The 72,089-nt window shown below is 34.7% G+C and overlaps 4 protein-coding genes across 4 annotated transcripts; 1 reads left to right on the plus strand and 3 right to left on the minus strand.

Moving 5' to 3' along the window:
* The first annotated feature begins 15,690 nt into the window (after positions 1-15,690).
* LOC115977051 (uncharacterized protein At2g34160-like) lies at positions 15,691-17,997 on the plus strand. Its single transcript, XM_031098686.1, has 5 exons — positions 15,691-15,953; positions 16,117-16,165; positions 17,054-17,116; positions 17,205-17,269; positions 17,644-17,997. Exons 1-5 carry the CDS (start codon positions 15,834-15,836, stop codon positions 17,737-17,739), a joined length of 393 nt encoding a protein of 130 aa, XP_030954546.1. The 5' UTR covers positions 15,691-15,833; the 3' UTR covers positions 17,740-17,997.
* A 2,948-nt stretch (positions 17,998-20,945) lies between these two features.
* Positions 20,946-24,770, minus strand: LOC115977052 (adenine nucleotide transporter BT1, chloroplastic/mitochondrial-like). The gene is made up of 3 exons (XM_031098687.1): positions 23,725-24,770; positions 21,764-21,925; positions 20,946-21,648 (listed from the first exon to the last, which is right to left on the minus strand). Exons 1-3 carry the CDS (start codon positions 24,301-24,303, stop codon positions 21,175-21,177), a joined length of 1,215 nt encoding a protein of 404 aa, XP_030954547.1. The 5' UTR covers positions 24,304-24,770; the 3' UTR covers positions 20,946-21,174.
* Positions 24,771-28,962: 4,192 nt separating this feature from the next.
* LOC115977053 (ribosome biogenesis regulatory protein homolog) lies at positions 28,963-32,957 on the minus strand. The gene is made up of 8 exons (XM_031098688.1): positions 32,630-32,957; positions 31,877-32,027; positions 31,447-31,498; positions 31,145-31,273; positions 30,776-30,893; positions 29,586-29,769; positions 29,380-29,493; positions 28,963-29,273 (listed from the first exon to the last, which is right to left on the minus strand). Exons 1-8 carry the CDS (start codon positions 32,716-32,718, stop codon positions 29,127-29,129), a joined length of 984 nt encoding a protein of 327 aa, XP_030954548.1. The 5' UTR covers positions 32,719-32,957; the 3' UTR covers positions 28,963-29,126.
* A 16,317-nt stretch (positions 32,958-49,274) lies between these two features.
* LOC115973545 lies at positions 49,275-51,539 on the minus strand. Its single transcript, XM_031093815.1, has 3 exons — positions 51,194-51,539; positions 49,979-51,095; positions 49,275-49,875 (listed from the first exon to the last, which is right to left on the minus strand). Exons 1-3 carry the CDS (start codon positions 51,537-51,539, stop codon positions 49,275-49,277), a joined length of 2,064 nt encoding a protein of 687 aa, XP_030949675.1.
* Between the last annotated feature and the right edge of the window lie 20,550 nt (positions 51,540-72,089).

A 72,089-nucleotide genomic window follows, 5' to 3' on the forward strand; every position in this document is an offset into this window, starting at 1 on the left:
CCTCTAAAGCCTAGTACGATCCGACACCTCTAAAGCCCGCTACAATGTGGCATCTCTAAAACCCGTTGCTACACGGCACCATTTGCAAAGCCCGCTACAATGCGGCATCTTTGAAGCCCGTTACGATATGGCAATATTTTTACAAAATCCTACAAAGCCCAAATACTAATTTGGCAACTATCTCCAAATAATAGCTTGACACTATTTTCATAAAGCCCAAATACTAATTTGGCACTATTTTACAATGCCCAAAAGTTAATTTGACTCCTATTTTACAAAACCCAAATACTAATTTGGCAATTATCTTTGAAATCCTAAATAATAATTTGGCACTATTTTCACAAAACCCAAATACTAATTTGGCACTATTTTACAAAGCCCAAATGTTAATTTGGCTCATATTTTACAAAACCCAAATACTAATTTGGCAACTATCTCTAAAAGCTCAAATAATAATTTGGCACTATTTTCATAAAGCCCAAATAATAATTTGGCACTATTTTATAAAGCACAAATCTATATTGGCAACTATTTCACAAAGCCCAAAATACTATTTTGGCAAAAACAATTACTTTATGCTCAAAACTCAAATGCTAATTTGGCACTTGTTTTACATATACTAAATCCCTCACTCATGGGAAATATAATTATTCATCCCTCAAGAAATACCTCTCTTACAAGATTTATGAAAGTCCATGTATATCACCCATGGCAAAACTATTCATTTTGTAGAAATGACTAAACCCAGCAAATGAAAGCTTACGTGAAGTGACCAGCCAAATCTTAGCACAAATAGCTAGAGCCCATCCCATCAAGTCCCAACTTGTCCAATCAGATCAGAAAAGGACACGTGTCCATCAGGGGTTAAATCCTTCCTTCACAAAGCTGAAATTCCATCATTTCTCATATGACATAAAGCTGAAGGTGATGTGACAGAAAGCTGGGAAGCTTCAGCCAGCTGTCACTTCTTTCTTCTCCAACCCAGCCGATCAAAAATCAAAAGCAGCCATGATCAGACCACTAAAGCTCCTGAAACAACATGAAATCAGCTCATTTTCATACTAAAAATGTGTATTCTGTGATTCATGGACCAAGCACATGAACCCTAAATGGGGAAACTTAGGGAAATGTGGTTTGGATGGCCCAAAGAGATCCCAGCAGAGTTCCCAACAAGGGCTCCAAGGTTGACACATGGCTTGGGGTGGTCCAATCTGCCCTAGGAAACTTGGATTCTAGCAGCAGCATAACCAAGATCATTAGCCTAAAAACATGCTCTAATCTCATCAACCAAGGCTAATTAGCATTCAATGCTAAGCCAGAATCCTAGCTATTATTGCTCAAAACAACAAGATCCTTCTGAAAGTTGAGCGTACTACTCTTAGCTAAAATCCTAAGAACGATTCTCTAATGATTTTCTGAAGATTGAGAAAGATTTAGCAAAGATTATTTGCTAATCACCCCCTAAAAACCCTGATATAAATGGAACTCTCCATTAAATGCTTCAACAACACACGAAGCTACACACCAAGACTTTTCCTGGACCTCTCTATAAAAAGGCCTTCTCTAAGCTTTGAAAAGGCACTGAGTTCTTAGTTTCAAGCCTAGAAACTAAGTTCCTCAGCTCATAACTCTACTCATAAACACTCAGCTACCCCCAGCAGAAAGCTCCAACAATCTTACTATACACTCCCACTCACTACTCATACTACTCACAAATGACACTCACTACTCATACTACTCACAAATGACTCTCATTACTCATACTATCTGAAATATCTCTCATTACTCACTATATATTCATGAGCATGTCTTGGCACCATAATGATCTTGCTGCGCCAGCAGGGATCTCTCTTTCTCCCTTCATCTCACACTAAGTTTTCTCCATTATTTGCTACTATGGAACCCATGATATTTACTTATTCATTTACTATTAATGGTTATGATGTAACTGTTACTATAGAATTTTTCCCTCATATTGCTGTATTAGAAGACTCCTCTCTAGAGCTAACGGATGATGAGTCCGAAAGTGTAAATATTTTACTTAATCTGTGAAGTAGCTAACAGCTGGAGATTTACCCTGTTCTGTCTTACTTTACCGCTGAGCTATTTTCTGCAAAAACATCTTACCGCTGGGCTGTTTTCTGCAGAAACACTTTACTACTGGGTTATTTCTTACAATATATTTTTTAACCGTGCTGATGTGTCCGCTGTAAGGATTGTTCATGGGCCACTCTTGTCAGTTCCAATCTAAGCCCAAGGCATAAAATATAGTGAATTTCTTGGATCTTCACCGATAGCCTTTGGGTCGTGCATCAAGCCCATCGTCGAGTTTTGATTTAGACCTCCAACCCAATATAAATCTTATTTGTCGGAAGGAAAACTTTTTTTCCCCCGACAAAGAGTAAGCAAAATTCGATTTTCCCGTAACTACTATAATAGGTTGTAGAGCCAAATTCAAAAATCATATCTTACTCAATTATGATCAGAATTGTCTCATTCTTATGCTCAAATTGAAGCCCCAGATGTCTAGTTTATGGGAAAATGAACCTCATTCACATATTCAAAATATTCTGAGAGATATCAACGAAATGGTGAACAGAGGTCATTTGTTAGAAAATAATTTCAGTACAATTAATATTAATAAGTCTCAAATTAGTTTCCAATTAACATTAATAGGCTCCAATCACTCCTATTTCAGACTTAATTAATTCCAAATTTACCCTAATTAAAAGATAATTGCACAAATTACTCATTAAATAATTAATGCTTAACTATCTAATTAATTAAGGGTGTGCAACCTTACCATAACATGTAGTCCTACCTAATCAAATTATGACACGTCATTAATTTCAAATTGATTATAATTATAACCAATTGGAATCAACTATTCATAATCACATATAGTCGAACTCAATTTTTGATAGTGCATCTTGGCCGTAAAAACTTGATTTGATGATAACTTTCAATCCGATAGTTTGATTAAGGCTTATGACCAGTCGATTTGATCGTTACAACGTCAAAATCATTTTGGTGAAATGAGATTAAGGATCAAATGACCAAAATCAAGATGCATATTTTCAAGATAAAATTACCCTTTTACCCTCCATGTAAGGTTAAATACGGGTTGCAAAATGGGGTGTCAACATATATATATATATATATATATATATCCACTGTAAGACCATCTCTAGCAGTCTCTTCAAATCCTTTTTTTTTTCTTGGGTAGTTTCATTCTCTAAATTTGGATGAAAAAATTGGTTGGAAAAGCCTTTTTGAAGATGCTTTAAAGATTTGGTGAATTGTGATTTGGCTTAAAAGGCCATTAGAGGATTTGCTTTACAAAGATGGGGAAACAATTAACTGGATATATATATATATATATATATATATATATATATATATATAGAGTATGTCTAGTTTGGACTGCTCTTGGACAATCTGACTGTAGAAGGATTAAACAAAAAAATTGTATGGATCATGAATGTGCACTCACCAAACAGGTTGTATTTCACACTTACGGAACAAGTTAAAGCTGATTTCTCATATTATTGGTCCACATATTGGTCCTACCCTCCAACTTCATCTTACATGAACTTACCAATAGTTTATTCTCTCTTTCTTTTTTTAATCTTTTTTTAAAAAAAAATAGTCTAGAACCTCATTTTAATTTCCATTTTATCCCTATATTTTACTAACACATTGGAAAGAAGTGGAGGTGTAATCGTGTTTGTCTAGAATCTTCTATGCACACAAAGAAGTCTTGGCCAATGATAGTCTTTTAGGAAATGCTCCATGCCAAAGAATCAAACAACAGTGTTCAATTCTCCCCCATTACTAAGTCTCTGAGTCTCTCTACGCATTCTTGTTGCCAAAGTTTCCACATTTCTCTATCAACATTCAATTTCATCACTCTTTTTAGTTTACTCCTTGCTCACCAAGGAGTAACATTCAGCATCATAATTCATAGGTAGTAAAAGGTACTCCCTCTTCTTGTTAGTTTCAGTTTGGGGTAGCTTTATTTATAACTTTATATTATGATTGTTTCACATTACAAAGTTTTGTATGCAATCTCTGGAATGGGTTCTGCTTGGCCCACAAAAGAAAAAAAGAACTAGTTAGAAATTAGAATTAGATGATTCCCACTTCCACTTGAGACCGGGTTTGCTAATTTTCTATTAAGCTTGGCATAAACCAATCAGCTTCAAGGATTTGTTTTCTACCATCACTTTCAAAATTCAGGGCATGATGATTATTATTTGAAAAAAAAAGTATAAGGAATACAATAATCTATAATCGAATAACTTTTTTTTTATACATGTATTTGGTGATAACACATGAAAATAATCATGTCTTTATTTTACATTTTGGTATAACATGATATGATAATGGAATGGAGTAATATTCCGATCAAAATTTTTAATATACACTTATAGAATTATCTTTATACTCTTTATGGGTTTTACTTAACATTCAATTAAGTATAATTTAAATAATTCTGTAATTAAAATTGTAGAGACACAATTTGTAACAACTCCAAGATAAAATTGGACTCGTAAGTAAAAAGGCCTCCCACAATATCATTTGTAGAGAGTGGGCTTGAAAGGTATGACCTGGGCATAAGTGAGTGGTTTAGTCGTAGTTCCTACGGGAAACACTGCATGAGCGGGCTTGACCTCACTAGCCAAACCTTTTGGTGGCCGCCCCATATCTTTGTTTGTTTCGCCTTTTATATTGGTGTTCCATTCCCCTTTTGCGTCCACGTGTTAACTTTACTTTTTTGGGAACAGTCCTGTCCAATCGACCCATACCTAAAGTGGTTGGGAGTCGCTGGAAAGGTGCATGGGCAAGGGCTTGAGTATGGGCTTGTAAGATGCCGTACTCAGTGTTACTATGTTGGCAGCTTTTTTCCCTTGCCCTGCCCCATACACTCAGTTCGTTCATTTCTTTGGGCATTTGGTGAAGTGTCAAGCAGGAGGTCGTCCTCGGCAATGGCTCTCCTCGGCTTGGGCCGTGGACCCAAAGATAAACTGGGCCTGGGCCAGGACCGCAATTTCTTTGGCCCCACAATAGCCCCTCAAAAGCCTGCTGCCCGACTTTTAGTTGGGGAGGAGGGTTTTGATAATGTTGGGCTTACATCATAGCCTATTCTGATTCTACACTCCATTAATATTTGCATTTTTTCACTTGCACGGGGAACGTGCCAAATCAAGAGGCATTCCTTTACCCACTCACGCGGAGTCCTTTGACACCCCTACACTCGAGGTGCGCCTTCACGAGGATCTTCGGATCCTACGGTCACAAAGGGCGTCGGAACTTGAGCTAACTATTCCTTGTCTGTAGCATTTCTTGGAACTCTGCATAAATTAAATATCTCTTCCTTTTTCCTTTAAATAAGCAGGACAAGAGGTTATTCCTCTTACATTCAAACCCTTCATTTTTCTTCACAATCGTAGTCCTTCAGCTATAATCACAGTCTCTATACTTAGAACTTCCCACCCCTAGTGTAATATGCCTATGGCACGTATAGGGCCGATGGAACTACACCTGCCACAGGGGCGTCGGGTCCCTACTAGGCTCATGGTGGTGTGGTACGGACAAGGATGGCGCAGATTCAAGCCAGCCCCCTGTTTTGACAATCGGAAGATGGTATTTCTCCCTCTTTCAGCCAAAATCCGAATCAGGTTCTGGTCATGCCAGATTTTTGGTATGTCAGAAGAAAGAATTTCCGCCATCAGCGCCGTCTGCCTTGTCGCAGGCAATTTTTCGTGGAGGCTCCTCAACTTCCGGTTCCCGGCACCTCTTCTTCAACGGTGCGGGCCTCAAGTTGGGTTCCCTGCACCTTTTCTTCAGCGGCGCTAGCCTGAAGCCAGGCGCTCTCTGCACCTTTTCTTCAACGGCGCAGGCCCCTCGTCGGGTTCTTTGGCTGCCTGAGCTATAGGCATGTAAAAGTATTGAGGAATGGTTCCCTTAATCAACATCTTGGAACAGCAGCCAACCTCTCCTCTGTACTTCTTCTTCGGCCTTATCTTCATTCTCTTGTATCTTTTTTCTTCATTTACGTAGTTAGCTTTAGTATAAGCTTGTTCTAGTTTTTCGTTGTACGCTGTACTATTTCTTTATCTTAATAAAAGATGAGTTTATTTCCTTCTAAATACTTTACTTTTCTGCAACAACTGCTTTGTGCATGAATATTAAATATACGCTTGCCTTTAATGATACTTAGAGCAGAAACATGCCCTAAAACGAATTCCTTCTAGTTTAAACTTATTGACATTATTAAGTATAGCGACGGTAGTCCTCAATGAATTAAACTCATAAAACTAACCGAGATAACGGCCGAGCGTTGTGCGATATATGCAAAACAAGTGCCTGAGAACAATAAATGCTAAATATATCCTCCGAGGAGGGGGGCTGCCGAGCGGTGAGGGACCTCGACTGTGTTTTTAGTAACATATTGCTCTGTATTGCCTTAATTCCTTTGGTACTGAGGATCTGAGAGTAGACTGGGGAATCCGTGCAGTTTAGGGACTAAGCCAACTGTTAATGGAGAGTTCTCCTCGGGCAGATTCCAAGGTCCCTGTAACGTAGCTTTTCCATTAAGTAGTTGGTTTCCCCATAGGCACGAGTCCGAGGACCATACAAGGCTTTGGTTCTGTCCAAAACTTGTACTTTTTCTTCTAAGTAGTTGGTTTCCCCAGAGGCTTGAGTCCGAGGACCATGCAAGGCCTTAGTTCTGTCCAAAACTTGTACTTTTTCTTCTAAGTAGTTGGTTTCCCCAGAGGCTTGAGTCCGAGGACCATACAAGGCCTTAGTTCTGTCCAAACTTGTAGTTTTGCTTCTAAGTAGTTGGTTTCCCCAGAGGCTTGAGTCCGAAGACCATACAAGGCCTTGGTTCTGTCCAAACTTGTACTTTTTCTTCTAAGTAGTTGGTTTCCCTAGAGGCTTGATTCCGAGGACCATACAAGGCCTTGGTTCTGTCCAAAACTTGTACTTTTGCTTCTAAGTAGTTAGTTTCCCCAGAGGCTTGAGTCTGAGGACCATACAAGGCCTTGGTTCTGTCCAAAACTTGTAGTTTTGCTTCTAAGTAGTTGGTTTCCCCAGAGGCTTGAGTCCGAGGACCATGCAAGGCCTTGGTTCATTCCAAACTTGTAATTTTTCTTCTAAGTAGTTGGTTTCCCCAGAAGCTTGAGTCCGAGGACCATACAAGGCCTTGGTTCTGTCCAAACTTGTACTTTTACTTCTAAGTAGTTGGTTTCCCCAGAGGCTTGAGTCCGAGGACCATACAAGGCCTTAGTTCTGTCCAAACTTGTACTTTTTCTTCTAAGTAGTTGGTTTCCCCAGAGGCTTGAGTCCGAGGACCATACAAGGCCTTGGTTCTGTCCAAACTTGTAGTTTTGCTTCTAAGTAGTTGGTTTCCCCAGAGGCTTGAGTCCGAGGACCATACAAGGCCTTGGTTCTGTCCAAACTTGTACTTTTTCTTCTAAGTAGTTGGTTTCCCTAGAGGCTTGATTCCGAGGACCATACAAGGACTTGGTTCTGTTCAAAACTTGTACTTTTGCTTCTAAGTAGTTAGTTTCCCCAGAGGCTTGAGTCTGAGGACCATACAAGGCCTTGGTTCTGTCCAAAACTTGTAGTTTTGCTTCTAAGTAGTTGGTTTCCCCAGAGGCTTGAGTTCGAGGACCATGCAAGGCCTTGGTTCATTCCAAACTTGTAATTTTTCTTCTAAGTAGTTGGTTTCCCCAGAGGCTTGAGTCCGAGGACCATACAAGGCCTTGGTTCTGTCCAAACTTGTACTTTTACTTCTAAGTAGTTGGTTTCCCCAGAGGCTTGAGTCCGAGGACCATACAAGGCCTTGGTTCTATCCAAACTTGTACTTTTTCTTCTAAGTAGTTGGTTTCCCCAGAGGCTTGAGTCCGAGGACCATACAAGGCCTTGATTCTGTCCAAAACTTGTAGTTTTGCTTCTAAGTAGTTGGTTTCCCCAGAGACTTGAGTCCGAGGACCATACAAGGCCTTGGTTCTGTCCAAACTTGTACTTTTTCTTCTAAGTAGGTGGTTTCCCCAGAGGCTTGAGTCCAAGGACCATACAAGGCCTTGGTTCTGTCCAAAACTTGTACTTTTTCTTCTAAGTAGTTGGTTTCCCCAAAGGCTTGAGTCGAGGACCATACAAGGCCTTGGTTCTGTCCAAAACTTGTACTTTTTCTTCTAAGTAGTTGGTTTCCCCAGAGGCTTGAGTCCGAGGACCATACAACAAGGTTATTAAACCCGGACCGGACCGTACGGTCCGACCGGAAAACTCGGGAACCGTTCAGATTCACGGTCCATTTAAGGTAAGGAACTGTTCCATGCGAAAAAAGCATGGACCCGTCCGGACCGCGGTCCGACCGTCCGGGTCTGTGAACCGTGACCGGTTCACACGGTTCGGACGGTTCCCTAATTTCAGCCTTTTTTTTTTTTTCCCCCTATACGGCGTCGTTCCACCTTTTTTTTTTTTAACCCTCTCTCAAAAATCACTCTTAGCCTCACTCTGAAACCCTCTCTCAATCACTCTCAATCCTCACTCGTCTCTGCCTCTCTCAAAAATCACTCTCAATCCTCACTCTCTCAAGTCTCAATCACTCTCTCGTCTCTGCCTCTCCCTCGTCACCGTCGCACTGTCGCAGCTCAGCCCAGATTTCTTCCTCAATCCTCACTCTCTCAATCACTCTCTCCCTCGTCGCCGTCGCACTGTTGCAGCTCAGCCCAGATCTCTTCCTCACTCTCTCAAAGTCTCAATCACTCTCTCGTCTTTACCTCTCTCCCTCGTTGCCGTCGCAGCTCAACCCAGATCGCAGCTCACTCTCTCACGCTCATCTCTGCCTCTCTCCCTCGTCCCCGTCGCAGCTCACTCTGTGCCTCGTCGCCGTCGCCGTCGTTGGTACTTTAATCTGTTTTTTCTTTGTTAATATTTGCAAGTTGATTGTGGATGATGATATAGATTTGAAGTGTTGGTGTGTAAATTGATTTGGGTCAATTGAAAATTGATTGTGGATGATGATATAGATCTGAAGTGTTGGTGTATGTGAAGACAAGGCTTGTGATATTATTGTAATTGTGAAAATTGATTTGGGTCAATTGGTGTTTCTGTCTGCCAAAATTACTTTGTTGTGTCTGCAACTTCTTGCTGCATGTTTTTTATTTTTTTTTTTTGTATTTTTTATTGCTGTTGGTTTCAATAATATTTACATTATTCTCAAATCATTTGCCCCATTACTAAAAGCAATCTCAACATAATTGAAATCCCAGAATTAACATAGCATCTGAATATGCTAGATTTCAAATTTACTTAACTACAGCTATCAGACCACATATTAATAAAAAAATAAAAAGAGAAGAAGAAAAATGACCCTCAAGAATAGAACAGGTGGACCATGGACCTGTTTCAAAATGAGTTCAGTGATAGAACAGGCAGACGCCTTATAGTATCTTAACTAGCTTTTTCTTATGATGGTGTCCTGAAAACAATTGGCCCTAATGTCTCACATACTTGACAAGCACAATGAAGAAGAAATGACTAATCAAAATGTGAAACAAAAGTAAGCTAATAGCTAGTCAAAGTGAGAAGAAGCAAAAACAGTGTGAAACAAAAGTAAGCTAATAGCTAGTCAAAGTGAGAAGAAGCAAAAACAGTAATACAAGTACCAATGACTTGCAGAAACCCTGTGCTTTCCCAGATAAGAAGACATTATTCTCAGAAACCCTATGCTTTCCCAGCAATACAAGTTAATTATTTATTTATTTATTTTTTTGGGTCTGTTGCATAATGAGTAGGTTCTGTGGAAAGTTGAAAAGGAAAAGTGAATGTGGGATTAGGATGTTTTAGGGATCAGTTTTTGTATTATGGTTCAATTAACTTGTGGAAAGGATGTTACATTTGAAAAGTTTTTTTGTCTAGTGACTTGTTTCTTTGATGCATTTTTGATGGGAAGGAGTTTTTTTTGTCTAGTGTGTAACAATGTGTAATAGTGTACTGTATTTTTGTAAGTTTTATGTATTTTTTAGAAATAAGCTTTTCTAAATGAATTAGGCTATTTTAGTTAATTTTTCTATTTTTTATTAATTTAATGTTTTTATATATATTTAAAATAATTATTAAATTAATTATGACGTCATCACGGTTCGACCCCGGTTCGACCTCGGTCCAACCTCAAAACCCTTGAACCTCTCCCTTTTACGGTTCAATGAACGGTCCGGGTCTGAAAACCTTGCCATACAAGGCCTTGGTTCTGTCCAAAACTTGTACTTTTGCTTCTAAGTAGTTGGTTTCCCCAGAGGCTTGAGTCCGAGGACCATACAAGGCCTTGGTTCTGTCCAAACTTGTACTTTTTCTTCTAAGTAGTTGGTTTCCCCAGAGGCTTGAGTCCGAGGACCATACAAGGCCTTGGTTCTGTCCAAAACTTGTACTTTTTCTTCTAAGTAGTTGGTTTCCCCAGAGGCTTGAGTCCGAGGACCATATAAGGCCTTGGTTCTGTCCAAACTTGTACTTTTTCTTCTAAGTAGTTGGTTTCCCCAAAGGCTTGAGTCCGAGGACCATACAAGGCCTTGGTTCTGTCCAAAACTTGTACTTTTTCTTCTAAGTAGTTCCTCGACCGAGCCCCTAGAACCATCTGCGCGGCTGATGACATGAAGCGTAGCCCCTATTCAAGATTCATAGCCCCTAGTGGAACTTTATGCTAGAATTCTATAATCGGTTGCTAGAAATGCCAAGGGAACCTTCTTCAACTATCGCCTATGCCAGGATACAAACCTTCCCACAGACGGCGCCAATTGTAGAGACACAATTTGTAACAACTCCAAGATAAAATTGGACTCGTAAGTAAAAAGGCCTCCCACAATATCATTTGTAGAGATTGGGCTTGAAAGGTATGACCTGGGCATAAGTGAGTGGTTTAATCGTAGTTCCTACGAGAAACACTGCATGGGCGGGCTTGACCTCACTAGCCAAACCTTTTGGTGGTCGCCCCATATCTTTGTTTGTTTCGCCTTTTATATTGGTATTCCATTCCCCTTTTGCGTCCACGTGTTAACTTTACTTTTTTGGGAACAGTCCTGTCCAATCGATCCATACCTAAAGTGGTTGGGAGTCGCTGGAAAGGTGCATGGGCAAGGGCTTGAGTATGGGCTTGTAAGATGCCGTACTCAGTGTTACTGTGTTGGCAGCTTTTTTCCCTTGCCCTGCCCCATACACTCAGTTCGCTCCTTTCTTTGGGCATTTGGTGAAGTGCCGAGCAGGAGGTCATCCTCGACAATGGCTCTCCTCAGCTTGGGCCGTGGACCCTAAGATACACTGGGCCTGGGCCAGGGCCGCAATTTCTTTGGCCCCACAAAAATCATTACCCTTTGTTCAAAATTACTATCTCCATAAATAATTTTTTTTAAAAAAAATTGACAATATCTCCCCTAAATATTAAATTTTAAGAACTTATAAAATTCACTTAGTTGAATAAAATGATGATATATAAAATAACCTTGAATGGAACTAGTGTTCTTTTAAATCCCGAAAATTGTATATGAATGTATTAAATTTTGCAATAATCTTATTTTCAATGTACAAAAGCAAAAGATCATTTTTTTTTTTTTTTTAATGCGATACTTAATTTTGATAATATTAATAACTAAAAATACCCATTTCATAGCAGCAATAAAAACTAGAAGAACAAGTATAAGTGCAATGACTGCATAAACACGTTGATAATCAAAAGAGTTTTTAGCACAATTAAAAAATATTTAGCAATTTTTTGAAACATTATGCCGAACTAAATTATGCTCAGAATGGTGTGCTTCTCATGGATTCAAAGTTGAGCATACTACTAAATTGATGAATTAATTATTATTTATTTATTAGTAAAGGGCCTTGTTTTGTTCTGAGAGGGGCCACTGGTCACAAATATAGGTCACATGATCTTTTTTTTTTTTTGAGTCTTCTACTTTAGGAAGTAGTTTTCAATAATTTTTGGGAGGGGGTATATAAATTTTTTTAACCAAATTTTCTTATTTTATATTTCTATTTACTATTAAAAAAATAAAATTTCATGAGGGCATGGCCCTCCTCATTTTCAGGAAGTTCTTTTTCTGTAATTAGGGCTCATTGTGATCTCATACATAATCAAGATTTACCTAGGACATGTTCAATAAAGGACTAAGGACATGCTTGAACAACAAATTCATATAATCTAATCCGATATGATTCACACAATCGTAGGTATCCAAATCTATCGTGTAAAAGTTCGATAAAAAAAATTGTATTATAATTCTAACACTCCCTCTTTTGTAAGGTCCAAAGTACAAAATTTTATAAAACTCGATATTCAAACACATACATAGTTTAACTTAAGTAACAAATGAAGGAGAACTTGTAATTATTACGTACTCCATAAATAATGTTTCCCCTTCCCACATAATAGTGTATCCTACTGATTAATTTTATGGTAAAATCTACCATTATTTTGATAATATTAAAATTCCATGAGGAAGAGAAGGAGAAAGAGAGAAAGGAAAAAAAAGTGCAGTGGGAATCGAAATTCTAGACCATTTTTTATTAGGTGAATTTACTCTGTGTCTTGAATTTTTGTTTTTTGTGAATATTAATTTTAACTTTCAAAGCATAAAAAATAACATCAAAAAATTGTAATATAGATAAATAATAATAACAAAAACTCTTTTTTTTATTAGATGTGATAAATTTGAACCTAGTTTCTGTTCTATGATTTATTAAATTCTTAAATTTTGGACAAAATTCAATTCCAAACTTGTTTGGAGCTCTCTCTTCCAGTCCAACCAACTACATGATGATTTATAAGACTATTAATGTGTATTATTGAACAAGTCACATGACTCATTAAAAAAAATGACAAAATTCAAGTACAAAATTAGTTATAACCTAAGACTACAATCTTACTCAATATCATTAGCATTACTACATATTTCAAAAATCTAACTATTGGATTTTTCTTTACACTCTTAATACACATGTCAAATTTTGTGTCAATCGTATATTATTTACTATATAATCTATAAGATTATGTTTTATGCATAATTTTAAACTAGAAAAACTTGCAATTCAAACAATTTATTAATGACATATCTATTGATCTTTAATGGACAAAGTTTAGCTACAAAATTGGTTGTAGCCTAAGGCTACAACCTTACTCAATAAAATAAAAATTACTACATATTTTGAAAATCTAACCATTAAATTGCATGTTCTTTACGCTTTTAATACATGTGTCAAATTTTGTCAATCAAATATTATTTACTATATGATGTATAAGCTTATATTTTATACATAATTTTAAACTGCAAAAACTTGCAATTTAAACAATTTATTGATGACATAGTTATTAATCTTTAATTTTCTAAAAATTTTGCAAGCATAGAGGATATAAGAAGAAGATATAATCTAATGATGAATTTATCAAAATTCACCTCTAATGAAAAGATATTAAGTAAGGTTGTAGCCTTAGGCTACAACTAATTTTGTAGCTAAATTTTATCTATCTTTAATTTTCTAGAAATTTTACAAGTGTAGGGACACAAAAATCTAAAAGGCCCAAACTCACTTAGAATAGTGAAATTTGTGCTATCCAGTTAGGCCCAAACCAATGATATTTGTAAAGAGAGTGGGGTAAAGCAAGTTGGGCTTAACCCAAGGATTCAGACAAAGAATGAATGAGCGAAAGCCAAAGATTAAGTATATAAATGGTTCTTTACAATCTCGCCCGAGAACGATGTTCTTGCACAAGGATGTACACACTTCTCTCTTTCTATCTCTCTCATTATTCTTGTTCTAATCTTTTTTCTTTTTTCTTTTTTTTCTGGGATCCCTTTCATCTGGAAGTCCCCTTTCTTTATATACTCCCTAGCTAATTGCATCCTAGCCCTCCATCTACAATCCCCTCAACTCTCCTTAAGATACTTGTCATTTTAAACTTCTGTTGAATGTGGTAGAAGGAGATGCTTAGTTGTGAATTCTACTATTCAGGTCACTTCTTCATTAATGCAGCTGATAAAATTATTGCCAGTCATTTAATGCAGAGGCAGTAGGTAAGCTTTCACTAGAAACTTCCTTCACCTACCTTGACTCTCACTGAACACCATCCTCTTCATTTGGCTTTCCAGGAAGTATTTTGTCCCCTCTCCTCCTATCCTCGAGCGGGTACCCTCCTCGAGCTTAGAATGCTTTTATAATGATAGTCACAGTTTGTTGTATCCTTCCTAGGTTCTTGGGTCCCCATAACAAGCATGGAGGACATAAGAAGAAAATTTAATCCAATGGTGGAATTGTCAAAATCCACTTCCTATAAAAAGATATTGAGTAGGGTTGTAAGTTAAGGTTACAACTAATTTTGTAGTTAAACATTGTCCTTGAAAAAATAATGTGACTAAAAATATACATGAATGGTCTTTCAAATTGTTACATAATAGGTTGGAGGAAGATAGCTGCAAATTGATTTGGAGCTAATTTCTTTTCCTTCAATTGTTTTAATCTATTATCTTCAATTTTTAAATATGATTACATTTCTACTAATTTGTAATAAATAAGCAAAAACTTAATGCAAACCCACAAAACAATAACGAAAGAAATTAATTAAAAACATACATATATGGAATACAAATCACTTATCCCATTTTTGTGTTCCACTTTATACTCTACTTTCGTAATATGGACAAAGTTTACCTTCAAACGAATCTCTTTTAACTCATTGCATGGTGATTTATAAACAAGCTAATATCTTATTAAAAAAAATATGTGATGAAAATACACCAATAATTCTAGGATCACATTCCACATAACTCTTTTATGTGGCTAATTGTGAGTGGTGAAAAAAAAATTGATAAGTCCTTATGAAAATGACAGGTAAATTCTCAGAGTTTGCCACATAGGACATTTTTAGAAAAGAATATAATAAAGACTGTGATGCTAGAATAACTCCAAAAAAAAAAAAAAAAGTGTGCTTAGTTAGCGTGTTTGATTAAGAGTGTTTGAATCACAATTATCAATTTAGAGTATTTAAACATTGTATTTTGAAAACACATTCTAATCAGTTTTTAGTTTTTGAGTAATAATATTGTAAATATATTGAAAATCATGAGACCCACATAATTTGACCAAACACTCCATATATGACAATTGGTAGGACCCTCTTTCTCTTCCTTTCTTATTCTTTGTCTCTCTTTCTAAAAACTCACATCTACTAATAATCTTACAGTTTTACTTTACATATGAAATAAGTCATCTTTTTTTTTTTTTTAAATACATATACATAACAAATACATTTATGTTTTTTTTTTTTACTTTTGAAAATATATTATTAAAAATATAATACTAAACACATTTTTTGCATTATAAGTACTTTAAAAATGCGTTTTTACAACACTTTTTTAAAGCATAATTTTCACATAATTTTAAAAGATGTTTGCACTCACATGCCAAACTTGGCCCTAATCTTTTTCCAACACATCCACACATATTTTGGCTCAACTAAGTACACATATTTTGGCACAACTAACTATAAGACAGTGTTATCCAACAATTCCAACAACAATCACCAAAAAAAAAAAAAATTATAATTATAATGGGGCAGTTTGGTACTTATCATAAGGTAGGTTACCCTTTAATCCAAAGACAGAGTTTGGCCTTTAGGCCCATATATTCGATAGCCTTACCTATCTATCCTTCTTTGCGTGTCAAATTCGGTCTTTCATTTCTCTCTCCCTCTGCAGTACAATTCTCGAACACAGAAAAAGAAAAAAGAAAACTAGGGTTAGGGTTTGGGTTTAACTCAGTCGAGCTAAATGGAAGAAATCACGGACGGAGTGAACGCCATGAACCTGGTCGGAGATTCCCACAAGAAGAACCGAATCCAAGTCTCCAACACGAAGAAACCCTTGTTCTTCTACGTCAATCTCGCCAAGGTTCTCTCTCTCAAACTACATCTATTCTTTTCGATCTGTGCTTTGGGTATTTTATGCTGGTGCCAAAATTAGTATTTTTTTTTTTTTTTTAATTTTTAGGGATTAATTGTAATGTTGGTTATGATTTGCCTTTTTTGTAATTGGTCTTCAATTGCGTTTACAGAGGTATATGCAACAGCATAACGAGGTTGAGCTCTCTGCTCTTGGAATGGGTAATGTTCCATTCACCTATCATATCCCAGCTTTTGTGTTAATCAAATCCAATGGCAGTTCTGTGTAATTGTATGTATGTATTCTTATAAATTGCACAGTGTTGTATATGAGTTGGTAAATGTGGAAACTATTAACTACTAGCTGTTTGTTTATTTGGGTTTGATTAAGATACAGTTTTCATTTCTTTTACCTAATCTAATTATAGATTACCATGGGGAGGTGTGTAGGGCTGGGATTTAGTTGTCTAAATATGATGTGAATTCTAGTTCTGATTTGTCTGTAGTTGTGGGGTTGGTGTCTCGGTAGTTTTGATTGCAAAGCGAAGTGGTATTGTAATTTGTTTACCATGAATTAGAAAATTTTCTAGCCAAGAGCCTTGAAGCTCAACTAGTTGGCACTTTCTTCTTTCCGACAGAGAGTACATCCAGGGTTCAAATCCCCCCAACCCCAACTATCGAATTATCAAAAATTAGAAAATTTTCTCAGATTCAGTGGAGGTGTTCCTAACTTCTAAGCATTCTATTTGTGTTATCAGAAGGCCAGATTATTCCTGCTTTGTTCTTGTAATCTTTTCTTGCTGCTTCTGATTTCTTTAAAATAGCCATATATGCGTTCATGTACATTTGATATGCCTTTTGTATATGTAAGTATCATTGGGGTCTGGTTCTTTAGGTGAGGCTCTTTTCTTTACAGAGTGGTTCCCTTTATGGCTTAGGAATTCATGGTCAGCGTACTTGATGTGTTATACTCCATGTCTATTGATAAACAGTAAATAGACCTGATGTGGCTATGCTTGACTCAGATTAACTGTTATTGTTAGGTTGTGTCTTAGTATTGTTGCATCCTCACATTTAACTGACTAGTCTTAGTATCTGTCCTGATTGCAGCTATTGCCACAGTCGTTACAATAGCAGAAATTTTGAAAAACAATGGATTGGCTGTTGAGAAGAGTAAGATTTTGTCTTCATGTGTATTTGTAATGTTTTGAGCTTACAATTAACTTTGATTCTCATTGAAAATAATATTCACTTTCGGCAGAGATCATGACCTCAACTGTTGATATCAAGGATGACTCAAGGGGGCGACCCATCCAAAAAGCAAAGGTAAAGTTAATGCTATGTGTCACGATTCCCATTGGTATGGCATACTTTGCCCAACATGCATGGAAAGTGGGTCTTTGCAGAATGAGGTCCTTATGAATTTGTCTTAGCCACAATGAATCATCTTGCTTATTTCTAGTTATTCTATGATACTTCTGCTATGTCTGTTATATTCAAATGGTGATGTAGGTATGGGCATCAAAATTTGGTGAAAGTGAAACATGCACATGCGTGCATGCACACACACACAACATGCAATGTATTCTTTGTATTGATATGTAGTTATGATGAATTTCCCACCAAATATACTGAATTCTTTTTTCAATCTCCCGTTGAGAGGTTGATAGCTGATGGGTAACGGTTTATTGTGCTCTCAGATTGAAATATTGCTGGGGAAGACTGAAAACTTTGATGAATTGATGGCGGCTGCTGCAGAGGAAAGGGAAGCTGCAGAGGCCGAAGAGCAAGGTTGAAGGGGTTTGTTTTGTAGTGTCTGGTTTGGCTTGTTCTTGTTGTTCTAATACTGGTGAATGCACTTTATTGTCAATTTTATTTTAGGAGATTTGTAGGTATCTAAAACATTGTGATCCTGAGGAGTTTGTTAACCTTCCGTGAAAATTTTGTCTAGTGTAGAAACCAAAACTGTCTGTTATTCAAAAGTTGATTCTCTTATCTAAATTTTGGCTTCTGTTTTGCCAAGCATATCTAATTTGACACTTTTGTTTAGAATATGCATCATAGTTGAAAGATTATTGTAGAATTGTACTTTCCATATATTTGGATATTTGATTTGGGGTCAGTTCTTTGCATCTACATTCCCAGCATGGTAATTTCAAGTTACGTATATGTACACTTTTATTTTGGGGGGGAGTTTCCTGAACGCCTTTTGATAAGTAAAAATGCTTAATTAAAATAAAATGAAAATAGGGTACACAGTAAGTGTATTAACAAGCCTGCAGAGGGTGAAAAACTATGATGCATGGAAAGTACAACTATTTAGTAAATCAAACAAAGAGCAAGAGGGTTTGATATATTTTTTACTGTTTCTGTTACATATGTGTGTGTGTGTGTGTGTGTGTGTGTGTGTGTGAGAGAGAGAGAGAGAGAGAGAGAGAGAGATTTGATGTCCAAGAAATGTTGAAGTTTTCGGGGAAAAAAAAAATACAATGCGTCTGGTTTGATCAAAATTTATATCGTGCTTCATGTTTCGACATCCATGGGGACTGGAATCAAATGTCTCGTCTAATTAAAAATTACTGTATTGCAACGTAATCTTTTTATGAGGTTGCTTTGCTGTCTTAATCAACAAATTTACAAATTATGCAATAAAATATCCCTAAAATTATTTAGCAAAATGCTTATGGTTTTAAAAATCGATTTTTACAAAATCAAGTTTTATGTAAAACTCAATATTCTCAAAATTGAGTTTTATGTATATTTTTAAGTGGAACTTGACATTAGTAATATTGAGTTTCACTTAAATTTTCAAAAAAATTTAAGTGGCAAAATATGCATAAAACTCGACATTGTTAATGTCGAATTCTATCTGTAACTCGATTTCGAGTTTCAAAAACAGGAATATTTTGCTAAATAATTTCAAAATATTGGTATTTTGTTGCATTATTTGTAAATTAGATATGATTCTTAATTGACTCATTGGAATTAGATATGATTCTGCATTCATCCCTTAAGATAAAGGGTACCATCAAAACGAGATGGGCATCCCTTTGAAATCATTCTGTATAAATTTGTGGTTTCAATTCTAGTCCATCTCAATGTGGTGAAAAAACAGTCTAACTACTCACTTGTGAGATGTGGGATTTTTTTGCAATTTAACACCAAAATGTTGACAATTTCGTTAGTTAGCATCGTTTCAAAATTATTTAGGAAACTAACATCTCGAATCTCAAAAACTTGAGTTTTATGTGCTGTTAGTGCTAAGGTGGAAAATTATCCACGTGGAACTCCCCAAAGAAATAATGCAACATCAACAAAAACAACAAAGCAATAAACCTGAGAGATCAGACAAAAACAATGAAGCAACAAACCAGAGAGATCAAACAAAAACAACGAAGCAAGAGATCAAAAATAGAAACCATGAAGAGGGCAACCTTAGACCTCCCTAACCCAAACCCCTCAGCTCGGACTAGACCTAGGCAGCAAAGGCTCCAAGTGATGACAGCGAAAGCTCCAGTGAAGGTTTTCCTCTGATTCCTTCATTTTCTTCTACTCTACCAGTACATGGAACTTGAACCTCTAAGACTTAAGTTGTTACAGTGAACTCACGTCTAAAAGGCTCGAGATGTTAGTTTGCTAATAAGTTTTGAAAAGATGAGAACTAACGAATATGTTTGAAACTTAGTGTTATATGGCAAATTTGACCATGCGATGTGGGTGAATGGCATTTCCAAGAAATGACTACTTGTGTGGAGATAATGAGAAAACGTGTGGAAATGTGGCCTTTGCTCATATACTAGTAAACTCTTATTTTAGGCTTATAAAACAAAACAATATAGATTGGCACATCCTACGGTCATATAATAATAATAATAATAATAATATCAGCTAGTCTGAGTGTAAAAATGAGTAAAGCTAGATTCACATTAAAAATTCACAACAATTTCACCCCTTGCATATTAGAAGTCACAACAATTTCACCCCCAAATTTGCATTCCACCTTACAAATGGGCCATTAAAAAAATTAATTCCAGATTGTACTGGGTCCAAATGTGAGTGAGGTGATAGGCAAATCACGTGGTGCAATAAAATTGTTGTGAGTTTTTGTTGCAACCAAAATTTTATTGTGTAAGAATAAGATGGTTGCAAATTAGGTAAAATAAGTTTTTCAATTAAATTCAAACACTTGACTGCATTGATTAATAAGATAAGAATAACGTTAACTTTTCTAAGAATAATTAAATTCAAAACAACCAAGTATTTGAATTCAATTGAGAACCCAATTCTCTCTCCAAAAAAAATTAAGAATCCAATTTACTGCACCCAAGGTAAAGTATTTAAGTTTTACCTTGTAAACTTATATTTTATTGTGTGGCACATTTTTTATATTTTAGCAACCAAAAAAAAAGAGTAGTCAATTAGTTCTGGTTCAAATGGCAACATGTCATTCAGAAGTAAGTTGGAGGGTGACATTACAAATTCAAAATCGACTGATTGCGTAAGCTACTAATTGGCAATAACCATATGTATATACAAAAGTTTTTTGAGCTTGTCTCAAGAAAACGGATTCTAAAAAATTTAATCAGAAATTTGAAGTCTATTAAATGGCAATAACGACCCCTTGGATGCTTGAATGGACCACAGTTTGAAAAAGCCACTTACATGCCTTTCAGCTCTTCACTGCATGAAAAGCCAGTCTCGTATTGGATTTGTTAAAATAACAAAATTCATAAGATTAAGACAATGGAATTTATAATTCATCCAAGTTGTATCGTTTGGGGTCCTCCTCTGAGTTTCATTTTTCCACCTTGACTTCCTGATCAAAATACCAAATCTAAAAAAAATGTCAACCACGGGCGTGTGGCCACACTTTCCACTTTCTGTAGCCTAGTCAGGGACTCAGGGTGATTGGAAATAGCAACCGTTGCTTGGATTTAAAAATTGTGTAAATTGGTCTTACATTGAAGTAAATAGGCTAAACATCTGATCTGAAACAAATTGGCAATTCTAAAAACACTTATAATGTAAAAATATTCACTCAATCTATCTTAAATGGAGATTCTTGAGCTACATCCTTGTAATAAAAAGAAATGCAAAATGGATGTAATATGTGACCTGTGAACCAATTTCGCCGACAATAAACCTTAGTTTTCCCTATCTAGAAACTGTTAGAACTCAAACCATCTATTGTTTATTCAAAAAGGTAAAAATAAAGTCTGCCTCTTCTAAGGTTAATCATCTTCTTCTTTCTCAAACAGTATCCTCTTGCATGCCTCAAAGCACATGAAAGATATCCCAGCAGCGGGGACCAATTTCACACAACTTGGTCCCAACCCTCTATACAGACCTGGAAGCCCTTCATTTTCAAATATGCTCACGAGAGCATGAAGCATGCTTTGATACTGTCTCCCATTGATAGCTCCAGCAGCCTGCATATGCTTGCGAGCCACCTCAAGTGGGAAAGTTGCAGTACTGGAGATTGCACCAGCTGCTGATCCAATTAAAAGAGTCATAATACTCCCAATTTCTTCCTTCTTGAAAGCTTTCTTGTAAGCTTTCCGTAATGTATCATAAGCATAATAATTGGTTGCAGCATATGGGATGACGCCAATTACACTTGGGGTGAGGCCTCTATACAATTCTGCAGGCCCCTCCTCTTGCACAATTTTTATAAGTGCATCCAACATATTCTTGTACACTCCTCTCTACAATTAGACACACAAAGCACTATTAGGATATGATTTGAATTTTAAAATGAATTCATATTGAAGAGGAAGACATTGTAGTAGATTCCTTAATTCTTTTTAAGGCTTGAGTTACCTGGACAGTTAATCGGGTTTTGAGTAGCTCAAGTGGGTATGTAGCCAAGGTAGAGCTAACTCCAGCAACAGCACCTGCAATTAATGAGGCAGGAATAGGGATTTGGGGCTGCATCCCAGGTTCTGGAGTCAAGTGCTTCTTAACTGTTTCAAAAGTGAATAACTGCAGAATTGTTCCAATCAGAAATATATCAGTGTTAACATACATGGTGAATTTAACATATCATGATAAAATATTCAAAGTTCTAGTACTATATTGCGATTTCAGAATGAGAGCCTCAATCCTGCTGGACCAAGGTAGATTTTATAAATTAATATAAATAAACAATAACATGTTCAAATAGAAGTTGTGAGATATGTAATTGCTGGTATATGGCAAAAACAATCCTTTGGCACCATAGGCGTGTCACTTAACATATTTCTGTAAGATTATCTCTACGAGGAGACTTAATGTGAATCACATATAGATTACTCTAATTAGTTATTTATTTTTTACATATTTGGATTTATTTTATTATTTAAGAGTAAGTGTGATAGTAAAGGCTCATCTTTTTAGGAGTCCATTTGTGAATAGGTATGTGAAGAACAGTTTCCTGTGTTTCATTCATCAAAGGGTTTTCTAAATGTATAGACTATGGCTAGAAGCTCTTTCTCATTATTTGGGTTTGTTCTACCAATTACTTGAACAACGATAGTAGAAGGTCTATTTAAATTTCTTCGCTGTTTTAATTTCTCAATGTTTTCCCCAGCTAAAACATGACCACATAGAGGGTCTATTGGCAACTTCCTAGGTACTTACCTAGGGATTGAAGGGGAAGGGAGGGGTTTGGGTAGTGATAGGAAATCCTAACCATGCTAAAAATAAATAAATAATAATAATAATAATAATAATAAATTTAATATTAATGAAAGCTGTGTTGATGTCATAAAAGCTTTCAGAATCTTTCCACAACACAATCAGAGTTGTTAGATTGCTGAATGTGCTTCAATCAAATATAAACAAAAGGCTAGAAAATAAGAGAAATAAAAATACTATCAGGACTTGAACCTTGTTTTCAAATTGAATATGATCATAAGACCACAATAAATTTGTACAAAATCTGAATTATTTGATGCAGAGCAGAGATTTCATCATCCAGTTGATTTTTCAAGGGAGAATAGAAATGAATGAACGAAAGGAGTATAAAGGCATATATGGGATATTTTACTCTTTTTCTTTTCGGGGAGAAGGGTAGGGGGAACTAAACAGTTATATAGACTGATTCAGAAAATGTAAGCAGGGTTTGAAGAATTATCCTGAACTAATGAAAAAAAAACTGGTATGAAAAAAGCCAACCAGATATGTTGGAATTGATCCTTGCTAGATAGGATTTTAATGCAATAATGTCACAAATCAGATATAAAAAAATAAAAATAAAAAGACAATGCGTGGCAAAGAATACGGGAATAGGAACGCAGGAAGATGATGATAAACGAATGACTGCCCTGGTCATATTAATAAGATAAATGGTCCCAAAGGCAAGCATGGTAGAGCATCAACCAGTGCCATAGCAGGACATTGGTACTTTGAGGTTAAATAGCACTGCAAACCCAAAGAAGGCTATCACCTTGATTCCAAAAAGGTTACTCTTATCAAAGAAGAGGGTTGAGATATTATTGGACCACAAACAATAAATTACCAATCTAAACCCAAGACAAAATGAAACAAGCAACTGAATCTAACAAGAGTTTCAAGCTGAAAATTTACCTACACAAAGTGTCCAGGACAGCCAACACATTACACTCAAAATTCAAGTCAATATTTTATAATAAATCATACAAATATCAATACAAACAGGTAATGGTTAAAAAAAAATTAGCAACCAAAACAACTACCAGAATATAACATCAAAAAATATCACCCTGTGCATTGACATCCAAATATATAATACAACTTTAAAAATTATGAACAGCACGACTCACCTCAATAGCCTTGCTTGGAGCAACCCGGATCACATTAACAAAATTGCCCCTAAACAAGCCCTTCCATCCATCAATTTCCATAATATTTTGAAATACCTCAGTTGTCGAGTGTCCCAAGCTCCCAATCATCAAATGAGTCCTTATTGTCTCCAGTGGTGCAACCACAGTCCTTGATACCGCACCCGCGACTGCCCCACTGATCAACCTCCTCAGTGATGCATTACCAACCTTAATTTTCAGTTTAGGACCACCCTTTTTTATCTTCTTCACCAGCAATTCCACTCCAACATCCACTGCCTCAAAAGTCATATCCGAAATCTCATTAAACCTAAGCCCGGGTCCGACCATTGGCACAAACATCATGTGTGAAGTGCTATAGAGAGACTTAACCCCATTATCTTTAGTATTCGTAGGATTTGGTGGAATCCCAACCCCCATCCCTGCTTGACCAACACTTGCAAATAAGCCACCAGAACGAAAACTACCCTCTTGAGGACTCCATTGAATATTAATTCCAGAACTCAAAACCACAACATCTTTATTACCCTTTATAACACTTGGCAGTTCTCTTCTACCCATGAATACCAAACAGAGTTACTCTCCTCAGGTTTTTTCAAAATACCCAGAAACGCTTTTGCTTATAAAATTACAAAAGTCGGAATTTTGAGAAGGAAAAGAACGATTCTAAGCAAATGGGTATTCAAAAATCTCAACTTTATAAAGTGGGCATTAAAATAAATGACCAAGAAACGAATATTTGTGAGAATATGAACAAACAAAAAAATAAAAAAATGGTAGCTGTAGAGAGGAAAGAGAAAAAACGTATTGGAATATTCGATGAATAGAGATTACCAGATGGTTTTGGTGAAGAAAAAGCCAGAGGGGTATGTGTGTGTTTCTTTACACACTCTCTGTCTCTGCCTCTGTAAAACAAAGTAGAGAAGAGAGGGTGGCGAGATCTTCAATACTATTGGCTTATTGTATGATGCGTTGCTATTTAAAAGCTGTCCTTTGTGAGCAGGAGAAGTCAAGTGTTACCGTGATATACCGACTTTGGAGGCGGAATTACTACTTGGATTGCTTTTAGATTTTGACCTAAAGTAACGTAAAAGGGATTTTTTTTTTTTTTTTTTTTTTTTTTTTTTTTTTTTTTTTTAGAAAGTATCTAATTTTTTTTTTAGTATTTGACTCTTTTTTTTTTCTTTTTTTTTTTAATGTATGTAATCCTTTTATCTCTCGAACACCTAGTAGTAACTGTTGTAAGAACTAAGTAGTAACATCAATTTTATATAAACTCAACACTAACATTATTTTTATTATGTATAAATTATAACATGTTAATCATTCTTTAAAAAAAATGTATAGCTCAATTTAATGTTTTTATTCCCAAAAAAAAAAAAAAACTCATTGTTTTTGTAATATGAAATATCATTCTTCATCCATTATGAATTAAGACGCATATTTAAAATACTGACTACTTTTAATTATTATGTTTCTTATTATCAGACCAAGATACCAACCGACTTTTGGTGTAGGCAAGAATTAAACCTCAATATCTTATTTAACTATAAGAGACTTTACCAATGGAGCTAACATGAACCATAATTTATCACTTAAAAATAGTATTTTTGTAATTCTTTCAATACTTTTACTTGGGGCATATCGCTAAAATTGCTTTATTATGCATCAATCACCACAAATTTATTGTGTTTGTAATTATTTTGATACTTTTTTTTTTTGTGGTCCTTAAATTTGGTTTACAGAAAAAATAGTAATATCATTACTTTTCTTCAATTATGAACATAATTATAATATTATCAATGACCTTTAGGTCAAAGAGTATTTTATGATGTTTACAACGGAGACATTTAGAATTTAAATCTCTCTTAGTCTCTCTCCACTTTAAGATGTATCCATCAAAAATAAAAATATTATTGCACTATTCTATTCAACTTTTCTTTTCCTTGTAAGTAAAGTAAAAAAAGATAAAGTCTTCAAATCAAACCATGGAAACCAAGCTTTGCTCAATGAGGGAGCTCAAATTAAGTTTAAAAGACTAACAATATATTTCACCCTTCTCAGGTTTTGCAATTCAAAATTTGAAAAAAAAGTTGAGATTTACATCTGTAGGGGCACAATTCTAGTGGCCCAATCCTTGCTGGTCAAGTCTTGGTCCAAAAAGTTCCACACAATGAATTTTTTGTAGAGTATGGGCTAAAGAACTTGGTTTCAGTTAGCTTAAGCGGTTTGTTGCATGGGTTAAGAAAATACAGAAAGAAGAACGAAGAAGATGGACGTGAAGAGAGATCCCTCTTAAGTGATCAGGCTCGAAACTTCATTCCTAAGCATATATTAATACAGTAAAATTTCTCTTTTGTGTTCCTCCTCTCCTCTTTTTTCCGTCCCCCTCTCTTGGGGGACTTTTACATATTATATAGACCCTCTCCTATCATCTGGGCTTTACACTTGTTGATCATCCAAACCCCTACTTGAGCACCTATCCCATCAGATACCCTTGTCAATTCTTTGTGAGTTGCAGTGGCCAAGGTAACACTGTTCAAGAGTCTTCTCTTCATTAATGCAGCCAAGAGAGTAGTTGTGATGCACTTAATGTGGTGGTGGCAGTCTTTGCTGAGATATTTTGGGTTTCCTTCCTTTTTACGTATTTGGGGGATGGACTACAGTGGCTTGGACGCACCTTTGATCTGGATTTTGCACTGTCCGAGGAGGAATTACTCCTCGGACATGTTCTCTTTGCCCCAGTGGGCCTAAATAAGGATTGCCTGGGCCACGATGTCTCCTCGGAAGAACTAGTCCTCGGGCGGGCCTAGGGCCCAACCAACTTATTATTTTGGGCTGGTCCCCACAACATCTATTTTTGTAATTTGAAATTATCGATAAGTATTCTTGTTTTGAAATTTAAATATTTTAAAATTTTAGAAAAAAAAAAATCCCCACCCCCCCCCCCAAAAAACACTAATTTTTTTTTCTTTTCTTTGCAAAAAGGAGGGGAAAAAAAAATTAAAGTATCATGTTTGACTTGCCTATTATCAAAGATCCAAAAAAAAAAAAAAAAAAACTTTGATGATACTCAAGCTAGAGAAATTTTAATGCAACATATGCACCTATAGTTAGGGGTGTTCACCAAACCGCACAAATCACAAAAACTGCACCAAAATCATCTACAAAATGGTATAACTGCACAACACTGCAAGTAATAGTGCACTGCACCTCATGGTGCAGTGTGGTTTACGATTTTATAATAAGAAAACCGCACAAACCACACCGCACCCTCTCTATATATTAATATATTTATTTATTTTTAATATTAAATATATTATTAATAGTTTAATAACCCTAGTTTTCAAAAAAAAAAAAAAAAATTGATAACCCTAGAAAGTGTTGACTAGGAAAGCCAGCCCAAAATAAAGAAAAATTAGATCAATAGTTTAAAACTTGGCCCGAAACAAATGGAAAAATTAGTTTTGGACTGGGTAGGAAAAGCCCAAGATTTGAAAAATATATCGACTTCAAGTCATTCAAACCGCATCTTATATACCGCACCGCACATCTGACCGCAAAAATGAGGTGTAATGCGGTTATGGCTTTGGCTAAATTCTAAACCACACCATACTGCACATATGACCGCAAAAATAAGGTATAGTACAGTTATGATTTTGGCCAAACCGTACCGCAAAGTAAAGTGCTAAAAATGGCCCAAAACCGCACCACACCGCAAACACCCCTACCTAGTACCTACAGTAAATGAATTTTAATCATTAATTTGCATTTCTTGTTAAGGAAAATTATAGAAACTAAAATTTTAACAATAAGAGAAATGTTTAGAATATTATTAAATTTTATTACAAAGAAGTACAAAATTGACTAATTATCGTCAGTGATGCATGAATTTACTCATTCCCATCCATTCAAACTTACTCATTCCCATCCATGAATTTAGTGTTGAGTGAGTTATCACACAAAATATCTCAAATAATTGGATAGATTTATAGCATATGATATTATGAACAAACACAGTCTGCTAGATATTAATATATTATAAGTTAAAAAACACATTCAATGTCTATGTTTTGCCTAGCATTCTTGGTATATATTTATCCAAGTGTTTTTCGTGTTCGTAAATCGTCAGTGAAAGTCTCAACAAGGCTGCTAGTGAGTGTACTTGTAGGCACTTTTGGCCACAAGGTTCAGATAAATTTGATATTTTTGTCCGACTAACCCCGAAAGGTTACGTGGAATTCATTCCACAAAATTGGACCACTAAAATTGTTTTGTGCCACACGTAGAATGGGATAGAGTTCCGTACGTAGAATGGGATAGAGTTCCGTTGGGAGAACTCTAATGCCACCACATGTGAAATATGTGACCCCCTGCTTACATGGGAAAGTGATGCATGACCGACTGCTTTGAAGAATTATTTTTTTTGAGCAAATTACAACTTACCCATTGTGGTTTGGCAAAAATTTAAATTGTCTATATATGGTTTGAAATCCCCTAATGCAAGTGTTCCTCTGAATTCTTTTTTATCTTATTTGATATTGTATTTTTGAAGAAGAGAAACATAAAAATTAAGCAAAATTACATATTTAACCCTCTTTTTAACAAAAATAAATTACATGACTCTAACTAAGTTAACCTCAGGTAGGTAAAATGTCAAATTTCAAATCACAAGTAGACAACTTAAATTTTGACCAAATCACAAGTGAGTAAGTTGTAATTTACACTTATTTTTATTTAGATTTTGGAGCTACAAAATGTTACAGCTTCTAGTATAATGTTAAAAATGCCTACTATTAAGACAGTATGACTTGTTAATGAGAAAATACCTTGAATAAATATACAAGAGCCATGGTATATGAAAGCTGAAGCATCACTGGAATATGGAGATTTCCTTTTTCAGATATCAATGATGGCTGTGACTAGCAAATACTGTTACATTGATTATTTGGTGTGACATGAATTCAGCTGGACTCGATGTTTTTCTTCACCAATCACCATGATACCTTCTGAAAGTTTTGTTCAGAGTCCCACAGGAATAGCTCCCATAATAAAGAGCGAGCAGCACTCAACAGTATGCTTCTCTTTCTTCGGTATCATGGCCTCTAAAGAGTAGAGCTGGATACTAGATGTTTACCCACTGGGACTGAATTTTAGAGTGAATCATACGTAATTTTAACTCAAAAATTCAAAATCATATCAACAAAGACTGCATGTGTATGCGAAAGAGAGAGACATCATGACTCAACCAATAGAGCAAATTATGCAACTTTCTGCCTGAAAATAGAATAATCTTATACAAAACAGTTGTTCCCAATAAACAAACTTGTAGTATCTGATCCAAAACTCTACAAGCTTCTTGGAATTGTTACAATCAACTAATTTCATTTTGCCTTTTCTTTATTGGAAGATCCCTTCTTTGAGAACTTCTTCTGAGGTTTGGTCTTTGGTTTCAACTTGCTTGAGGTTGATGACGACTTCCCTTTCTGATTCTTTCGTTTCTCTTTCTTCACATTGTACATCGAAATAGCCTAAATTCCAAGCAATACATGTTTTAAGTGATCAGCAAAATTTTATTATACTAACAAAGCTGAAGATTAACCAGTAAAGAAACTCTAACTGAATGGCCTAGTTTACCTTATCAACATTGAGTATCTCATGGGAATTCTTAGAAATTAAACTATTCAGAATTCTCTCAGTCTGACTTCTCTCTTGTGAGCCTATCCCCGTTCCTTCTGCGACTGGTAAGAACTGAAAGGATATAAAGAATAAATGTTCTGTAGCACTTTATTGCTAAGCACAACTTTTATCAGAGAAGCATCTACATAAATAAGAGTATAAACCTTGCGAAATTTTTTTGGTTGTTGTGCAGGCTTCTCTCCTTGCAACTTCTTGTCAAATTTCCCACCACTGGCTGTTGCAGTTACTGCTATTCCAGCTACTTTCCCTAGATCATGTTTACTGGCTTTCTTAGGTGCAGCCTGAGTGCCTGTTATAGGCAAAGCCGTAGCAGCTAGTTGAACATGACTGCAGGTCCAGTGTTGCAATATAAGACAAATATAATACATGATGCCACTGAAATATTCCTAAAGCAAATATATACATATATTTCTTTGTATGCACATGTGTTTGTGTAATATACTGAAAATCTAACAATAAAGCACAAGCTCTCATCACTGCAACAAAGTGAGCATGGACTTCTTGTACATGTATATAAAATAAGAAAAGAATGCTCTTCCAAAGACTGGGGATAGCACCCCAAAAATATTCAAATTAACCTTCAAAAGACGAAAGCACAGCATACAGGCCTATTTAACTCATATTCAAACCAACTAGTAACCCCTAAAGCATTGTCAAGCTGATGGTATTTTCCAGGAAAGAGAAGAAAGGCCAGGATTAAACTGAAAAATAACTTGGGAGTACCACCAATTAAGGTCAAGATAGATGTTCAATTGCAATTGCTAGGCCATCAGCAAGGAGAAGACGCAAGGTATTTAAATTGATACTCAACAAGGCACTGCCAGTAGTCGTTAAAATAGTTGGAGAAAAGGCTTTATGGAGTTCAGATGTGGTGATGAAGGCAATTTGAAATTTTACAATTTATTAATAAAAATCAAAAACAATTGAACCATATCTTAAATTTGTACTAACTATCTGAGAAATTCATATTATGTAGAAGAAACCATAACTAAGATGCCAATCAAATACATTTTATCAACAAGGGCAACTAGTCTATAAGCCCTATCAACCTTGACAATTGCATAATCAAAAGTTCAGTCTTAAATCTTATAAGTGAAACCTTGATTAGCATCTAACGGGACTCCAGTAGAGGGAAACATAAGCTAGAAGGGATCAATTAAAGACAATCTACATGATATAGATGTCATTACTTTTCGGAATTGATGAGAGTGACAGTTTCAAAGAATATAATCCGGTGCCATGAATTAATAAATTTGATATTTATGTGACAATTGGACCAATTAAGAAAACTTCCATGCTTTCAGAACTATAGAAAGGTGATAAGAGGATATACCTTGGCAAATTACCAACTTTTGCTGCTTGTTTCAAGTTCTGCATCCGATTTTTCTCTTGCTTTTCAACTCGATTCTTCTTATCTGATAGTCTTTTAGCAAAAGGATCAAACCCTGGCTCTGCATAAAGGTGATGAGCATAACTCATAATGTCATTCAATATAGAACATAAGGACATAATATGATATTTTGAAGCTTATAAATTAGCGGGTAGAAGTATTTACTTATATTTGAGATCACTCAATTACCCATGATTTTTCAAAATAGTATAGCTGTTTTTCACTTTAGATTAAAAAAATAGTACAATAGAAGGTGATAATTGCAGCAATTGATTATTTATAAACAATCTAAGGGCTTGTTGAATTACTTACCGTCAGTCATCTTGGCCTCAATGATAGGTATATTTTCCTCATCATTTGCACGATCATATCCATAACGACGCTTCCAAGTACCACTTTGTTCATCAAGAACTAACTTGTCCCTTTTACGGTTCTTTATACCTGCAAGATATCTCAAATTATAATATAACCAAGAACATCTAACCTCAGCCATGAAAACCAGATCTAACAAATAGAGATTAGAGGCTGAAAGGGAAAAAAATTAAAAGGTCTTGAATAAACAAATATGTGATTATCCATAGAGAGAGACTGCATATGATTATAAAGACACTAACCTCTTGCTTTGGCAAACTCTTCCCATTTTGTAGGAGCTTTAGGCTTTGGCAGCTGAAAACAAAACATATTTGAGATAATAAATTGAGTGATTATTCAATATAAACATAATAGCAACTGCAATAGCTTCACACAATATAGTTCTAAAATATGATAAGATGAACAACAGATTCCTACTAGGACTATGTGTATTGCTCCTATTGTAATTCTACTATCATGTGTAACATAACACAGATTTCCTTTCTGCTCCATTCATGATAAACTGGCTTATCATACAATTTAGTTCTAACAACACAATAGTACTATGTGTATTGCTCATATTCAGATTCAATGTAACCAAATATGCACGGAATAGTAATAGCTACATGGTAAAGAAGTAGCACATATCTGGAAAGCTAATAGACAGAAATATAAATAGAAGGAAGAACTTACAGGCTTCTCCCTTGGCAATCTTGTTGTTGGTGGAGGCAACTTGATCAGGGGACCATCTACCGATTCAGTTGAAGGTAAATTGAACAAATTATTTGCAATAATTTGAACTAATTCGGTGCCCTTCTCTAGACATTCCTTCACTAACTCCTCCCTATAATTTTGACAAAATCAAGTCAAAAACACATACTCTATGCTCTCCTCAAGCTAAATATATTACCTCTCCCACGGAATGAGGATCTGAAAAATAAAAAAACCTTTCGAAGAACTCACAAAAATATTCAACAAAAAACAAAAGTCCCTCAAATGATTGCCAAGAAATCTTCATATTTTACTTATCTCAATGAATACTGTACTCCAAAAGCTTGAGCACATATTTGCATTTTTTTTTTTCAATCAAAATTTAAAAATCTCCCGGAAATTGTTTCAGTCAAAACAAACAGAACCCACTTATTATAAACATCAAATTCAAGCATCAAACCCATAAACAATACAAAACAATCGCTCAAATACTAACCATAACAAAGAAAGAATGAGCTTTACACACTAATGGTTGTAAGAATAGCTAAAATAAAAAAGTCAGCTTTGGTAAAATAACAAAAAATTAGAAAATAAAAACAAAGACCCAGAATCAGAACCTTCACATAGATGCTTAATAACCGTATCAACTGAAATAACAACACAACCTTTATATAGCCAAATTGATATATTTATTTATAAAACAATAATAAATAAAATAATAAAATAAAACCAGACCTGGAGGAAGGCTTAGAGGGAAAGTGGTGGTGAGGATTGAAGCACATTAGATTACCGAGGTCCACCGTGAACTGCGCTTCGTTCTCCATAGCTCTCTTTTGTGTATCACACAGTGTTCAAAGATGAAAGCTTTAATATGAAAATTTTAGAAGGTTTGGGTTTGGGACAAATAATATTTTATTTATTTAATCTCAGAGATAAAAGAATTGCATTTTCTTTGTTATGGAGAAAAGGGGGCTAGGGATTTTTGCTGAGATCGAAAAATTAGGGTTTAAGGTGAAGCAAAACTTCGAAAGTAGCAGCAACAACCCTAGACTAGAATAAAGAAACGGTAAAGTGGGTCGGACTGAGCTTAATATTTCACAGATGGGTTTTAATTTTTTGGGCTGAGGCTTGAGTGTAAGGTTTTTAGAATTTAGGCTCAGCCCGGCCCTTCTGGCCTCATGGCGCTTCATTTGTAAAAATAATATAATTTAGGGACAATTATTATAATTTAGTAATTTACCTTGCTATGGTTGATATTATAATTTGGAAAAATCTAGTTTGTAGTCGTTAGCTACAACTCTTACTAAAAAAATTTACATAACTACATATAATATATTTTGAAAATCTAACAGTTGTATTACACGTTTTTTATGTTTTTGACATGCATATCAAATTTTGTGTCGATTAAATGTTATTTATTATTCGATCCATAAATTTATTTTTTATGCATAATTTTATATTATAAAAACTTGAAATTTAATTTTTTTTTAAACTAAATTTAAATATTTAATTGATGACATAGTTATTGACTTTGATCTTTTGAAAATTTTTCAAGTATATAGAATATTAAAAAAAAAAAAAATGTAATCAATAGTGTATTTACAAAATTTATATTTATAGATATTAAGTGAAGTTGTAGTCATTGGCTACAAACTCAAACTTTTTCCTTATAATTTTCACCACATAATTTGGTTAATATCCTAATTTAGTTCACAAATTTTAAATTGTTCTATTTGACTTCTTAAATTTTGGTGTTAAGGTTTTGTCTAAAATAACAATGTTTTCATTTTCTTGACAAACAATTCAGTCAAAATTTAGTTTCACAAATCTTTTTCCAATTGTTATATTTTGATTATCTATAATTTGGATGAAAATAGAATCATAAGTAGTATTTTGGACATATCTAACAATTTAATTTTAATCCAAACCTTCGTCAATCAAATTTAATAACCTAGTTTGATGTGTTTTTTAATCATAGTGAATCATACCAATACCAATCCATCATGTGTTAGAAATGTTATATCAAGTCTTTTAGTCTTAAACTTTTATATATATTCATACAAGAATGTTATTGATTAGAACTCTTAAAATACATGTTGATAATCATAGTAAAATACCAATACCAAACCCTCAAAAAGGCATTGATGTGTTTTTATTTTTTTATAATGTCTGTGGTAGCTATTTGTTTTTTGAGAGTTTGGTATTGGTATTTCACTATGATTATCAGAGCATCTCCAGCAGATTAGGTAAATTTTTATACTGTTTAGAGAATGAACAGTGGTTTTTACCTTTTAATTACCTACTTTTTCAAATACACTTTCCAACCAATTCTCTATCTCATTTAAATATTATTTCTTCATTCATAATTTATTCTTTTTTTAACAACTACACATCTTCCAAACAGATTTTATTCACTACCTTATTATTATAATAATAAAAAAAAAAATTGAAGAATGAACAGTAGCCCATCAGACTTGATGAGCTACTATTCATGAGCCAAAAAAAATTCAGGATATAAAGAGTCTGTTGGAGACATATTTTGTGGGTTTACTCTCTACAATAGAGAGGATTTTGTGTTTAGAAAGTCTATTGGAGATACTCTCAACATGTATTTTTGGATGGTTTGGTATTGGTATTTCACTATAATTATCAACGTGTATTTTAAGGGTTCTAATCACTAACACTCTTATTTGAATATAAATAAAAGGTTAAGATTAAAAATCTTGATATAACATTTCTAAACATGATGGATTGTTGCTATAATTAAACAATGATGAAGAAAAAATCACTAACTTTTCTCTTTTATACAATAGATGTAATACTTTAATTTTTTTTGCCAATATTAAATTTTTTTTTTTTTACACAGATCTAGAAGGGTGTAGAGCCATCATTTGTGCTTCACCTTTCACATCATGATTGTCAGGGAATGTAAGTTTTATTTTCTCCAAGAACTATCCTTTCTGCTTCAAGGTTTTGTTATGGAATGAAAATCCCATTTTGGATTCATGGTTTGTTAGTTCCAATTTTTTATTTTTTTTGGTTCATTTTTCTGATCATTTATCTTATTAAGACTCATAAATATTTAATTTTGAAAATAATTCGTAAAATGTTCTACGAAGCCAAACACGTGGAACATAAAAGTCATGTATGGTTTTTATTTTAATTTTTTATATTGGATATGTCATTTTTTTTTTCTTCTCTCTCTCTATTTTTTGGATAGATTTTACTTATCTAATCATTACAAGTTATGGAGTCATAAATGTTGTTGAAACCCATTCGAGGAGAATCTAGCCTTTTACTCCTATTTGGCAAAAAATTTGGCAATGTACCCCTGTTTGCAAATTATATAGGTGCGTGCCCCTATTTCGAAACTCGATTACCTTACAATTAAGTTATGCCCGATCAAACTTAAAAAAATAAAAAATAAAATAAAATTGCATAGAACTCGATTTTATGGAGATCGAGTTCCAAAACGCCACTATAAGGCTTTAAAACGCCACTATAGGGCTAAAAAAAGCCACTATAGGGCTCCCTCAACCTGCCATAAGACAATCACATTTAGAAAAAAATTTATAGGAAAACGCCGCTATAGGGCATTAAAACGTCACTATAGGGATAAAAAACGCCACTATAGGGCTCTCTCAACCTGTCATGGGACAATCATACTTAAAAAAAATTTGCAGGAAAACGCCGCTATAGGGCTTTAAAACGTCACTATAGGGCTTAAAAAGGGGTAATCACACTCATTTAAAAAAATTTGCAGAAAAACGCCACTATAGGGCTCCCTGAACCTTGTATGGGGCGATCACACTAAATTTTTTTTGCATAGAACTCGATTTCCAGGAACTCGAGTTCCATGCAATTTTTTTTTTTTTTAAGTTTGATCAGGCATAACTCGATTTTCTACAAATCGAGTATTTAATTGAAACTCGATTTTAAGGTAATCGAGTATCGAAATAGGGACACGCTCCTATATAGTTTGAAAACAGGGGCATATTGCCAAATTTTTTAAAAATTGAGAGTAAAATGCCAGAATGTCCAGATATATATATATATATATATATACATATATTTATAGATTTAGCTGGTTACTAGAAACTAGAAAGTCATGTGCTTTAGGTGTGAAGAGGTAAAGTGGTTATATTATTATAAACCAAAAATTGTGATTATTAAGAATACCTCCTAAGAAAGTGTCATGGATGTGATCCAAAATTTTGACAGCAAACAGTAATGATTTCCTGAAATCCATTTCTAAATAGGTAACTAGTGCCTAGTGGTGGTTTATTCTTATTTTTACATTCAATCTCTGCCTCATTTTATGAAAGTTGTTATGCTTATTAGTTCTTTGACAAAATGCAAAAAGGACCCTTCAAATTAGGGTAAATCATCCTTTTGTCTCAGTTTTATTAGGTGGACTGAAAGATGTCCTACTCCTATAATATTGGTCTATTTCTACACGATGTCAAAATTTTATTGTGCATGGGAAGCTTAATGAATTGATGAGCTCATGGAATGAGAGGCACAATATTATGAATTTTATCATCTAAAGCTACAAGTAAAACAAAAATTTATGAATGTCTTAACTTTTAAGTGTGTCAAAAAAGAAATGGAGACATTGATTTTCTTGTCAGTCAGTGTTTGTGCCTTTTAAATTCTTTCTAATGCTGGCCAACTTTCTTCAAAATATTGTTTCTTTACTGGAACGAAATTTCTTCACTTGCGCACTAATGTTAAAAAACTCAACAACTTTATTTTCTCCATAATATAATTATATAATAATATGTTGTGGAAAGTGTCATCCACGCCAAGTCAAAATGTGTTAGGCCTTGCCCAGGATATTTGCAAATCAAAAAAATTGTGTGATTCAATTCAACATTCATTAGATTAGATAGGAGATATTGGAATTTCTTACCGTTTACATTGGGTTTGTTTCTTGACGTTGTGAAATAAATATAGATTAGCTTTAGCTGGTCTAGAAACTAGAAAGTCATGTGCTCCACGTGTGAAGAGGTGAAGTGATTATATTATTATAAACCAAAAGTTGTGATTATTAAGAATACCTTCTAAGAAAGTGTCATGGATGTGACCCAAAATTTTGACCGCAATCAATAATGATTTCCCGAAATCCATTTCTGATTAGGTAACTAGTGCCTAGTGGTGATTTATTCTAATTTTTACATTTGATATGTGCCTCATTTTATGAAAGCTGTTATGCTTATTAGTTCTTTGACAAAATGCAAAAAGAACCTTCAAATTAGGGTAAATCTTCCTTTTGTCTCAATTTTATTAGGTGGACTGAAAGATGTCCTCCCCCTATAATATTGGTCTATTTGTACACTGTCAAAATTTTATTGTGTATGGGAAGCTTAATGAATTGACGAGCTCATGGAATGAGAGGCACAATATTATGAATTTTATCATCTAAAACTACAAGTAAAACAAAAATTTATGAATGTCAAAACTTTTAAGTGCCAAAAAAGAAATGGAGACATATTGATTTTCTTGTCAGTCAGTGTTTGTGCCTTGGAAATTCTTTCTAGTGCTGGCCAACTTTCTTCAAAATATTGTTTATTTACTCGAACTAAGGGTCTGTTTGGATAGAACTTATTTTGCTGAAACTGAAAACTGAAAATTGAAAACACTGTAGCAAAATAATTTTTAAATGTGTAAATAGTGCTGTGGGACCCATTTTTAATGAAAAAATTGATAAAAAATGAAATTTGTGGGTCCATAAACAGTGCATGGATGCACTGTTCACACAAAACTGGTCAAAAGTTGCGGCTACTGTTCATGTACAGTACATAAACAGTAACCGCATTGGGGTAAAACGTGCTCCAAAAAAAAAAAGGCAAAACGCAGCAAACAAAACGCCGTATCCAAACTCCCTCTAAATTTCTTCCCATTCAACCTAACGTTAAATACACGCAATATTTTTGTAGAAAATGCCATCCACGTCCAGTCAAAAAGAGTGGGGCCCTGGCGCAAGATTTGCTAATTTTTTAACAAAGTAAGAGACATTGTAATTTCTTAGTACCAATTTGGTATTGTTGTTTAAATAACAGTTTTCATTGTTTAAACACCATAACACATATTTTCATAATACTTTTTTCATCCATATGTATTTTCACAATACTTATATAACGTTACTAGAAATCTTGTACCAAGCGGGCTCTTAATGAGCATATACACTAGGTTAATAGAAAGTCGTTTGTGAAGAGGTGAAGCCATTATTATCCAAAATTGTGATTATTAAGAATGCCTTTTTTTTTCTTTTTTTTTTGAAAGTTTCATGAATGTGAACCAAACTTTTGACATTAAACAGTAATGATTTGCAGGAATTCGTTGCAAAATAGATAACTAGTGGTAGTTTATCCAAAATTTGATATTCTCATCACCACCTCATTTTATGAAAGTTGTTTTGCTTATTACTTCTTTTTGCATAAATTGAAGGAGTCCTTTTGCTTTTTGTCCAAAGAACTAATAAGGCTGAAGTTACCATCTTAAAAGTTAAAAAGAAAGTTGTTATGCTTATTAGGACAAATTAGGTAACAATCTAGAATCATGTGTAGAAATGTGCTGGGGTGCAAATGAGTGAATTTTTATAATATATATATATATATATATATTTATAGGCTCTATTTAGTTGAAAAGATGGAAAAGTGAGAGATTGGAGAATATTGGGAGAATAGAAAAACTTTTAATTTTTTAACATTTTCATTTAGTAGGATGGATAGATTTAAATGCTTTGTGTAGTCTTAGCTTTTTGGTCCTTATAATAATGCTCTCATAATTTGATAATGTCAAATTTAGTTACCCATTTTGCAACAAAATCTTCCAAAACATTACTGTTTAACGTCAAAAATTTGGTTCACATTCATGGAACTTTAATAAGAGGCACTCTTAATAATCACAATTTTAATTAATAATCGCTTCAACTCTTCACACGTAAACACATGACTTTCTAGTAAGAGCATTCACATTGGTAGTTGTAAAACCATTCAAAAGTTATTTTACCACCTCAAGTCATTAAAATCATGCAACATTGAAGCAGCTAAAGCAATTTCACTAAAAAATTTAAAGCCCCCTTTCCCAAAACATAGAAATTGAAGAGATAATGTTCCTATTTAAAATCTGAATTAATGGTTTTATAAATAACTTCGTTGATAAAAACTAACATTTATTACTTGAATCTAAGGAAAAAATAGACAGAAAAAACGTATTCTCTCCATTTTAAATCTCAAGAAATCAAAAATAATATCGATTAGTATTTTTTTTTTCTGCTCACCTTACTTCTCTCAAGTCTCCATCTTGATTCTATTTTTATAGCATTCTTCGTTATTTGCTAGCTACTCTTCTTTGATCTTCATTCAGGTTTGCTTCTATTTGCTCTTCCTTTCTTTTTATTCTTCTTGCTACTGAGTTTTTTATTTTATTTATTTTTATTTGTTGCTGAGTTTCACTGGTTTGGGATTCTCTCTCTCTCTCTCTCTCTCTCTCTCTTTTTTGGTTAAGGAACTGGAACTAAACACTCTTTAGTCATAGTAACCACTACAAGTCTTTTTATTAGACTTTTAAAAATTTTAATATTTTTCTCCAAAGTCCAAAGTGTACACGTTTATGGCTAGGAAGCATTCCACTTTTTTCTATGCTATGAGTTATCATGTCAATCTGCAGGAGTTATCAGAACCCATGTGAATTGCAAACTATATAGTTACACGTTTCTTACAATTAAGCAATTTTTGAAAATTAATTTTTATACATTTTTTTTGTTTTAATTCAAGCTTTAATACTGGAGTCTTTTGGATTAATATTGTAAAATTCAAAGTTTATTTGTGTTATACTAACTGTTCAAAAATAATTGGGAATCTGAGGAGAGAGACTGAATTTCGGCAATGGTATTGTCGAAATTCAGCCAAAAAGTAGGAGAGAGAATGAAGAAAGAGGAGAGAGAAAATCTTTGAATTTCGGCAATGGCATTGCCGAAATTTCACTGCCCAATTTTTCCAGTCCTGTGCGTCCGAGTGTGCCCGAGTGTGGAGTGCTCTTAAAATAAAAAAATAGCAATGACAGCAATGTCATTGCCGAAATAGGGGAATAATTTTTTTTTTAGCAATTGTGATAATGGCATTGCCGAAAATGGAAAAAAAAAAAGTGGTTTCGAAATCTCTAGAAGAGTAAAAAACAGATTTCATGTCCACAATATTTTTACAATAAATCACATATAATTAGTTATTATTAGTTAAAAAAATTGGTGACAACTAATTGTGGTAATGACATTGCCGAAATAGGAAAAAAAAATTGTGGCAATATCATTGCCGAAATAGTAAAAAAATAAAAATGACAAACTACTTGAAACAATTACATTGCCGAAATAGGGAGAAAAAAATTAGAAATACCATTGCCCAAAAAATATTTTCCCCTATTTCGGCAACATTGACGTAAATGAAAATGAAAAAAAAAAAAAAAAATGAAAATGGCAATGGGATTGCCGAAATAGGGGGGGGGGTCACAATTACGGCAACGGTATTGCCGAAATAGGGGGAAATTTTTTTCTCCCTATTTCGGCAATCCCATTGCCGTTTTCTTTCTTTTTTTTAAATAGGGGAAAATATTTTTTGGGCAATGGTATTTCCAATTTTTTTCTCCCTATTTCGGCAATGTAATTATTTCAAGTAGTTTGTCATTTTTATTTTTTTCACTATTTCGGCAATGATATTGCCACAATTTTTTTTCCCTATTTCGGCAATGATATTGCCACAATTTTTTTTCCCTATTTCGGCAATGTCATTGCCACAATTAGTTGTCACCAATTTTTTTAACTAATAATAACTAATTATATGTGATTTATTGTAAAAATATTATGGACATGAAATCTATTTTTTACTCTTCTAGAGATTTCGAAACCACTTTTTTTTTTCCATTTTCGGCAATGCCATTATCACAATTGTTAAAAAAAAAATTATTCCCCTATTTCGGCAATGACATTGCCGTCATTGCTTTTTTTTATTTTAAGAGCACTCCACACTCGGGCACACTCGGACGCACAGGATTGGGAAAATTGGGTAGTGGAATTTCGGCAATGCCATTGCCGAAATTCAAAGATTTTCTCTCTCCTCTTTCTTCATTCTCTCTCCTATTTTTGGCTGAATTTCGGCAATGCCATTGCCGAAATTCAGTCTCTCTCCTCAGATTTCCAATTATCTTTGAACAGTTGGTATAACGCAAATAAACTTTGAATTTTACAATATTAACCCAAAAGACTCTTAATACTGAGTTGGCCAGTCACTTGTTTTTATTTTAGTGCTTCTATTTGTTTGACCTACATCTAGACTTTGACTATTTAGTAATCTATATTATATATAAAACCGAAGCTTTTGGAGCTCTTACAATTTTCCACATCAGCACAATATTTAAATAAAATTATTTTTGTCTAGTCCAAACTTAACAAAGAGTGAAACTCTATCTCTCTAATAAGTCCAACTTAAACTCAAACTCATTATTATCATTTTTTTTTTAAAAAAAATTAAAAAGAATGGTTGTACGTGTATTTTGTGCTTAGAAGGTAGAGATCATTATTGTATTTGTCATTTATGAACAATAACTCTTACACGATACCATATGAGAGTTGGAATGTAGCAAAATTAGGATATCACATTTTGCGTGCCTAATTAGATAAAATATTTTGAAATACAAAAAACATGACTAACGTTTCTCTTATTATACTAATTAAAAATATTTCAACTTAACGGAGCTTTAGTACTCTTATAATCTTATTGATATTGATGAACATTTATCATGTGTTTAGGTTTTTTATTTTTATTTTTTTAAGTTGATCTGGAATTTAAATTTGAGTAAACTTTAATACACTTAAAAATATTATAATTGTTTATTATTATGTCAAGTGTGTTTTATATATATAACCGAAATCTCTGAAATTCTCACAATTTTTCACTTCATCACGATAAAATTATCATTTTATTTAAATAAAAGTATTTTTGTTTAGTCCAAACTTAACAAAGAGTGAAACTCTGTTTCTCTAATAATTCTAACTTAAATTCAAATTCAAATGTTGATAATTTATCTTCAAATTTGCAAGGTTAATCATGAACACTATAAAAGCAATGCAAACCCTAATAATTTTTTTAAAACTGAGTAAAGGTATGGGTTATTCTTATGTTATTTTCTTCTCCTCTACTTTGTTAAAAATACATTTTTATTTGATGGTTTTTCATGTATTTTTTTAAAAGTAATTTTCTTATATGAACCACCAAACTCTCTTTAGCCAATTTTTACAAGATAAAAAGCTTGCAATAGTTGAAATTATTCTTTTAAATGTAACTCATCTTTCTCTTATATTTCTCTATTGTTTAGTCATATATATTTTGTTTATTTCAATCATTTCTAAGTAGTGAATCATCTGATTTTTTAATATTTTTTAGTCTTTCAAAAGTATTAATATCTGAATTTTTGAGTTATTTTTTTGCAGTATTTGAAACTGTTTGACAAATTTTTTGTAAGCCATTGCATGTTCAAGCGATGAATTCTTCATCAAATTGTAACACAAATTAAAGTCATACAAGAGCAAATCATGCAATGGTGTAATTTCTTAATCAATTTAAGATTTTATAAAATTATTTTAGTCTACCTTACAAATAGGTAGGTTCCCGTGCATAGCACGGATTAGCGACTAGTTATTATTATTATTATTATTTTTTGCTTTTTTTCCCATCCATTTAGAAAGTCATTAATTTGTTATATGTGCAAGTGTTATCTTAATTTAATAAAATTATAAGTTTAGGATAATATATTTTATATTAAAATTAATTTGTTAAGTTATGTGATAAATAATTTTTTATTTGTACAGGTTTAGAGTGTAAAGTGATCATATTATTTTCTAAGGTTGCAATTGTGTTTTGATCAACCAAGTTTTATTATTTTATACTTTAATTTTTGTTTTATTCTAGATAATTTATATTTTTTCTATTATAAATCATGTTTTATTTTAATTATAAATGTTTACTAAAAGATTAAGTGATAGTAAAAGGAAATGTTAATGAAACTTGAATGTAAAAATTTAATTAATAATTTTGCATCTCAAAGAGAATGATATATAGATTCTAAATAAATATATAAAATCAAAATTTAAATAAATATTATTTAATTAATATTTAAATAATTGAAAAAAACCTCGTCTAAATTTTTTGCCTAAGCCCCCAAATTTGTTGAGCTGCCCTGTAACCATATATGGAGAAAATAAAAGATATTGAGTGATTTATTAACGTTAGTGTGCACTGTGAGGGGAAGAAATTTCGTGAGAGTAAAGAAGCATTTTTTCGAAGAAAGTTGTGCCCATCAGAATAAAGCAAACACCGAATATAAAAGCTATTGAATGATTTAACTCGACGTGGATGACACTTTCCACAACACATATATTATATTATGGAGAATATAAAAGCTATTGAATGATTTAATGTTAGTGTGCACCGTGCAGAAGGGAGGAAATTTCGTTAGAGTAGAGAAACATTTTTTCGAAGAAAGTTGTGCGGTGCCCAGCACAATAAAGCAAATTAACACCGAGAAGAAAAGCAATATTTCTTTATTTTTTTAAAAAAGATTTTATTACTCACACATTCATAAAGTTTTGATATAGTCAGATGATAAAATTCATATTATTCTGCTTTGCATTCCAAAGCTCAGTTCATTGCGCTTCACCCATGCATGCACATAATTTTTTTTTTTTTTTTTTTTTGGTGAAAACATGCACATAAAATTGACACTTCGTAGAAATGCACCTACACTTTTGGAAGGATTTTTTCCAGTACACCTGACAATTTGATTGTTCAGCTTTAGCAATTAGCATGCAGTTTTTTTGTAGAATTGTAACATTTAATAGTAAAACTAACTAAACTCCATTTCCATTTTAATGATCCTTCAACTTTTAAATTTCGATACAAATAATAACGAATAAAAAAAAAATTAGAAAATTGATTTGCATCCAAATTAGCAGTCTGTTTAATAATAATAATAAAGCTTATGGGCCCACGAAATGGAGGGTCCCTTCTCAGAAGACTTCAGTCAATGCTTGTTTTTTGATAACTACTTCACTTGAGTCAATGCTTGACCCCGAGTCTTCGATATAATAATGTGCTTTAAAATTTTAAGCATTAATCCCAAAAGCTTGTAAAAAACCTTGAAAGCTGAAAGAAACTCTTATTGCAATTGCATCATACAATTAACCTCGATCCTAAACAAAAAAATTTTACATTTTCAACTTTTTTTTTTTTTTTTTTTACTTTAACTTTTTTCTTCTTTTTAAATTTTTTTTATTTAACGGTTGAGATCGAAAGTTACTTCTTTCTTTCTTTTATTTTCTTTTTTATTTTCTTTTTTTTTTTTACTCTCAATCTCAACCCTTCATTACATCAGTGCAATACCGACCTAATCTCAACCACTCAGATTGCTAATTTGCTATAAATAACCGTGCGATTAGTAGCATTTATATCACAGCCAAATCACAATCAAATTTTTTTCTTTAAAAGCATGATCATGTACGGTTCTCTCAGATTAATAGCTGTTACTTTAACCATTTTTCTTTGGTTGCTCGCTATGGACTCTGAGGTTCGTTGCATCGAAACTGAAAACTTAAATCTGAAAACTCAAACCTCAAAGGTGGAACCTTGAGCCACGCCGCCTCACCAAGTTCGAGCCCTCCATCAACAACAAAATCAAACCCACATGAAACCCATGAAACCACCGAAGCACAACTACAAGGCACGGGAGAGAGACAACCACAAGGCGTGCACATGCGCGTGCGCGAGAGAGAGAGAGAGAGAGAGAGAGAACAAAGAACAAGGAATAGAGAAGTGAGAGAGGAGAGAGAATATAGAACAAACTTGAGGATAAAAGAGCCGTTGGGAGGGAATCAAAAAGTGATTTTTATGTTTACCTTCACTATAGCATGAAGGTAAAATATAGCAAAAAATTTTAGCTATAGCAACTTTGTTGTAGTGGTTTTCTGTGTGGTTGAAATGCTAAAATAACTTTTGAATTATTTTAGCATCTTTACTGTGAATGCTTAGTGTCAATGCTTGGCGCCAAATTCTTAATGTGTGGTAGAAATTGAAAGCATAAGAAAACCGATTAAGCTCAAACAAACTCTTCCCTCCTTAGCAGTCAACACAATACAATAAGCCGTTCCGTTTCTTATATTATTATATAATTTCAGCATACAAGTAGTGATATTGTTATCATCTTAAACCTTTTTTCTTTTTCTTTTTCTTTTTTTAGATGAGAGATTATCACTTTAAACTTTGTTGTTAAACAATCACTACTATAATACCGAGAGACATAAAAGTCATGGTGGGACATATTCTGTTTTAAAGAATGTTGAATTTTGATACAAATAATGAATGACTAACTATTGACCAATCAAATTACCGTCTAAAATGTGTTGCACTCTTCATAAAGATAGAAACATATAGAGGGTCCCTCCCACAAGACTTACTCGGTCAGTCAATCCCTACCATAGTACCTAGAGACTTAAGTCACAATGGAACATATTCTATTTTAAAGATTGTTGAAATATTAATAATAATAATAATAATAATAATAATAATAATAATGCTATGTTCGTGAACAAGCTCGTGAACATGAGGACTTGATTTAATTATGTATAATATTATATTTTTATATGTATGATTTTATAGAAATATATTTATATAGATTTGAAACTGGATTGTATAAGTTTATCAGTAGGTTCATATGATATAAAATTATAATTTGTAACTTATTAGTGATATAAATAGTATATTCCAATGTTGGTAAAAATGAGAGGCACACTTAAGCACAAAGGCCTCTTAGAGCCTAGGCGCAAAGCGCAAGCGCACACTTGATTGACGTGAAGCGCACACTTTTAAAAATAAATAAATTTAAAATTTTTAAAAATAATTATTAATAAGAAATGCAACAATCAAATTATCAACATGAAAATTGCAAGTCAAGTCATTTTATTTTTTTGGATTAGCTAGATATGAGTACTTCCCTGTAATATATTTTCTTAAATCTAAAATATCCATAATGCCCTATGACTAATTAGCAATATTAGTTAATAATTTAATCACTTAATGATTATAGTTTATAAGAATTAGTTTGCTATGTTCAACATCAACTACTAAAAAGTTACTAAACAATTACCACAAATATATTATATCATACTTATTTTTTATGAATGAGCTAAGAATATGAGTACATAGCAATATGGTAATGGTACCAAGCAGATATCCAAAAAGGAAAAAAATCAAAAAATAAAATAAGAAGAAGAAGCTAGGTGGGTTACTATTTCAAGGAGAAAAAATCAAGAAAAAATATAAATAAAAATAGAGAAGAATTGAGAGGATGTGGGTTTCAAGACAAGTTACACACAATTTTATATATATATATATATATATGTAAGTTGCACTAAACATAGGTCAAATCAATGGTGTGTATCAATAATATCAAAATCCTATAGTTTTAATTCAGTTTTGGTTTATTTTTATGAAAAATATAAAATAAAAAAACACCAAAAAGCGTATAAAAATACACATATAGCGCGCTTCTTTGAATGAGCCTACGTTTTGAGGCAACCCTCTGTCTTTGTTCTTCTCCACATACCACAAAATAGTTATCACAAATTCTATAAAAAAGTAAACAAATTGGGATTTATCACAAATGAAGAATCACAATCCCTTCTAAAATATGTTGCACTTTTGTGTTAAGTTTAAAAAATTGATATAAATCGAAATGAACCTAAGGAACAAAAATATGAAGGGTCCTCATCTACAAGACTTATAGTCAATGCTTGTTGCCAAATGTGTGGTACGACATCAACAAACAAACAAACCCACATTATCCATACGGTAGCAAATTCCAATATCTCCTATTGCATTAATGTAATGTTGAATGTGCATAGGAAGAAATTTTGTCCCAGTATAGATCTTTTCTGAAAAAGTTGTTCCCAGCATGAGCAAGACTTTCAGTATATAGACACTAACTAGAAAATCAGGGTTTCTTGTTTCTTTTTTTCTTTTCTTTTCCTTCAGTTTTTGACACTTTAAGATTTATAAACTATAGATTTTCTTGATGATAAAATTAACACTATGCTCCACTGCTCCTGCATTTCAAGACTCCATTTGGGTAAAGACATTTTTTTTTTTCTTATAATGCATTTTATTTTTTATCTCAATTTCTTTTTCAAATAATCTAACTTTTAATTTTATTTTTTTTTACAAATAAATTGGCTTTTACTTTTTTGTCACACAATAAACATAAAAATTACCAATAATTATATATAATTTTTTATAATCACTATAAAAGTAAGCACGGACACCAAAGCTCAATGTAATATGCTTGACCCATGCACTATAAATATTGATATCTTTACAAAGACCCCAATATCTAGGACAGAATTTGTTTTGCAACTCCACCAAATATAAAAATAAATTATCTTTGGGAGCTACAAAATTACTTCAATCCTGTCTAATTTTTATAAGGAAAAATTTGACCGATACTCTAAGAATATTGATTTAAAAAATATTTTTAAAAATTTTTTATGAGAAAAAGAAAAAAAAAATCCGAAGTGGCAACAATCTCTGCAGGTTGTGGCATGGGCTGTTTATCAAGCTTTAAGATTTGCAAGTGAGATGGGTCTGCATTGGATGGTGATTGCAAGGAACTTTTCATACTGACATTTGCACAATGGTGTATTTAACTAGACTTAACGGTTAATAGAGTGTCCTGCATGTCCCACACTAATTGAACAATCTGATTTACAGATTGTAGTAGTAGTAGCAATACCTATAAAAAAATTGTAATAATAATATAGTTATCATTTTGATTCCAAAAAATCTAAGTGATTAGTTTACTATATCATTCAAAACACTTACGAAATTTAGTTTTCATATGGTTACTAAAGAAATTTATCTTTTATCATCCTATTTCATTTTAAAGATCCTTGAATTTTGTATACAACTAATAATCAAAGAAATTTCCGTCTAAAATAAGTTGGACTTAGGGCCATTTAATCCATGGCCTAAGGCCCCTAACATGGAAAGGACCCCAAAAATATGGGGGCGGTAAGGGTTTTTTTTTTTTTTTTTTTTTAATTAAAGAAAAAAATGTGAGTTATGTGTACATTTTTTTTCCCCACTTTTTTTTTTTTTTTTTGAAAACGAGGCGGGTATTCATTCATTCATTCAAGAAAGATAAATTTGAGTACAAAGCCTGCAGTGCTGGTGGAGGAGACTCTTCCATCCAAACCACATCTTCAACTAACTGACTGGCATAACGGGCCAAGCAATGTGCAACAGCGTTGGCATTCCACTTAATACAATTCACAGAGAAACTCCTAAAACCTGACGCTAAAGTGCTAATATCATCATAAATGTGTCCTAGTCTAGACCTGTTTAGATGAGGAGAGACAATGGCTTTCATTACCGTGACGTTGTCTCCCTCAACCACTAGGTCCGAGAACCTCGAGTCAAGAGCGAACTCAAGAGCTTTTCTGCACACTAGCACTTCAGCTTCCTCACTGCTAACCACAGACGGACCTCGAGCAGATAGTCCAGCCATCACCTCTCCCCTGCAGTTTCGGATAATGGTGCCCACACCAGACGAGTTCTTGTTCACAAAAATTGCGGCATCGAAATTTAGTTTGAACACCGAACCTGTGGGTGGTCTCCACTGCTGGACAGACTCCGTAGACACCGAGGTAGCAAGCAAAGCTTGTTTGTCCTTGTACTCGGTCAAGAATTCTCTTGCTCGCTTAGTGAGAACAGAAGGGTTTTGTAGTTTTCCTCCATGCATGACCCGGTTCCGTTGATTCAAAATTGTCCAGCATTGTACCCAGAACAGCTCCAGCTCCTCCTCAGTCAGTCTTTATGTCAATGTAGCAACCAACTGGTTGAAATCCGAGTGCCCAGTGATGCTCTTCTGTACCTTCCTAATACTCCCTGCCCATATGTCTTGCGCTACCCCACACTACCATAATCTAAGTTGCACGGACATGACACAGACACAGACACGGGGATACGGCAATTTTTGAAAAATAAGGACACGACATGGCGGCGACACGGCGGTTAAATAATTAATTAAATTTTATATTTAGGCACATTTTTAAATATTTTTAGACATAAAATATATTTATGTCTAGAATTCAAATTATGTAGAATTACAAATAAGTAAACTAACACCCAAAGTAGTACAATAATACACATAAAATGTTTAGAGTACAAACCATAAAAGGATAACAAGTTCAACATCAAACTAAAAACATAAAAGGGTAACAAGTTCAACATCAAACTAAAAACATAAAAGGATAACAAGTTTTAAACTTTCAAGATTATCACAGAACAACAACATCATTGTCATCAACATAGTCATTATTCTCAACAATACTTGTCTCCATCTCCGGCTCATCTAGTGTGAGATAAGCAATCTCAAGCAACCCAGGTCCTCCAAATGGTTCATCCCAATTATCTCCACCAATGTCCCACTTCTTAGATTCTCCAGTAGTGTACTCGGGCCTTCTCCTTGAAAGAAGTCGAAGATTAGAGTGAACAAACACTAAATCTTCAGCACGTTTAGGAGTAATTCTATTCCTCCTCATAGAATGGATGAAGCCATATGTACTCCAATTCCTCTCAGCACATGATGATGAGCAAGGCTGTTCAAAAAGCTTTAGAGCTAAAGTTTGAAGCAGTGGTAAAGTAGACCCATAAGTTGACCACCAAAGCATTGGATTGTAGTTCCACCTATCCTCCATGTTATCCTCATCATAAGCCTGTAATGCGTTAAACAAACCAAACTCCACATTAACTTTTTGCCTATCATCAGGATCAGGAAAGATCCTTTTGAGGCACTTGTTTCTCTCCACTGAAATTTCAGCATCCTTATGTGGCGCAACACGGCCTCTGACTTCCTCAATCCATTTAATAGTATAATACCTAGTTAAAAGCAAATAAATAAGTACAACTAATGAGTTTAGTTTATTTGTTTGGAAATGCCTAAAGAATATAAACAAAAAGATTAAAGAGATAGAAAAATTACTTCGGATTCAAGGAGTGGGCTAGGTAATGAAGTGGTGTGCAATTTTTAGTCCACCGTTCAATGAGTATATTGTGTACCACATCATAGAATGGAGACTCCTCATAGTCTTCCTTGCCTTCATGTTGGTATATTTCTTTCTTCACATTTTCTATCATGGAATCCCACATTTCATACACCTTATGGAGAATAGGTGCATCCATGTCAGCCACTCGAAGCATCTCATAAATAGGTTCTGTGAATCTCAGAATGTATGCAACCTTGTCCCACCACAAATCATTCAAAACATAATCCCTCACAGTTTGAGCTTTTCCTACACCATCTTCTCTATATGACATCCATTCCTCACTAACGACCATATTTCGAAGATTTTGTTTTACTTGAAACAATCTTTTAAGCATGATAATTATTGAAGCAAATCGTGTTTCAACAACAGCAAGTAACTTCAAAGGGGAATATGAATTAAAAATTGCTAATCTCATAGAATGATTTTTGATGAAAATACGAATGAAAGTTGCCTCATCTGAAACTTGTGCAATCCAATTACATTCATTATATGCAACCTCATTCTGCAAAGAGTACTTAGGTGCACATATATTCTTCAAAGCCAAATTGAGAGTATGCACAACACAAGGTGACCAAAATATATGAGGATATTCAGCTTCAACAATAGATCCTGCAGCCCTCGTAATAGACGCATTATCAGTAATAATTTGGACAACATGTTGAGGCCCAACCTCACCAATGACCTTTAGAAACAAGTTAGCAATGAAGTGCTTGTCTTTGTACTCTTTGGTACCATCAATGGATTTGATAAAAATTGGCCCTTTTTGTGATGTAGCCATAAAATTGATAAGTGGCCTTTTTTGTACATCTGTCCACCCATCACTTACAATGCTTAAACCCTTTTCTTTCCAAGTGTCTTTAATTGCCCTCAACAACTTCTCAATATGTGCCCTCTCTTTTTGCAACAAAGTTGTTCTTAATTTATTGTAACCCGGAGGAACATAGCCCGCTAAATTATTATTAGCTGCAAACTTGATCATCTCAATCCAATACGGGTTCTTAGCAAAGTGAAAGGGTAAACTAGCAGAATAAAATGTCCTAGCAATAAGAGAATCTAATTGCTCTTGACATTGATTGTTAAAAACCCTCTCCAAAGGAGAATTCCCAACCCCTTTTTTTTTTGGAAAAATGGATGACTTGTAGCTGTACTACTCTCCCTACTATCCAAATTAGGACTAGTAGGAGAATCAGTTGGTAAAGACACTAGCTTAGGCTTCTTCAATCTACGCAAAGATTCCTCAAACGCATCTTCTAATTTCTGCATTTCATTCTGATACTCATCTCCAACCTTGGCACATGCTTGTATTCCAAACTTAGGCAGTTTTAACAAGTGTGCCTTCACCCTTGAATAAGACCCCTTGAAAGTTTTTTCACAATAGTTACATTTGAAAGAAACATTCCCACCACCAACACTTGCTTTTTCTAACCTAGTAACATATTTCCATAGAGGAGCAGTAGTCTCAGCTGATGATTTTTCACTTTCATTTTCAGTATTCATTTTAATAAAATCACCTACAATATTTAACTTCAATAAATAAATAAAACTATAGCATGACACACAAAAACAAATTTATAAATTATAAGTTATAACTAATATAAAAAAATAAATAAATAAATAAGATAGAGGGCACGGCGCACCCACAGGCCAGTGAGACCACAACAGCAATTAAAAAAAAAAAATCAAACAAAACGCGTTGTATATAAGTGCTTAACAGTTAACATTACACCCACCCACACCAAAATTAACATCTGAAAGAAAGAAAGAAAAAAAAACAGAGAAGAGAATCGGACCTATTGTCCGGACCGAGAGAGATGGAGATCGGAAGGGACAGAGGGAACGCCGTCGACGTCAGAGCTCGCCGATCGGCTCGATCTAACTCTGGTGAGGGACAAAGGACAGCGGCAGCAACAGAGGGACGGTGGGTTTCAGCGACACAGAAGAACTTGAGAGTTTTGAGATATGTGGTTCCAACTTTCTTACTCCGACGAGGAACAGAGGGCAGCGGTAGCGACAGAGGGAGGGTGGGTTTCTGGTTTCAGCAACAGAGAAGAACTTGAGAGTTTTGTGGTTTGAACTTTCAATTTTCAGACTCTGACACGGACACGATGCCAAAAATGGCGTGTCCGTGCAACCTAGACCATAATACATGAGCCACCAATTCGGATTCCATCTTGCAAGCCTCACACCATCCATCTTCCACTACTTTACAATGAGCCAAGTTTTCTCGGGTTGGCAGAGCATTTTGACATGCTCTCCACCCAAAAACCTTTATCTTATTTGGAACCTTCATTTTCCACAGATGCCGCCAGATCAACCCATCCAGACCTGCCCTTGAGCTTTCCCCCTTATTACTTTCCTGTCTTGAGATTTCTCTAGCAACATGGTAACCTGACCTCACAGAGTACTCCCCACTCTTCGTGTGCAGCCAGATAATTAGATCAGAGGCTTGTCTTCGACTTAATGGCATGCAAAGGATTGCATCCGCATCATCTCTATGGAATTTGGCCTCAATTAATTCCCTATCCCATTCCTTAATTCTCCAGTCAATAATATTAGACACCCTCCACTCCCATTCCTCCTCCAATGGTGGGTGGATAACCATATTAGTTGGATGGTTTAAAATCCACTTATCTTTGGTTACCCTTATTGAAGAACCATCTCCCACCCGCCAACAACAACCTTTTTTAAGTAGAGGTTGAGCCGCCATTAAACTTTTCCACACAAAAGAGTTGTTTGGGACATCCAAAGCTTCTAAAAAGTTGCAACGTGGGAAGTAACGTGCCTTGAAACATCTATACATTAATGAGTCTTGTTCTTGTAGCAATCTCCACCCTTGCTTTGCTAGCATTGCCAAGTTGAAATTCCTCAAATCTCTAAAGCCCATACCCCCTTCCTTCTTAGGTTGAGACAACACATTCCAACCCTTCCAATGGATTTTTTTCTCATTCCCAATTTGACCCCACCAAAACTTTGCACACATTGCATTTAATTCATTACATAGCTTGACTGGCAATTGGAAAACCCCTATTGTATAGGTTGGGATGGATTAGGTCACCGCCTTAATCAACACTTCCTTTCCTGCTCTAGAGAGTAGTTTCCCCTTCCACCCTTGAATTTTCTTCCAAACCTTATCCTTTATGAAGGAAAAGGTACGATATTTTGCACATCCCACCAATGTAGGTAGTCCCAAATAAGACTCGAAACGATCTACTTCCTTCACCCCCAGCTTACTTTTGATAGCCTCTCTTTGTAACCCCATTGTGTTGCTGCTAAAATAAACCGAAACTTCTCAAAATTGATGCATTGACTGGAAGATGCTGCATACAATTGTAGGATGTCTGAAATACACCGCACCTCCTCTTGTATAGCTCGGCAAAACAACAATGAATCATCAGCAAATAAAAGATGGGAAATCGTAGGTGCACTCCTTCTAATAGCAGCCCCATGGATTCTCCCTTCCGCCTCGACTTTAGCCAGCAAAGCAGTGAACCCTTCTGCACATAGGAGGAATAAATATGGAGATAAGGGGTCTCCTTGACGAAGCCCCCTTGATGGTGTGATATTACCAAATGCCTTGCCATTTATACAGACAGAATAGGATGGGGTAGAAACACAGGTCATAACCCGCTCAATCCATGCATCCGGAAACCCCAATTTAGCCATCATTTTTCCCACTTTTAAGAAGGCCTAAAATATTAGATTTATGCTAGCATATTACAAATTTTATTAAATAGGTCCTATAAATTGATATGTCACCAATCACAAGAAGTAATTCAATAATCATTTGTAGTTGAAGTGACACCTCATTGCCACATCTGTTTGTAAGCTTTTCGTAATAAAATTTGTAGTAAGTTTAGCATTTTTTTCACAAAAAAATATATATGAATTAATAGAAATACAACCCAATAACCATTAAGTGAACGAAAAATGTTAAAGCTAATACAAATTTTACTAATGCTAAATTGATATGTCACCAATCACAAGAAGTAATTCAATAATCATTTGTAGTTGAAGTGACACCTCATTGCCACATCTGTTTGTAAGCTTTTCGTAATAAAATTTGTAGTAAGTTTAGCATTTTCTTCACAAAAAAATATATATGAATTAATAGAAATACAACCCAATAACCATTAAGTGAACGAAAAATACTAAAGCTAATACAAATTTTATTACTAAAAACCTACGAACTGATGTGACAAGAATATGATTGGTGTCATTTAAATAATATAATAAATGAATTTTTGAATAACATTTTTTTTTTTATTGGTGATATGCTAGTTTGTAAAACCTATATAGTAAGCATCATTAGCTCACTTTATGTGAATTAGTCATATCAATAAGTAAGAATTACTTTCTCTAAAAAAAGAGAGTAAAAATTAACAATAGCTTTGAAATAAAATAAAATAAAAACTAAATATTATTTAAGTGATATTTAGATGTAAAAAATGCCTCTTTAAAATTTTCACCTTAGGCCTCAAACTATCTTACGACAGTCTTGGTTGGACTTTTGGCAATAGGAACTTTAAAGTCAGTGGAACTAGAAGTTTCAACATACATATTTTTGGCATGAATTTCAAACAAAACAAAACAATGTTTTCAAATTGTGAATAAGACAACTAAAATAGCTAATAAACAAAACAACTAGGACGCCACTTCATTTCCCCTAACATCAAAACATCATGCACTCATTGCTTTTTTTTTTTTCTTTTTTTTTTCTTTTTTTATGAGAAAGATAAAGTTCATTTTCGAAGAAATTTCATAATTAGGTTAAACCACCAATAGTGCCTTAAATGAATTCAGGACAAGAGACCATTATTACCTAACATCACAAAATTTTCTCATATCCATGACGCGTTCATAAAATGCAGTCTTAATATATAATCTCAATTTTGGTCCTAAAATAATCACAATTTTGATAAATAATTACTTCACATTTTTACTTGAAAGCACATGACTTTCGGAACTAGCCATATTAAACTTTTCAATAGCTAGCTAAAACAATTTCACAATATCAAACAAACCCATTGTATACGGCAGGAAACTCCAATGTCACCTATTCCATCAAAGGAATGTTGAATTGTTCATACTTCCCATACTTCACACTAGTATTGATTAGGAAAGATTTTGGGCCAAAGCATCACACTTTCAATTAACTTGGATGACAATTTTCAAAATATATCATCTGATGGAGAAAAAAAAGAGAGTATATTTAACGTTAGTGTATATGGGAAGAAATCTGTTCCTAGATAAATCTTTTTTGAGAAAGTCGTATCAAGCACGAGGAAGACTTCCAAGATACAGGCACTAATAAGAAAATACTTGTGTCAAAATATTTGGACACTTGGCACATTCATGAACTTTTGATTTTCTTGTTAATAAAATTAACATTGTGCTCCGGCATTTCAAAACTAAATAATGCAATATGCTTGACCCCTTAATGCAATAAATTTGTTTTACAGTTGTAGGTGAAAGCAAGAAACGCAGCCAATTAATCAGTTAAGTTAATGATGATTCACTTTTGGAGATTTAGAATTAGTTCAATCCAGCCTAATTTTGTGATTTCAATAAGTAGTATTTGTCTACGAATCTACAACATCATAAAACTTTTGTTCTCTTTACTCTTTGCAACATTTCAAAGTAAGATTCAGGTAAACCCCACACGATATCCTATTATTATTATATTATTACTATTATTATTTAATTTATGCATACTATATGTTCTATAGTTCCATTGTTCCAAGCAGTGATAATACCCAGAGACTTAAGTCCCAGTGGGGCATATTCCATTTTAAAGATTGTTGAATTTTTGAATTTTTGACACAAGTAATGAAACCAATCAAATTACGTTGCAGTTTTCACAAGTTAGAAAATTGATATGTAAATCCAAATGCACCATAGGGCCCACAAATTCACTTTGCACAAGTTAGAAAATTGATTTCAACCAAATAAAGGGTCCCATCATTTGTGGGGTAAAAATTACCCTATTCGGTACACCCACTCAAACACATGTTTTCAGTTTTTAAACAATATTACATGTATTTTCACACATTTTTTCACTCACACGTATTTCCACATTTGTTTTCAAACATATATTTTCAATTTTTAAGTGCATGTACCAAATACCCTCTAAAGCATCAAAAAACCGATTAAGCTCAAACAAACAAACTCAAACTAGTAGTGATAATACCTAGAGACTTAAGTCCCAGTGGGGCATATTCCATTTTAAAGATTGTTGAATTTTTGAATTTTTGACACAAGTAATGACACCAATCAAATTACATTGCAGTTTTCACAAGTTAGAAAATTGATATGTAAATCCAAATGCACCATAGGGCCCACAAATTCACTTTGCACAAGTTAGAAAATTGATTTCAACCAAATGAAGGGTCCTATCATTTGTGGGGTCAAAATTACCCTGTTCGGTACACCCACTCAAACACATGTTTTCAGTTTTTAAACAATATTATATGTATTTTCACACATTTTTTCACCCACACATATTTCCACATTTGTTTTCAAACACATATTTTTAATTTTTAAGTGCATGTACCAAACACCCTCTAAAGCATCAAAAAACCAATTAAGCTCAAACAAACAAACTCAAACTCGTAGTCAACACAACGCAATACGATAAAGACAATCCATTTCCTATAAATTAGCATGCCATTATTAGCATTTCGTATTACATAACAAAATCATAAACCAATTTTATTTTTATAAAAGCATGATGATGATGAAGATGATGATGAAGGAGGGTTCCTTGTTGAGAATTACTTTATGCCTTCTCCTTTGTTTGCTTTCTATTCATCCTCCTAACTTCTACACTGCCCACTCCCACTCTGAGGTTCGTTGCATTGAAAGTGAGCGACACGCCCTTTTCAACTTCAAGCAACACCTTACAGATCCTTCTAACCGCCTTGCCTCTTGGGCATCTGACGTGGATTGTTGTCACTGGGTCGGTGTTGTCTGCCACAACCGCACCGGTCATGTCCTCCAACTCCATCTCAGAAACTTTTATCCTCCGTATGACGAGCTTACTACTTTTGAACAACGGAGAGCTCAATTTGAAGCTTATGATAGGTCAGTGTTCGGCGGTAAGATAAATCCTTCTCTGCTTGATTTGAAGCATTTGATTTACTTAGACCTTAGCTACAATTATTTCAATCATACTCCAATTCCCAAATTCCTCGGTTCTATGGGAAGCTTAAGATATCTTAATCTCTCCAATGCGGGATTTGGGGGATTGATTCCTCATCAACTTGGGAATCTCTCTAATTTGCACTATCTCGATCTTGGAGAAAATAATTTATATGTGATGAACCTTCAATGGCTCTCTCATCTTTCTTTACTACAACACCTTGATTTGAGTTATGCAAACCTTAGCCAAGCCTCTGATTGGCTACAGGAGATAAACAAACTCCCTTCCTTGTCAGAGTTGCGATTGTCATCTTGCCACCTTTCTACTTCCATCCTACCGATGCACAATATTAACTTCTCATCTCTCACAACCCTTGATCTTTCATCCAACAGTTTTGAAAACACTTCAATTCTGTTTTGGGTCTTTGGTCTTCACAACCTGGTTTCTCTTGATCTATATGACAATGAGTTTCAAGGTCCAATCCCTGTTCATCTCCAGAACTTGACTTCACTTAGGCAACTCGATCTATCTGTCAACACTTTCAACTCTTCAATTCCTAATTGGCTATACAGTTTTAGTCATCTTGAGTTCCTCAACCTCAATTACAATCACTTGCAAGGTACAATCTCTAGTGCCATTGAAAACCTAACATCTACCATTAGCATAGATTTGTCATACAATGAACTTAATGGAAAGGTACCAAGATCTTTGGGTAATCTCTGCAGGTTAAGGGAAATTAGATTGTCAAGCAACAAATGGAGTCGTGAGATGTCTGAAATCTTTGAAAGTTTATTAGGATGTGTTTCAAATGGACTAGAGATCTTAAAAATGGACAGTGCTCACTTGTATGGGCAGTTGATTGATGAACTTGGGCAATATAAAAATCTAGTCATCCTTTCTTTGAGGAATAATTCAACTTCAGGTCCAATTCCATTGTCTATAGGAAATCTTTCCTCTTTGAGATCCTTAAACCTTCAGAGTAATCAAATTAACGGTACTCTCCCTCAAAGTTTTGGACTGCACTCCAAATTAGAGTATTTGAATATTGGTTTAAATAAGTTGGAGGGTGTGGTGTTAGAAGTTCATTTTGCCAATTTAATGAGATTAAAAACACTTGTTGCATCTTAGAACCAACTAACTTTAGAGATAAGTGACACTTGGACCCCTCCTTTTCAACTCAACACCTTAGTTTTGAGATCATGGAATTTAGGGTCAAAATTTCCTCCGTGGCTCTATTCACAAAAGCAACTTCTGAGCTTGGACATATCCAACGCAGGGATTAAAGATGCAGTTCCTCCTTGGTTTTGGAACTTGTCTTCTCAGTTTACTTATCTAAATATCTCTCACAATCAAATCTATGGAGAGATTCCACATATCCCTTTGATTTTGTCCTTTCCTTCAATAATTGATGTGAGTTCAAATAACTTCACAGGTCCATTACCTTGTATATCCTCGAATGTGACCTTTCTTGATCTTTCTAACAATTCACTATCAGGATCTATTTCTCACTTTTTGTGTTACAAGAAGAATGAGCCCAAAAATATGGAATTTCTCAATCTTGGAAAAAATCTTTTATCAGGAAAAATAAGTAATTGTTGGATGAAGTGGCAAAGCTTGTTTGCCTTAAATTTGGGGAACAACAATTTCACTGGTAAAATTCCAACATCCATTGGATCTTTAATTTATCTTGAGTCTTTGCATCTTTACAACAAAAAATTCTCCGGAAAACTTCTATCCTTGTTGAAAAATTGTAAAGACTTGTTTACTATTGATATTGGCAAAAATGAATTTGATGGGAGCATACCTAAGTGGATTGGACATAGACTTTCAAGCTTGATGATTCTCATCCTTCACTCCAATAATTTCTATGGTCAAATACCGGATGAACTTTGTGCTCTAACTTCACTACAAATCCTTGACCTTTCACATAATAAGCTGTTTGGAAGCATACCTAAATGTGTTAACAATTTCAGTATGATGGCCAGAAATAACAATTCAAATTATCCCCTTTTTTTGTCTCTTCTGTCAGTGGCTTATAGTTCTACCCCTTTTGAAAGTGAATTGCTTGTGATTAAGGGAAAATCTCTTGAGTACTCCACAACACTTCGACTGGTAAATATGATAGATCTTTCCAACAACAATTTGTCAGGAGAGATTCCTAAAGAAGTGGCTAGTCTCCAAGGACTACAATCATTGAATTTGTCATTTAATATCTTGACTGGAAAAATTCCGGAGAATATAGGTGATATGGGATCACTAGAATCTATTGATTTCTCTGTAAACCAACTTTCAGGTCAAATTCCTCAAAGTATGTCAAGTTTGACATTTTTGAGCCAGTTGAACTTGTCAAACAACAATTTGATTGGGAGAATCCCTTCAAGCACTCAGCTACAAAGCCTTAGCGCATCCAATTTTTTTGGAAACAAGCTTTGTGGACCTCCACTTACTGATAATTGCACTATAATTTATGTAAAACCAAACATTGAAAACAAAAGGAGCAAAGGTTTTGGTGGGCATATGGTGGATTGGTTTTTTGTAAGTAAGGCACTTGGATTTGTGGTTGGGTTTTGGGTTGTATTGGGTCCTTTACTATGGAACAAGCAATGGAGAATTTTGTATTTTCAATTCCTAGATCACATAGGGTACAAGCTTAGTGGTGTAGTGGTACAAACTTGGTATAGCATTGTAAGTAAATGTTGTAAGATTCTTAATATTTAGTCCAAGTATCATGTGATCATATTAATCAAAATTTTGATAATTTCTATATGATCTTCGACCTGGTTAATACTTCTATGATCATCTATATTTACTCTATTAACACGTATGAATAGGATATTTCTTATGAACGTACACCGTAGTCCAATTTTAGTTTTATTATTCCTATAGATTAGTGGTGAAAAACCACATTTCAGTTCATACAAGCAATTAATTTGTTAGAAGTAACATCCAATACCTTGCAATGATGCCCACTTTCTCTATAGAATATCTTAGTGATCACTTTGTAAAGTCTCAATGAAAGACAACAAGTTTATGCTTATTTGGGCAAAATAAGCAGGCTCTTTGTATCAAATTCGAAGGCTATTTTGGTAGATTCCTTGCAACCACTATAATGAAGCTTAAGCAGTTAAGCTATAAAAGAGCGAGTCTACTTTGTCCTGTGGAAGAATTGAAGGGGCTGTGAGTCAAGCTCCATGGCACGACTCTCATGTCCTGCCAGCCCAATCAGGTACAACAACCCATAATCTATCTCAATTCTAAATTCTAAAAATTGACTTGATAAAAAGAATATGTTATTGGTTGTTAATTTTGAATTTTGTGTCTCTACAGAGGTGGGTAGATACAGATACATGGCTTATTTGTGATTTTTGAAATGAAATTTTGCTGAATTGGTGATTCACCCAATTGGGGTATGTAGAAGTTGTGGGGCAAATTTAATTCTCTGTGGTGTTTTGTTGGGAATCTAATATTGTTTGCAATGAGTTAACAATGATTTTGTTTCAAATCTATTTGGCATTGTAGAAGATAGTCAACTAAAAAAAAGAAAATATTGCAATTAAAGGTAGCACTCTCTCTCTCAACATTAGGGTCAATAACATGTGTACTTTTATATACATGAAACTCACAGCGGCAATTAGCTCCACACAGACAAAAAAAAAAAAAATTGGAGATTAACAAATTAGAAGGTTTTTTTTTTTTTTTTTTGGGGGGGGGGTGGGGGGAGGAAATAGCACCCTAGAAGTTGAATAAGGGTCTTGAATTTTTTGCTTTTTTTTGCTAGGTAAATAGCGGGAAGAGGACTAGCGGGATTCAAACCCTAGTGTCAAGCACAACAAGAGGGGTTTTTGTTGTGTGAGATTTTCTTTAATTTAATGTGCACGTGTCTCATCGTTTAAGCTATAGTTTTGTTAGGTTGCTCTTGATACTATTAGGTGTGATTTTATCATTTACTGAAGATATGTATATGATGCTGAGACACAAACAGTGAAAACGATGTTGAGATTGCATTTGAATTTAGTTTAGTGATTTTGGAAAGTCTTTTTTTAAAAATTTTCTTGCATATAAATTTTAGACCCCTTTTGTAGAAATTTAGGAAGTCTTGTTTTTGTGATATATTGCGTAACCCAAAAGCTAAAGGAAATGGGTTTTGAAAATTGAGCCCAATAATGTTATATTAATTTTTTCTTCGTTTCTTGTCATATGGAACTTCTACTCCCATGTGTATATGCAACAATTTTTTTGCTTCTTAAAATTTTGATTAGTGTCTTTTTTCTTCTTTTTGGTAAGATGTTTCTCTAAACATGTAGGATTTGGTTGGACAGCTATCATTCGACCCACAGTTTTGTTCTAATTGTTGTGCAGCATGATCAATTCTTCACTCAACACAATTTGAGTATGAGAAGCTTTGTATTTTTTGTATCTGAAAGTGTAATTGTTAATTATCTTTCACCACCAGAGGTTGCTTTCCTAAGAAGAATTACAACGCGATTTAATCCAAAAATGAAAAAACTGGTCTTTTGGTTTCTTGGACAAGATGAGATTGAGTCTTCAACCAACCCAACTTATGATCCCTCTTAAAGAATCTTACATTTGTCAAGACATTTGCCTGTAGATGAAAGGCGAAAATGCACTTTTGGTCTCTACATTTTGGGCCTTGTTACAATTTGGTCCCTAAATTGATTTAGGTCCTAGGTCAGTCCCTGATTTTCAAAAATCGTTTTTAAAATAGTCCCTACCGTTAACCCAGTGACAGAAAATGCTGAGGTGGCAAACAGAGGTCCTAGCTGTCAAACCCATTTATTAAAATAATAATTAAAAAGTCAGCATGTCCCACTTACACTCACGTGACCCTGCCACCTCATCTCCCGCGGACTTAACCCTCACATGACCTTTACGTGTTCATGCCACGTCATTTTCCCGCCCACTTAGCCCACACGTGACCCTCTCGTGACTGACTAAACTCATAAACGACCTTCAGTCTTCACTATTCACTCTTCACTCCTTCACCGAAAATCCCCAAACAATCCCAAATCGTGTTTTTCCCCAACAGCCCGTGTCATCTTCATCCTCGTGTTCTTCCCTAAAATCCAACTTGAAACCCATTCCCCAGAAACTGAAAACCCATAATCTGAGAAATCATAGTGAGTTAGAACAACAGAGCTAATAATCTGCGAGGTTCAAATCTATTTCTCTGTGTGTGTTTCTATTTATGTGTGTATTTATGTGTATCTGACTCTCTTCGAAAAGGTGTGAATGTGTGTATATCTGTCTCTGTCTCTGTCTCTGTCTCTGTCTTACTTTTAACACTTTCTGTCTCTCTCATCAATTATGGACCATAGTTTGAGTGCTTTATTATGCTTTTATTTGTATTTTTCTGTTTGGCCTTTAAGGATCTTGGTGGACCATGTGTGTTCCCTGTTATCAGTAAATGATATATGTTTTGCCATTGTTTTATGTTTAGAATATATAGAGTCAATGCATGTTTGACTGTTTGGTTTAGTTTTGTCATTATTGAAATAAAATATTTTGTAGATAATTTTTCATGCATGCAGGATGGACGAGTATTTTACTATGTATGTGCATCATGGTGGAAATTTTGATGAAAATTATGAGAAGTATGTGGGGGGTGATGTGGGGATAGTAGATGGTTGTGATCCTAATAAGTGGTCTAAAGTGGAAATTGAGTCCATTTGTAAAGAGTTTGGGTACACGTGTGTGAGTAGGTTGTGGTACACAATACCTGGGGAGGATGATCAGGAGGGTAGGATGTTCCACTTGATCAAGGATGACAAGGATGCAATGTTCATGACTACTTTGGTGGGGGGTCATGGACATATTCATGTATATGTCCAGCATCCAATACATGACCCTATACTGGTTAATGATGGTAATGGTGTGACATTGGACCTTGTTGTAGAGCCTGAGCATGAGTGTGAGTGTGAGCCTGAGCCTGAGCCTGAGTGGTACAGTTCTAGTGATGGGAAACTTGCTTATGAGGATAGAGATGACTTCTATAATGGTGATGATGATTTTGATGGTCAGTACTTCTATAGGGGTGATGAGGATGATAGGGATGATAGGGGTAGGGATGATTCTGATTCTGATGTTGAAATACTTGGATGTAGGAGACCTGGTAAGGAACCAGTTGTTGAGGAACCACAAGGGGATAGGGCTGTCACCACTGATAGTAATGAGAGTTCTAGTGATGCTGAAATGGAAGGGACTAGAGAAATGAACCCCAACCAACGGTATGTGGGTGAAGATAGTAGTGATAGCTGGGACAATGATGGTAAGGCAACATTGCCAGAACAAATGAGGGCTGGTGTAGTGAACTCAGATTACACCAGTGAGAAGCTGTTAAGTCTGACTAAGTCATCATCTAGTGGTGATGAAGGGGTTGATGATAGTGACAGTGAGGGTGATGGTGATGCTGCTCATGGACATGTGGATAATGTCACTAGGAGGAAGAAGTTTCCAGTGTTTAAACCAGTTTCTAATCCTGAACACATGAGGTTTGAGAAGAATATGTTGTTTGTTTCCCCTAAACAGTTCAAGGATGCTATCACTGAGTATGCAGTGAATGGTGGATGGGGGGTGAAGTTTGTGAAGAATGATAAAGTAAGGGTTAGAGCCAAGTGTCAACCTCCCTGCAAGTTTACAGCTTACCTAGCAAAGCTGCCAAGGGAGATGAGTTACCAACTTAAGACCTTGAACTTGGAGCACACATGTACCAGGAGCTACAAAAATCCAAGGTGCACTACCAAGTTCCTTGCTAGGAAGTTGATGAAAAGGGTGAGGAGACAGCCTAATATAAAACTGAAGGATATTCAAGAAGTAGTGCATGATAAGTATGTGGTGAATATCAGTGTTGGGAAGGCCAGTAGGGCTAGGGAAAAGGCTCAAGACTTTGTTGATGGGTCTTACATAGAGCAATACAATCAGCCCTGGGATTATTGTGCAGAACTAAGGAGAGCTAGTCCTGATAGTACAGTTATGATGAAGACTCACAGCTATAATGAGGGAGACTTGGCAACTGAAATGGATTTACAGATAGGAGTGCCATACTTTGAGAGATTGTACATTTGCTGGGCTGGGTGTAAGAAGGGATTCTTGGTAGGATGCAGGCCAATAATTGGATTGGATGCTTGCCATCTTAAAACCAAGTTGGGGGGGCAGCTGATTGTTGCAATTGCAAGGGACCCCAATGAAGAATATTTCCCTTTGGCTGTGGCAGTAGGGGAAGCTGAAACCAAGGACTCATGGGCTTGGTTTATAAACCTATTGCTAGCTGACATTGGTGATAGCAAGATGTGGACATTCATATCCGACCAACAGAAGGTATTTCCATATTTTATATTTGTTTATAACATGAGAAATATGAACAACAATTGTATGTGATGTATATATACTTATTTCTTGTTGTTTGCATTTGGCAGGGATTAGTGCAATCATTTGCAGATAACTGGCCTTTTTATGAACATAGGTGTTGTTGTAGACATTTGTACAACAATTTGAGGAAGCAACATTTTGGTCTCCTAATTAGAGAATTGTTTTGGAGAGCAACAAAAGCAACTTATGCACATGAATTTGAGAAGGCAATGAATGAGATGAAAGATATTGATGAGGGTGCATACCTTTGGCTGAAAGGACACACGACAACAATATGGGCTAGACACATGTTCAAGGGTGATGGGCTAAGTGATACTGTCCTCAACAATATGTGTGAAAGTTTCAACAATAGGATAATAAAATTTAGATGGAAACCCATTATTAACATGGTATGCAAATTTCTTATACTTTATGTATGTTGGTCTGAGTTATATATTTTTTAGCATGCACTAATACGTGGGTTGTTTATGTATGCAGCTTGAAGACATTAAGTTGTATTTGATGAATATGTCTCAACAAAATAAATTGAGTATTTTAAAGGTAAAGTCTGAGTTGTGCCCTAAAGTTTGTAAAAGATTGCATAGGGAGAAGATGAGTAGCAGTAAATGATTGGCTTGTTGGTCTTCTGACACAAAATTTGAGGTTAAGAGTAGGCTACAAAGTTTCATTGTGGACCTAGAGAAGAGGACATGTACCTGTAGGAAGTGGGACATCACTGGTATTCCATGCTGCCATGCAATTTCATGCATATTCTTAAACAGAGAAGCAACTGAGAAATACACCAATGACTGCTACAAAGTCAGCACATACAAGGCATGCTATGAGCCCATCATTGATCCCATTAATGGTCAGAATATGTGGACCCTAACTGGACTCCCACCTGTGCAGCCTCCAATAAAGAGAAGGCCACCTAGCAGGCCCAAGAAGAAGAGAGCAAGGTACCAATGAACCAAAAAGGGGTCATAGCAAGGGGTTGGGTATTGCCAAGAGGTGCAAGTCATGTGGGAAGATAGGTCACAATAAAAGAAGTTGCAAAGGTGAGGTTGGAGGGAATTCTTCACCGCCTACAACTGCTGGTGGTGGTCCAAACAACAGGATTTCTAGGCAAAAACAGGTATAATACTTGTTTGTGCATTAATTTTTTTTGTTTGCACTTGTTTCAATTTTTTAATGTTAACTTGATTGTATGTGTTGTTTGTAGACAACTAATGAGCCAAGTGGAGGAGTGGCCACCAATGAGCCAAATCCACCAAGGGCACCACCTACCACGAGAGCTGGAAGCAATGCAGCAACTACCAAACAAGCTACAAGTAGTGCACCCCCCAATAGTACAACATCCAATCCAAGCAGCAACACACATAGAAATCCAAAGAAGAGAAAGAAGGGGAGTGTCACAAGTGAGACTTTGAATGCATCAAGAAATGCATCTAGGTATAGAGAAGCATTGAGCCAGTCATCTATGCATGGGCCAATGGGATAAGCTGGTGGAGACTGAGCAATATCCATTTCTTTGTTTTTTGTATTTTTGAACTTTTTTGTGATAGTCAGTGTGAAAGGTTGTACTTATGGTTAAATTATGTACATTTTGGTAGTGTTGAACAATGACAGCTAAGTATTGCACAATGGCCTTTTTGGTCTTTTTTGTTTTTGTTGCCCGAACAATGGCTAAATTATGGAAAAGAAGTTTTTGTGTATGGCAGCTAAGGTTTTTGTGTATTGTGATTTGTGTACGGCAACTAAGATTTTTGTGTATTGTGATTTGTGTATAGCAGCTTGGGTATTGTCAATGAATTGTGTATTGTGATCTGTGTATTATGGCAGGGAATTGTATTTTGGACAGATTCATGTCTGCCATATATATAGTGCAGTCTGGCTTGTGTATTGTGTTTGCACACAATGGTGCAGTTGCAGCTCATTATTTTCCAGATAATAATGTGTTGTGTTTGCACACACATAATGTGTATTGTGTATTGTGTATTGTGAAACTAGTAACATCATGGTTGCAGGTGTAGCTCATTATTTTCCAGATAATAACAGATAAGTGCAGTCATGCCAGTTCATTATTTCCCTGTGCATGTGAAACTAGTAATATCAGTTCAGTATTTTCCAGATAAGTTCAGTTCAAATGTGCAGGTCATGCTAGATTAGTGCAGTCATTTTCCAGTGGGCAGTTTGCACACAATGACTGAATTGGTAACTTCAGTTCAGTAAGTTACACACAGTGACCATTAAGTTCATTCATTCATTACAAAACCAGATAACATTGAACAAAATTACATTTCATTTCATTGAACCAGATAACATTGAACAAAACCATGATAATTTCATTTCATTCAAATAGAAATTACAAAGGTAATTGGGATATAGTTTTCCACAAAATTCTTTACAAAATGCTCCACAAAATGCTTCATCAACAATGCCACAATCAGCACAACTAAAATCACCATCTAACCCACCCATCTAAACCACCAAAACAAAAATTACACAAAGGCAGATCCCACACATCAGCAATGCCAAAATCAGAGACACTGCCAAACACTTCTCCCTCTTTTTGCAAGTTGAAACTTCAGCCTAGAGTCTGAGAATGGTCTGTCTCTATTCTGGGATAAGGACCTTACCACACGGACAAATCTCATCATCAATCCATTGAAAATATTTGCATTTTCGTCAAACCTGAAATTCAAACCAAATCAATCAATTCAAACCAAATCAATCAACCCACTAAAAAAACGAACTAAAGAAAAAGAAAATTGAAATTAGGACACCCATAGAACCTTCTTCCTGGATTGTTCTCCGTCCAGGAAACTACTAGAACTGGTTTACCAGGGCTGGGGCAATAACATGTGGGTGATGCTCTCCTCTTCAGGCTTGCCGAGGATGATGAGCTTGATTCCATCTCTTCAATGTGGTTTTGATGAGTGGGTGAAGCAGAGTTTTTGTCTGTGAGTGATTTTCTCAAGGAATGTTACGATGTTACGGTTTTGGTCTGTGAGTGATTTACCTAGTTTTTGTCTATGAGTGATTTAGAGTTTTTCTTAGGGGAATGTTACGGTTTCAAGGAAATGGATGAAGAACATGAGGATGAAATGTTACGGTTTCAAGTTTCAGGGGAATGGGTTTTCAAGTTTCTGTTTCAGGGGAATGGGTTTTTAGTTTCAGGAGAATGGGTTTTTTAAGTTTCAGGGGGAATGGGTTTTTTTCAGTTTCAGGGGGAATGGGTTTTGGGTTGGATGTTGGGGAAGAACACGAGGATGAAGACAACACGGGTTAGGGTTTCGTTTCCAGGTTTGGGGATTTTCGGTGAAGGAGTGAAGACTGAAGGTAGTTATGAGTTCAGTCACGAGAAGGTCACGTGTGGGCTAAGTGGGCGGGAAAATGACGTGGCAGGAACACGTGAGGGTCATGTGAGGGTTAAGTTCGCGGGAGATGAGGTGGCAGGGTCACGTGGGTGTAAGTGGGACACGTTGGCTTTTTAATTATTATTTTAATAAATGGGTTTGACAGCTAGGATCTTCGTTTGCCACCTCAACATTTTCTGTCACTGGATTAACGATAGGGACTATTTTAAAAACGATTTTTGAAAATCAGGGATTGACCTAGGACCTAAATCAATTTAGGGACCAAATTGTAACAAGGCCTAAAATGTAGGGACCAAAAGTGCATTTTCACCTAGATGAAACTGATTATTTACAAGCTCATTAAGAAGAGCTAGAAGTTTTTGCATCAATTTTGCAAATGGTGTTCCACTGACTAATGTCCCACTTATACTCCATCAGAGGCTATAGGTTAATTTTTGTCTTCCCCCCCCCCCCCCCCCCCGGTCAAGAAAAGTGTTCACCTAAAATCATCCATACCTAAAAACTTTATTGAGTTGGTTCATTTTAAATTTCAAGCTGTTTTGATTTCTACACATTCTCTTAAAAAATTAAATTGCTCTGCCTACCTGAATCCTATGACAGATGTATTGGATTTCTAACAATCAAATCAATAAAGCTTCTAATTGCAATTTACTTGGATTTGGCTGCCAAGACTCCTTGATAAATTTCTCCTTTGCTCATTTCTTGACCTTGTAGCATATTCAATGTGAACTGATTTACTATTTGTTAGTGGATTCACGTGGACATCTGTTTGCATTTCCAGATAACCTTAACAACTTTCCTACATTTTCTTAACCAGTGCTATTTCAAACTTTGTATAGTCACGTTCATGATTCATCTTGCCCTTCATATGAAGTTAATTGTTTAATAAAATTAAAGAAAAAAAATTACTATGACTCGAAATCATTGCTTTTTGGAGACTTTTCAATTTCATTCTTAGTTGAAAGCTTGAAATTGTCTAAAAACACAAGAGCTATTTAGACCCTCAAATTAAATATTACGGCTCGATTGATTTTACTCTAACTTAAACTAAGTGCGAAATAGAGTAAATGCGAGCAAACAAACAATAAAACTACTCTAAGCCATATTCATCAAATCACAGTAATAAAATGAAAGCTAAAAGAGTAGGGAAGAAGAATGCAAATACAAGATAACACGCCGATGTGTTATCAAAGAGGAAACCAAAATACTCGGCGAAAAACCTCTCCGCCGCCCTGATGGAAATATGAGTGTACGCAGCCGAAAAAATAAAAATAATGGATCTACTTCATTCGCAATCTATAACATGTATTATGTAAGTTTCAGAATTCAAGAATAAGAGAGTGTACCTTGGTGTGGTGAATTTCAAAACTGAAGATCAGAAGTTCTTAAGAATACTTTCAATCTTCACTTCAATTCCACTTATGCCCAAGAAGTGTGCTCTCTCAATCAGTTTGTTCTAGGGAGAATGAGAATAGTGTCTCTTTTACCACATACAAACCTTTTCATATCCTATATAAATTCTGTAAGTTTCTCTTTTTAAACTGATTATCTAATTGGGCTAGCCTTTTGGGCATTTCCAATTGGGTTTTATTATGTGGCTTGAAGTGGGACTAAAAGGGAACAAATAAGACACTAGCTCCAATAGGCCTTAGGCTTTTCTGTCAACTCTTGACAAGTCCAAAGTTACCATTAATTATATTTAATACCACTATATAGATATAATTGCACTCTAAACCTTACTAATAAATTATATCCCAAGACTTTATTATACATGCAACTTCTTCATAAAATATTCGTAGTAATACAAAGTCATGAATGTAAACTACCACTTTGTAAATTACTACATCTTAATCCTTGAGTACCTGGTTTAATCCTTTTAAGTTATTCTTCATATATTTATGAAATTCAATTTCATAAATATATACTTTAGTAATTTCTTACAAAAGTGGTTAGACCTAACTCTCTGAATAACAAATCCATTAAACTTATCTCAAGGGAATATTTTGTATCTCCATTAAGAGACTATGAATTCCATCTTGAGAATATATGTTCCATCAACACTAAATGTGGTTGTCCAACATACTGAGGTTTTGACCATTAATATAGATCTCACTCCTGATATATCAAAACAACCTACACTTCATGATTAGGTCCATTATTCTCTCAGGATTAAGAGTTTATGTAAATAGAAGTCATGAGATTTATTATTCAATTAACAGTCATTAGTAGAATAATAAATCTCACAGCGGTCTAATTAAATATGTCTTAACTCTTAAAACATATCAACATATCAACTAGAAGTCTCCACTTCCATGATTAAGACAAATCATCTTAGTTGATATGTTATAGTTTTCGCAAATGAAATGCCCAATTTTATCACCGACTATGAACTATAATTCTGAGTTTACAAAGAACTTGTGATTTATATCTTCTATGACTTTTCACATAAATCACATACTATACATCTCATGGACTATATGATAATGTACGAATATTCATGTTACCATTATTTTAGATAATAATAAAACAACTTTATTAATCACAATATTAAGTCATACATAATGTCATATATAATATCATACATAACATCATACAATAGAATTTAAGGGCACTAATCCTAACACGCCCTCCAAGCAATAAATCGATCCACTAGACAATAAGCTGGGATACACAAATAGCAAGAGACCTTCTAAGCCTAATCCACCCAACGCACCTAAGCCCTCCAAGCTCCTACTCCAACAAGGCTTCTCGGAATCGTGTCTTATCTAGCTTTCCAAATCCCGCAATACGCCCGATTGCATCTACCAAACAAATGGCTTCTTCTAATCCTTCCCAGCAGCAACAAAACTTCACTTTACACTTAGAATGGGTGTGGTAAGTGTTTGGGCTATCAACCTTTCAAGGATTTGAAAATAGAGAGGTAGGAGTTAAGGAAAACCACAATGGATTGTGTAGAGGATTGTAGGTATAGAAATCTCTAACTCTCAAAGGTTGTGGCTAGGGTTTTCTCTTTGAAAAGCACTCCTCAATATATGTGGGTAATGATGGTATATATAGTGTGGGTGAGGATGTAGTGGAGCAAATATGACAAAATAGCAAAACAGAATGTTTTGCGGGTATCTCACGGGAATGCCTTACTCGCGAGACACTTGCGAAAACCAACTGTCATCATCCTGTCATGACTCTTCGCAATCCAGTCATGTGCTAAGCACATGCTTCATTTCACGGGAAGGCTACTTGTGAAAACTTCTTTGGTCTTCAATTTGCCTTGAGTCTTCACGCTCTCTCTCACACACATAACCCTTACAAAGAAATCCCACATAAAATATAGGGTACATAAGATTGAACAAAATTATAATCAAATTTGGCACGGAATTAAAATCAACACAAAATAGTTGTAAATCACAACTTTACATTAGTCCTAGGACTATCTTTAATGCAGAGCTCCTTGATCTGGTTACTACAGAAATGAAAATGGATTTTGTTCTAGTATTAGTATTTGCATATGATTTTTGTATTTCACATTATCTGATGCCACAATTGCATTTTAGGAACTGAAGGATTCAAATATCATTTCTTATAGTTGCATTTCATTTAAGAGTAATAGCTTGATAATTTTGACATAATTAGTTAGTTTTCTCTATGATAGATTATTGCCTGTTCATTTCAATAATATTTTCTTTAAGATGCTGATCGCTCCTCACATTGCAAATTGCTTTGCTCATCTAGGCCAAAATGCTTCTGCACAAGGTATATCACTATTGCATATTGCTTCTAATAAAAGTTTATTCTTTTCTCCTCATAACTAATCGATAGGGTTGTCTAACTGTATGTTTTCATGAAAATATTATTTTTTAGAATATTATTGTTGACCATTTTCCTTCACCTCTCTCACTCCCGAGCGAATCCTTTGGTAATCTCTAAATATGGAGCAAGCAAAGATTACCTTGGTTGTACGGATTTAGCATATAGGAAAGCTATTGATGATCGAGTAGATATACTTGACTGTCTTGTTCGATTGGCAAAGTCTAGGACTCCATTTTGCTTTACTATTAATCTTTTCTAAGCATACCTGTGCTAATAGAATTAGGTTGAATGGTAATTATATTGGTCAAATTTGGTTTTGGGGGCTCTGGTGTGTAGAACCATCTTCAACTCTTTGCA

Source organism: Quercus lobata, chromosome 2, assembly GCF_001633185.2.
Source record: "Quercus lobata isolate SW786 chromosome 2, ValleyOak3.0 Primary Assembly, whole genome shotgun sequence".
NCBI classification, from domain to species: domain Eukaryota; kingdom Viridiplantae; phylum Streptophyta; class Magnoliopsida; order Fagales; family Fagaceae; genus Quercus; species Quercus lobata.

Bases quoted from the DNA above. Each gene is read 5' to 3' on its own strand.
- LOC115977051 (XM_031098686.1), top strand. From the start codon at position 15,834: ATGGAAGAAATCACGGACGGAGTGAACGCCATGAACCTGGTCGGAGAT. The intron at 15,954-16,116 runs GTTCTCTCTCTC...TTGCGTTTACAG, and splicing joins TCTACGTCAATCTCGCCAAG to AGGTATATGCAACAGCATAA. The intron at 17,270-17,643 runs GTAAAGTTAATG...TTGTGCTCTCAG, and splicing joins GACCCATCCAAAAAGCAAAG to ATTGAAATATTGCTGGGGAA.
- LOC115977052 (XM_031098687.1), bottom strand. From the start codon at position 24,303: ATGGGTAGAAGAGAACTGCCAAGTGTTATAAAGGGTAATAAAGATGTT. The intron at 21,926-23,724 runs GTGAGTCGTGCT...ACAATTCTGCAG, and splicing joins CTCCAAGCAAGGCTATTGAG to TTATTCACTTTTGAAACAGT. The intron at 21,649-21,763 runs GTAACTCAAGCC...GTCTAATTGTAG, and splicing joins AAACCCGATTAACTGTCCAG to AGAGGAGTGTACAAGAATAT.
- LOC115977053 (XM_031098688.1), bottom strand. From the start codon at position 32,718: ATGGAGAACGAAGCGCAGTTCACGGTGGACCTCGGTAATCTAATGTGC. The intron at 32,028-32,629 runs GTCTGGTTTTAT...TCAAAATTATAG, and splicing joins CCCTCTAAGCCTTCCTCCAG to GGAGGAGTTAGTGAAGGAAT. The intron at 31,274-31,446 runs GTTAGTGTCTTT...GATATCTTGCAG, and splicing joins AGAGTTTGCCAAAGCAAGAG to GTATAAAGAACCGTAAAAGG.
- LOC115973545 (XM_031093815.1), bottom strand. From the start codon at position 51,539: ATGAATACTGAAAATGAAAGTGAAAAATCATCAGCTGAGACTACTGCT. The intron at 51,096-51,193 runs GTAGTACAGCTA...AAGAGCAATTAG, and splicing joins TAATTTGGATAGTAGGGAGA to ATTCTCTTATTGCTAGGACA. The intron at 49,876-49,978 runs GTAATTTTTCTA...GCTTTTAACTAG, and splicing joins GCCCACTCCTTGAATCCGAA to GTATTATACTATTAAATGGA.